The sequence below is a fragment of the Haematobia irritans genome, chromosome 1 (assembly GCF_050003625.1).
Source record: "Haematobia irritans isolate KBUSLIRL chromosome 1, ASM5000362v1, whole genome shotgun sequence".
NCBI lineage: Eukaryota > Metazoa > Arthropoda > Insecta > Diptera > Muscidae > Haematobia > Haematobia irritans.
The window spans coordinates 218809088-218881176 of record NC_134397.1 but is presented as its reverse complement, the minus strand read 5'-3'; the positions used below and the strand labels follow the sequence as shown (position 1 = coordinate 218881176).

The following is a 72089-nucleotide window of genomic DNA, read 5'->3' as shown; positions in this document are numbered from 1 at the left end:
ATCTCAATACTATGGCAATTTGTATCTAGCTTGCTGTCAGTCACATTCGTCTCCAATGTAGAAATAATTTTCAAAGCAATCAATATAAATAAAACTAAAATTCGGAATTCCTTTGAAACTTAAAATTTACAAGATATTCTTGTGTCCAAAAACTACTTAAAGCTAAATAATTCTGACGGCCATTTTCATAAAGCTCCGTTAGTGTTCCGTTAATTAACCAACTTTTAAACCGTATTATAGACGAAGCTGCCATCTTGCCTTTATATTCCATAGGCCAGTTAGGAACTTAACTGACGAAAATTTTTCAGTTTAAGTTAACCGGAGAGAAGATATTTGCAATTTACTCTCTTTTAACTGGCAGTTAAAGCCTAACGCAGCTACATGAAAATGGCCGTGAATGTAATAAACTCAATTTAGTTTAATTAACTTTATTCATAATCGATAAGCCAAGTTATGCTAAATAAATTGTAATAATAATAAAAATTATACATGATCAACTATAAATTATTTAAATTCGTTTGAAGAATATAATAAAAGTGAATTAAAAGTGCTTTTGCAATGCTTTTATTTTGAATAAAACGTTTATTTTCCTCCCAAATCGTTGTTTTCGACTATTTCATGGGTGACGATTTTTCGACGAATTTTATGTGACGAGTTGACGATTTCGACGAAAAATATTTTAAAAATTGACGATTTTAAGTTGGCACCACTGACTGTAGTAGGTTAGGTTAGGTGGCAGCCCGATGTATCAGGCTCACTTAGATATTAATTTCTCCGGGTCGCCTGAAATTTTGAACGAAGTGATTTTTTGGGCAGGTGGCCAAAAAAAGACTGAAGGATTAAAAATAGTTATATCTTTTTTGTTTTTAATATTTTTTTTTTGTCTTTTGCAGGTTATTTACTGGTTTTTGGGGATAAATCATGGCTACATATGATGTGCAGCAACGCGTCAAAATCAATCAATTTTTTATTCTTCTGGAAGGTCAATTATTACAACTCAACGAAATTATCGTCGTCATTTTAATGTCCGAACAGCACCCAGTCACAACATGAATAGGAGCTTAGTTTCCCGTTTTAATGAACATTGAAGAGTGTCAGATCTTCCAGGAAGATGAAGAGGTGGATCTGTGCGCAATGAAGCAGTTGTGGAGGCTGTACGCCAGAGTGTAAACGAAGATCCATCTGTCTCTCCTCGTCGTCGTTGTACTCAATTGGGAATCTCCAGAACATCCCTGCAAAGAATTTTGAAGCGGGACCATCATGCACGCCTGCAATATGCTATTCGTTTTAGTCAAATAGCCAGAGAAAATGGTAACTTTTTAAACAATCTTATAATGAGCGATGAAGCTCATTTTCACTTAAATGGCTATGTAAACAAACAAAATTGTAGATTTTGGGGCACTCACAGTCCTAGGGCATTAAATCAGCGTGAATTACACCCCGCCAGATGTACTGTTTTGTGCGGTGTTATGGCTGATAAAATTATCGGTCCATATTTTTTCGAAGATGTGGAGGGTCACCCAGAAACGGTTAACGGGGCTCTGTATATATTGAAAAAAAGAGGAAGCACGCTCAAAATAAACCCAGCCGACTGTACTCACATCGATGATTTGACGGTGGCAAAGGAAAAGAAATATATTTGTACGAATTTATTTCGGCATAAGCCGGCTATCGTGTAAACCCTTTTTTCGGAAGGTTCATGTGTGGTTCACTTTTGGGTTTAGTGAACTGCCTGAATTTATTCTGATAATTGGTTGATAGTTTTGCTGCAAGTAGAGGATGCTGATGAGGAATGTGGTAATTCCGAAACGTGCGACCATCCAACCATCTTGCAGTCTATAGGGCTTTGCCCAAATAAATTTGACAAACATTATTTTCCTCTGTTGGTTAAGCTACACTTGTAGTTTAGTCAATGCATGGTTTTAACAACAATGATTAAAGAAAGAAACCAAAAATAACAACAGAAAACGATTTAGAGAAAACCTTATCAAAAACTACCCAAAAAAATATTATTTTGGAAAAATTTATTTCTTCAGAAAGTTTTGTTAAAATTTTAGTTTTTACAGAAAATTTTGTCATTTTTATACCCTCCACCATAGGATGGGGGGTATATTAACTTTGTCATTCCGTTTGAAACACATCGAAATATTGCTCTAAGACCCCATAAAGTATATATATTCTGGGTCGTGGTGAAATTCTGAGTCGATTTGTGCATGTCCGTCCGTCCGTCCGTCCGTCTGTTGAAATCACGCTAACTTCCGAACGAAACAAGCCATAATAATATAGCCCCCATATAAACCGATCACCAGATTTGACCTCCGGAGCTCTTGGAAGACCAAAATTTATCTGATTCAGTTGAAATTTGGTACGTGATGTTAATATATGGCCTCAAACACCGATGCAAAAATTGGTCGATATCGGTCCATAATTATATATAGGCCTCATATAAACCGATCCCCAGATTTGACCTCCGGAGCACCTTGGAAGAGCAAAATTCTTCCCATTCGGTTGACATTTGGTACGTGATGTTAGTATAGGGTATCCAACAACCATGCAGGAATTGGTTCCTATCAGTCCATAATAATATATAGCTCCCATATAAACCGTTCCCCAGATTTGACCTCCGGTGCCTTTTGGAGAAGCAAAATTCATCCGATCTGGTTGAAATTTGGTACGTGGTGTAGTATATGATATTTAACAACCATGTGAGTTGAAATTTGTGGATGACAGTCTTTCGTCGAAGTTTCTACTCAATCCATGGTGGAGGGTATATAAGATTCGTCCTGGCCGAACTTACGGCCGTATATACTTGTTTTTCTTTTGGAAAATTTTGTCAGCATTTTATTTCTATAGAAAATTTTGCCAAAATTTTATTTCTATAGAAAATTTTGCCAAAATTTTATTTCTATAGAAAATTTTATCAAAATTTTATTTCTATAGAAAATTTTGTCAAAATTTTATTTTTATAGAAAAGTTTGTCAAAATTTTATTTATATAGAAAATTTTATCAAAATTTTATTTCTATAGAAAATTTTGTCAAAATTTTATTTTTATAGAAAATTTTGTCAAAATTTTATTTCTATAAAAAATTTTGTCAAAATTTTATTTCTATACAAAATTTTGTCAAAATGTTATTTCTATAGAAAATTTTGTCAAAAAATTATTTCTATAGAAAATTTCGTCAAAATTTTTTATATAGAAAACTTTGTCAAAATTTTTTCAAAATTTTATTTCTATAGAAAATTTTGTCAAAATTTTATTTCTATAGAAAATTTTGTCAAAAATTTATTTCTTTAGAAAATTTTGTCAAAAATGTATTTTTATTTATCTACAGAAAATTTATGAACTGTGGCAACCGTGATTACAATACTGCGGTAGTCTTTCCAAGCGGATAAAAAACTAAAAAAAATATTTAAAAGTGAGTTGACAAACAAAATTTTATTTTTTTTTTTATTCAGTCTAAAGGAGCTCTTGACAATAATCTTCCAATGGAATTTTTGTTGAAATCTAGTGAAAAGTACTTTTTCGCTCAAAAAAATACCTTTTTTGTACTTTCTTTAAAATTGTATTAGCCATCCCTTGTGGACATCCGTCCTATAGCAAGTCTATGTTAAATTTATCGCTTCTGCGCCAATTTCCCGCTTACCACTTCCGGATCCAAAAAGAACATTTTCACTTATTTTTTGGAGATGCATTTTTTGCTGGGAAATGGAGTGGATACTGGGTTTTATTGTGGCATTGCCCCCTTATACCCCGATCTCCGAATTGACGATTAGACGAGAAATTTAAGATTCCTCGGGAATTCAAACAAAAATGGCTCCTACTATTTGTACCGATCTTCCGGAGGGTGTATGTTTCATCATATTCAACTGATATTCTATATATTATCATGTACTCTGTTACAAGATTTTCTCTAAGGAAATTATTTGTACAGCTGCGCTCAAAATAATAGTAGTACACACAGAGAAGATATTGGTTGAAAATCGATTGTTGTAATGAAAATTCTGCATTTAGAATGAAATCACAGTTGCGTCAATTTATTTACTTTATTTACAACCATTATATGGTTCCTTCTACCTTTTGTAGCTTATTTTTATAGATTGTTGTTTGAAATACAAGTCAAATGGTTGTCTGAACTAATTGCCTCCCTCTTCAAAAATTTTGATCGAATTCTATACGCACAACCTACCTTATAAAACCTTCATAACCGTCATTTATTATTCAGCACATACAATTGATAGTCACAGCCGAATTCCGTTGGAAATATTTTTAAATGTCAATATTGTTATTATCAATTATTCAATGTGGAAGGAAAACGTGTTTTGTTTAATTTAATATAAAAACCACTGAAAACTGAATATTTTTCAGCCGTCTCTAAGTTTATTAAAATCCTCGGTCAGGATACTCAATGCTACGAGTCAGATAAACAGTGCGCAACTTCAATTGTTTGGGATCAAATGGAGATCGAGTTATATAAAGTATTAGATGTGGAACAAATTTTCTTGTGTTAAAGGGCAAAAGTATAAATCATGCAACGACTTTAAAGGGCCTCTAATGGAAAAATCCATCTCCACGTCTATATTTTATTTATGAAACCCCAAAGGAAGTGACCATGTAGAGTAGATTCTTATTAAATTTTTAAAACTCCACACTAATTTTCTAATTTGTTGTGTTTTTAGGCAAGCTATGTTGGCCCATTTTTATGCTATGTGCTCAGTTTGGACTCCATTTATAAAAGTGCTAATGTACTAACCCCCATTTTCATAAAGCTCCGTTAGTGCTACGTTAGCTAACGAACTTTTAAACCGTGATATCTACATATCTGTCATTTTGCGTATATATTCCAAATGCCAGTTAGAAACTTAACTGTTGAAAATTTTTCAGTTAAAGTTAACCGGAGAAAAGATATTTCCATTTTTCTTTCTGTTAACTGACAGCTAAAGCCTAACGGAGCTACATGAAAATGGCCGTTAGAGTCCCAGAGATTTAACTCCCATTGCCTGTCAATTCAACAATCCAAGCTGGCGGGTACTTTTAAAGGTGACAATTTTTGTTAAATTGTTATCAATGTATTGTATTTAGGCATATTGTGATTTTATGTACCTTTCTATCATTTAAAAATGTAAAATACAATATTTTGAGGAAAAATGTATTTTCAATTCGGTTAAGGTGCTAATGAAGTTGGGTGATACAACCAAATAAGAAGGGAGTAACGACCAATTACATCGTCTAGTACAACCAACTCCATATATGGTATTGGTTGGATTTCCCATAATTCGATTGAGTCGACCGAATTTATCGGGTATCACAACTGCCAGCAGATAGTTGCTGTAACTGCCAAAAGGAGGTTGGCAACAAATTCGGTCATCACAACCAATATGTATTATCTGTGTAGCAAATAAATTAAAGCACCATCGTGATTTACAGTTTTTGTCGTAAAATTGGTACTGTACTCAGTGTTTTTAGGTTGCCGAACATATAGACGGGATCCTCTTCAATCATAAAGCACCATTTTTGACTCATCCATCCAATGTTCCTCCATTTCTGTACTGGGGAATGTTCCTCCATTTCTGTACTGACCAATGGAAATCCTCTTGGACATACTTTATTCTTTTCGATACATGTTTTTTTTTTTTTTTGAAAGGTGAGTGACTTTTCTTGGACTAAATTATTTTCGTCTTTTAATTGTTTGTAAGCTAGCTTATAACCCTTTTATTTGTTTTGGAGCTTGCAAAGGGATTCTTCTTATGTCGATTTTTTTACAACAACAATAGCATCAGAAGTTAAACCAACGGTACTTTTTTATTATGCACACTCCAAACAATGATATAGTAAAAAACAAAGATAAAATAAACCTTTAGTGGAAGGAATAGAAGAAGCAGAAAAAAAAATTCAGCACAGCACTACTATTATTTTGAGCACAACTGTATGTGATTCATGGTGGTGGGTATTTAAGATTCGGCCTGGACTGAACGTAGTATTTTTTTATTATTAAATACTAGTACATACTAATATAGGTTCCGCACATGATCCAGTGCTAACAATTGTAGGATGAAAAAAAAAAACAAGTATATACGGCCGTAAGTTCGGCCAGGCCGAAGCTTATGTACCCTCCATCATGGATTTCGTAGAAACTTCTTCTAAACACTGCCATCCACAATCGAATTACTTAAGTTGCGGTAACGCTTGCCGATGGCAAGGTATCTTAAAACCTCCTAACACCATCTTCTAAATTGTATGTAAGTCCATACGTGGTATATATTAAATCAAAAAAGATCGATCCAATACGTATATAATTCAGTTTGACAAAGTAGACATAAAATTTTGACAAAATTTTCTACAGAAATAAAATTTCAACAAAATTTTTTATAGAATTAAAATTTTCACAAAATTTTCTATAGAAATAAAAATTTTGACAAAATTTTCTATAGAAAGAAAATTTTGACAAAAATTTCTACAGAAATAAAATTTTTACAAAATTTTCTATAGAAATAAACTTTTGACAAAATTTTCTATAGAAATAAAATCTTGGTAGATTATTTTTGGCTCGAGTGGCAACCATGATTATGAACCGACTAAAATTTGAACAAAATTTTCTATAGAAATAAAATTTTGACAAAATTTTCTATAGAAATACAATTTTGACAATGATGAAAATTTTATTATGAACCGAATAAAATTTTAACAAAATTTTCTCTAGAAATAAAATTTTGACAAAATTTTTTATAGAAATAAAATTTTGGTAGATTATTTTTCGCTCTAGTGGCAACCATGATTATGAACCGATATGGACCAATTTTTGTGTGATTGGACCAATTTTGGTATGGTTGTTAGCGACCATATACTAACACCACGTTCCTAATTTGAACCAGATCGGATGAATTTTTCTCCTCCAAGAGGCTCCGAGGTCAAATCTGGAGAACGTTTTATATGGGGGCTATATATAATTATGGACCGATATGGACCAATTCTGGCACGGTTGTTAAAGATCATATACTAACACCATGTTCCAAATTACAACCGGATTGGATGAAATTTGCTTCTCTTGGAGACTTTGCAAGCCAAATCTGGGGATCGGTTTATATGGGGGCTATATATAATTATGAACCGATGTGGACCAATTTTTGCATGGTTGTTAGAGACCATATACCAATATCATGTACCAAATTTCAGGCGGATCGGATGAAATTTGCTTCTCTTTGAGGCTCCGTAACCCAAATCTGGGGATCGGTTTATATGGATGTGGACCAATTTTTGCACGGTTGTTAGAGACCATATTCCAATACCATGTACCAAATTTCAGCCGGATCGGATGCAATTTGCTTCTCTTGGAGGCTTCTCAAGCCAAATCTGGAGATCGGTTTATATGGGGTCTATATATAATTATGGACCGATGTGGACCAATTTTTGCAAGATTGTTAGAGACCATATACCAACACCATGTACCAAATGTCAGCCGGATCGGATGAAATATGCTTCTCTTAGAGGCTCCACAAGCCAAATCTGGGAATCGGTTTATATGGGGGCTATATATAATTAAGGAGCGATATGGACCAATTTTTGCATGGTTGTTAGAGACCATATACCAACACCAGATACCAAATTTCAATCGGATCGGATGAAATATGTTTCTTTGGCTCCGCAAGCCAAATCTGGGGATCGGTTTATACGGGGGCTATATATAATTATGGACCGATGTGAACCAATTTTTGCACGGTTGTTAGAGACCATATACCAACACCATGTACCAAATTTCAGCCGGATCGGATGAAATTTGCTTCTCTTTTAGGCTCCGCAAGCCAAATCTGGGGATCGGTTTATATGGGGCCTATATATAATTATGGACCGATGTGAACCAATTTTTGCATGGTTGTTAGAGACCATATACCAACACCATATACCAAATTTCAGCCGGATCGGATGAAATATGCTTCTCTTAGAGGCTCCACAAGCCAAATCTGAGGGTCCCTTTATATGGGGGCTATACGTAAAAGTGGACCGATATGGCCCATTTTCAATACCATCCGACCTACATCGATAACAACTACTTGTGCCAAGTTTCAAGTCGATAGCTTGTTTCGTTCGGAAGTTAGCGTGATTTCAACAGACGGACGGACGGACGGACATGCTTAGATCGACTCAGAATTTCACCACGACCCAGAATATATATACTTTATGGGGTCTTAGAGCAATATTTCGATGTGTTACAAACGGAATGACAATGTTAATATACCCCCATCCTATGATGGAGCGTATAAAAACAGCATATCATTGGGATATTATCTTATCGTCGTTGATGATTAGGAATGGACAAAGAAATTTTAAACATTTTTGAAAACAAAACTTTTTATGTCCACCATGGAAAATGTTGAATAAGTTATGGTATCGTATTGTACGCAAAAATTTATTTCCCTTTATGAAATAATCTAGAGATTTAGTTCACATGTTTGCCATATAAACTGTGTGGGAAAATAGATTTTATTTTAACTATCATTCATGGTGTAATGATGCTTTTGAAAATTCAACGCTTGGGGGAACAATATGACAGGCGCATTTTGAAAAATAAAAAACGTGTGATAGCGAATAATTCAAGAAGAAACCGTACAAAAAAATTATATTAGAAAATCACCAAAATGTTGCCAATTAAAATTTTAATTGAATTTGAACATTCTGTAAAAGATTTAATTATCTCGATTAACTTTTTTAATTGAAACAAATAATAATCAATTGATTTCGGAGATTGACAAAATACTTCCCGTTCCCTGAAGCAAAATTAAAAACTGAATAGGAGAATTCAAATTTTTTTATCTTCAATGACGAAATTTATTAATACAGTTAATTCTTAGTTAAAATATCTTTAATCACGCAAAAGATATGAAATAAGAGAACACAGCTACTAGTACCTAGTGAATTTTCTTTCTTGCAACCCATTTTTCTCTCCTTATATCATCACGAGAATCTCCATGTCATTGTGTACATTGTGATAAACTGGAAACTATGCGAATAGTAAGTAACACATTGCACTCTATCATCTCATTATTTATTTGCATTATTTTATCGTTTTATAATTTTACTTCAATAAAAAATGTATTTACAATTTAGATTTACATAAATCAACATAACAACGGAAAAGTACATCATTTGTTTTTATTTGGTGTAAAGCTTAAATGGCAACTTTATCATTGTTGTCAAGAAAATATTGCCACAAACTAGTAATCCCTATTGCATTATAATAGAGGAAGATGAGCTAAATATTATTAAGATAAAAAATGCAATAATGCATCTAATAATAATAAAATGGCCTAGAATGACACGACTTTTATTTGAAGGAAACTATTACAAAAATATATATACGCTTTTTAGATAGAAGCTTAATTTTAAAGTCGCAAAATCAGTTTGGATACAATATTCAAATAAGAAACAGAAATATTAATGAAATTTACCATTAAATTTTAGCCAATGAAACAATTTCATAAACACTATGAAACTTTTCGATATTTCAATTTTCTATAAAAATATGATTTTGACAAAAATTTTAGAAGAAATAATATGTTGACAAAATTTTCCTATATAAATACAATTTTGACCAAATTTTCTACGGAAATACAATTTTAACAAAATTTTTTATAGAAATAAAATTTTGGCAAAATGGACAATGTTTTCAATAGAAATAAAATTTTGACAAAATTTTCTACCATGCATTGAATAAACTACCCAGCAAAAAAATTTGGAAGTTCTTCTATAAAAATATAATTTTGATAAAATTTTAGAAGAAATAAAATTTTGACAAAATTTTCTATAGAAATAAAATTTTGACAAAATTTTCTAAGGAAATAAATTTTTGGACAAAAATTTCCACAGAAATAAAATTTTAACAAAATTTCCATAGAAATAAAGTTTTGACAAAATTTTCTATAGAAATAAAATTTTGACAACATTTTCTATAGAAATAAAATTTTGACAAAATTTTCTATAGAAAGAAATTTTTGACAAAAATTTCCATAGAAATAAAATTTTAACAAAAATTCCATATAAATATTTTTTTTGACAAAATTTTCTATAGAAATAAAGTTTTGACAAAATTTTCTATAAAAATTAAATTTTGACGAATTTTTTTATAGAAATAAAATTTTGACAAAATTTTCTATAGAAAAAAATTTTGACAAAATTTTCTATAAAAATAAAATTTTGACGAATTTTTTTATAGAAATAAATTTTGACAAAATTTTCTATAGAAAAAAATTTTGACAAAATTTTCTATAAAAATGAAATTTTGAGGAATTTTTTTATAGAAATAAATTTTGACAAAATTTTCTATAGAAAAACATGTTGACAAAATTTTCTATAGAAATAAAATTTTGACAAAATTTTCTATAGAAATAAAATTTTGACAAAATTTTCTATAGAAATAAAATGTTGACAAAATTTTCTATAGAAATAAAATTTTGACAGAATTTTCTATAGAAATAAAATTTTAACAAAATTTCCATAGAAATAAAATTTTAACAAAGTTTTCCATAGAAATAAAGTTATGACAACATTTTCTATAGAAATAAAGTTTTGGCACAATTTTCTATAAAAATAACTTTTTTCGAAATTTTTTAAGAAATAAAATTTTGACAAAATTTTCTATAGAAACAAATTTTGACAACATTTTCTAAAGAAATAAATTTTTGAACAAAAATTTCCATAGAAATAAAATTTTAACAAAATTTCCGTTTCGGAATTACCATATTCCTCAACCAACAATGACCCTGCCAGCATTTCAAAGTTCCATTTCATCCTCATCGCTACCACAGACTCGTAAATGTCACCACAATCATCGCGAACTGTGATGGGGAAGCATATCAAAAAGTACAAAATGTACATGAAAGTATTTTGCCATTACTACTGTTAGAAGAGCCATTTTTTTTTTGTGAAACGCCAAGCGCAACCAGCTTGTTATATTTTATTTAAATAAAAACGAAAATAAAGTTCTGAAAACATGGATATTACGCTTAAAATTGTGAAAGATATATGGTGAACAATTTTCGACTTTCCAAATAGAATAAAGTGATCGTTTTTCAAATATTTTTCCAGGCACGCTGTCTCCATCGAAAATAAACAAACTGGCTGATAGACGCTGCAATATGTAACTTGCTACTTAAAACTCAACATCATTCTTTTATTAATGCAAAAAATTATGTTAAATGTGATGAGATAAACCGAAAAATGTTATATTTATAAGAAATTATAAATGTTTAATCAAATCAATAAACATCTACACAATCGTGTTTTACTTGACCACAATGATTCTTCTACAATTACCTTAAAATGCACTTTTTCTGATAGTTTGCAGGGGTTCTTATTGGCGTCCTTCGAAATTGATCTAAATAGGCACCTAATAATTGCACTGATGAGAAACTTTTTCGTAGTAACTTGGCGTGGTACAACTTCTCAATAGTGACGGCGCTTTTCCGACGAGGTTTTGATGTCGTATATGATTGTATTCGACGTAGTGGGGATTCTCAGAAGCGCCCCCAAATTCAAAAAATGTTGGCAGGGGAACCACACTTGAACCTTCCGAAAAAAGGTTTTGCATTATAGCCGGCTTATGCCGAAATAAATTCGTATAAACATATCTCTTTTCCCATGCCACTGTCAAATCATCGATTTGAGTGCAGTTGGCTGGGTTTATTTTGAGCGTGTTTCCTCTTTTTTCATTCGTTTTGTTTATTATTGTGGGTTTTGTTCTTTAAGCATTGTTGTTGTTTTTTATTTCGGCTTAAAACCATGCATTGACCAAACTACAAGTGTTGCGTAACCAACAGAGGAAAAGTATGCTTGTCAAATTTATTTGGGCGAGCCCTATATATAGGTTAGGTTAGGTGATAGCCCGATGTATCAGGCTCACTTAGACTATTCGGTCCATTGCGATACAACAGTGGTGAACTTCTCTCTTATCACTGAGTGCTGCACGATTCCATGTTAAGCTCAATGACAAAGGACCTCCTTTTTATAGCCGTCTCCGAACGGCGTTTCAATTTGCAGTGAAACCACTTAGAGAAGCTTTAAAACACTCAGAAATGTCACCAGCATTACTGAGGTGAGATAATCCACCGCTGAAAAACTTTTTGGTGTTCGGTCGAAGCAGGAATCGAACCCACGACCTTGTGTATGCAAGGCGGGCATGCTAACCATTGCACTACGGTGGCTCCCTATAGATATATAAAATAATAAAATATTTCATTCGAAGAAAATTTTTTTTATGCTAGCCACAAAAATTTGATCAAAAACTTCAAAATAAGATTTTTAAAATTTTTTTGGTAAAATTTTCTTGATTAGTTTTGGCACGAGTGGCATCCGTGATTACACATCAAGCGAGTACAATTTTGTGTTTCAAAATTAATTATTATTTAAATAAATTTAAAAATATTCGATAGATTCATTCACAACTGATTAACTACAATAATGCAAAGAATATGTATATCAAATTATTCTACTACAACAGTAATAACATAACTTGATATTACCATAAGATACGAATAATTTAATTTTAGACTAAAAACAACAACAATGGATCTAAAGATTTCATTGTTTGATGAAAACGTGATAAACTGCAAAAAATTATATTTGTATAAATTCGCATTATTTATTACATTTTAAATATGAATAATTATAGCAAATTACCTCGAGCTCTATTATTTTATTGAATCGCAGCTAATAGATTATCTCTGTTATTTTAATAGAGTATACGATTTCCATATTCAAGAAAATTAACAAATTTCTTTGGGTGTACCTTTTGCAATTAAATTTCAATGCAGCTGCTAACAAAATATGTAAGACACTTGTCGGTAATTTGAACCAATCTGAAAAAAAATATATGTACAGTCTGTCAAGAAAGTGTTTTGACAATGGGATCAAAATTATGTTTTGTTCCAAAATTAAATATATTGAAATTTTAAAATAATATTTTATTATGTATTTTGCAAAGTATACATACGTACACAGAATTAAAAATTTAATAAAATATTTAATATTTCAATTTTTTTTTGGATTTGAAATAGTTGGCAATGTCAAAAGACTTTCTTGACAGACTGTATTTGTATTCCATACTCATACTTTTAGAACTTTCAAGTTTTCTTTTTGTCCAACAAATAAATGTCATTAAGACGTAATACAGTTTTGGGACCAGAAATTCTAAATTTTTATGAAATTTTAGATCGCTCAGGTAACTTAGAGCAATATGCAAATGTAATATATGTATATAAAATTCTTCGTGTATCTCTAAAGGATTTGGAAAAGTTCAAATATGGGTTCTATTATCGAGCGGCTTCCATGTAATGTTTGTTTTTACGGAATTAATGGGAATGGCAATTATAGCACCAGCCTCACAATGCGATCTTGGAATGGATGATGTGAAAAAGTCTTTACTGCATGGATCTGGATTTTTAGGTAACAAGAAAAATTAAAGCTGAAACTATAGCACGAAAGACCTTCGCTAAGCGCTCTCCCATTTTTCACATTGTAATTTAGGTTGAAAGAGGAGTCATATTTTTGAAGCAGAGCAGTAATATGGGATACGCTTACAGTTTTGCCACATGCCTTAGCTGCCTCTCCTCTTCGACACCAGTGTCCCTCTGCCCTTTTTAAATACCATGACCCTACTAATTTCCATCGTATTCTCTGAGTAATTTCCTAGTTTGGATTTCTCTCAGATTACCTCATAAAAGTTTTATCATCCTTATAACCGCCTCGTTGTTTACAGTCCTACTTGTACCTCCATCACGCAATTCTTTAGAGCTGCACACATATCAACCTTGCAGTCGCTAAACAAAGTATCTTATTCTTAATTGACACCAAGTCACCTCCGTTGCACGTGACAATTGACACACTCTGATGGCCGTCTCATATTTCTTGCGTATTCATTGTTGTCTTTACGACGACTCACTGCCCCCACCGTTCTAGGTATGCGTACAGCACACTTTCGTTTAACTCATCGTGTGTGGCCTCTGTCGCCTTTTATCTAATGTTAGCCCTTTATAGCCCCAGTGTCATACCACCATATTACTGTCAATTTCCTTTTCTCTTATAATTATACCATCACAACCTATTCAGAATTATCTTTCATTTGAAAAAAGTATGATCCATACCTACCAACAATTTTTTGGGGGAAATTGGGGATCCGCATATCTTTATCCCAGATCGCAAATTTTCCTTCCTACGGAAAGTATGTTCAAGGTTTACTATTTCCCGAAGGTATAATATTGTCTTCATTTCACTGGAGCCTTTTGGCTGATGCTAAGGGCCGTAAATGGGTTTTAACATGGAGTACTGGGATTGGAAGTATTATGTCGATAATATCCAGTATAATGCCAAATTACGAAATGTTTTTGTTGATGAGATTCTTAACGGGATTATGGTGAGTATTCTAAGGGATATATTTATAATAAACAGCCCATTATGAGTATTTTCATTTCTATATTTTTTAGTATATCTGGAACCAGTTTTTCGGCTATATCCTATGTTGCCGAGTTCTGTCCTCTTGCGCAGAGACCAATTGTAATTAACTACATGGCTATGTTTAATGGCATTGCAATGCTCTACTGTCCGACAATAGCTGAAATCCTTGTTAGCGAGAATCGTTTAATAAATTTGGATAATTTCAAATATCCCATATGGCGCATTTTAATGCTGATTCATACAATTCCTGGTATTTTGGGTATTTTATTAATATGTCAATTACCCGAATCTCCGGAATATTTATTAAACTCCTCCAAAACCATCGAATTATATAAGGTTTTACAATGGATACAGCTAAAAAATATAGGAGAAGTTATCGAAATTAAATGTTTGCCCAGTATAGAAACGGTCCCCGGAGAATTATCATTGTCAAAGAGAGGAGACGTGATACATATGCTGCATTTAGAAGAAGTACCGAAATTTGATAAATCATTTCGATGGCCTTTTATCTTGGCTTGTTCTATACTCTTTGTGTTATTTTTGGTGTAAGATTGTTAAAAAAACCTTCAAATTTCCAAATTGTATACACATTTTCTCTTTACATTTTCAGTGGTAATGGTTTGGGTATATGGTTCACGGATCTAAGAAATCGCCAAATATTCACAACTAATAAGGATCATAATGTTTTTCGTACAATATGTGTGGAAATGGATATCGTTCATAACAATCAACTCATATGCTCTAAGCGAGTTAGAAGTTATAGAGATTCGATTTTCTTGGGGCTTGGTTTTATTGGCATTTACAATATCGTTGGTCTACTTTTACTACGTTGGTGGAAACGACAGCATATCATAATTGCTCTATTGATAATTTGTGGTTGTTGTGGCATTGCATTAATAATTGTAACCCACAAACTAATAATTATACTAACGTTCATATGTCTCTTGGCCATACCAAATGTTCTGGTTAATCTAACAATTAGCACTATTATGGATTTTACTTCAAGTCGTGTTAGGTATGTAAAAGTAAAAGGGATTACTGTAAATAAAAAAATTTAATTTATCATTCTCCATTTCAGATCAAAAATTATTTGTATTGCATTTTCGTTGGGAAGAATTGGTGTTGTTTTGGGTTCCATATTGGTGGGTGCATTAATAAATCTTTGGTGTCAACTAACATTTGCAATATTCACAACATGCGTGTTTGGTAAGTCATGGAAACAGTTTATTTTAGTTCATATTAATAACGTCTCCAACCATTTCCAGTGGCTGCTTTTATATCATTTATTCTGCCATATACCTTGCCATCTCAATTTCCTTTAACATCTACATAGCGTGGTAGAAGTCACTCCATTTAGAAATTTAATTGGGAAATTTATTATACAAAAAATAAAAAAATGCATGTAAAAGTTCGTTTTTATTTTCCAATTGCTCTATTCACAAAAAAAATCCATCCTCAACTTTCAACTTAACCGTCAGAGAATTTAAACGTTGTGTAACAACGGCCTGACATTGTAAAACAGCTGATCGAAAATTGAAGGTTGCCAAGTAACAACAGCCAATTATAAGATTATTGATACAATCAAAGTAATTTTCCACAAGAGAATAAGTTAAAAAAAAAATTGGCGTTTTCAAGCTTGTTAAATAATTATCTGTATTTTTTCAATATATCATATTGTCATATTGAAGCTTTTAATGGCCTATTCCTATATACACATTTAAATTCTCTTCCTGTCCAACAAAGTGTTAATTACGCTTTCTCATATTTTCTTTATATGTTGAAAAGCTTGGTAACCCTAAGCACATGTGTTTTTTTTTTGTATTAGTTGTTCTGTTGTATAATTTAACTGAGAAGGCACAGCAGGAACTGTCCATCTTTTTATATTCCTTGCCTGCGTTAATTTGGTATGGCTTGTATTAGAAGTAGCCTAAAATTGTTGAATACCAATCGTACTATTGTTCGAACAATCACAATGTCCGCTCAAAGACGTGCTCAAGAGGCTTTGGATAAGATGAAGGAAAAGAATCCCTACTTCGATAAATATGCCGAGAAGATAGCAAAATTACAACAGACCTCGCCGGAAGAGTTTTTGGAACGAGTGGATAAAGTTGTCAATCCCATTAAAGAGGGAAAGTCACAAGCTAGGTAAGTCAGATGATGTAAAAAAGACAATTAAACGGAACAACTATATACAGACTGAAAGTTTGACCAGGTCGAATCTTAACCCTTAAATGCACAAGATCACCGATTCCTCCGAAAAACTATATAATATGCAAAATGGTAAAAAAAGAACATCTGCATACCACATTTTTTCAAAAAAAATATGTGTTTTTTTGAAAAAATAGTGTTAATATCTTAAAAAGTACAGTGCGCATTGAACTAAGTTTTTTATTATATAGAGAATAGAGATATTTTTACACTACACAGTTTTTTTTTACCAACATTACTCTCATTTATGGTAAATATTATTTAACTTCCAATTTGCAGTTTTTTGAATTTTTGGTTAAAATTTGGTTTTCAATTTTGACTGCAGATTACTCAGAAGTACTAAAAACTTTCCGGAAAGAAATATTTTTAGAAATAGCGACATGATGTTGTAAATGCAACAAAATTGATTTCATAGAATTGGTTGTATCTTAAAAGATACAGTGTGCATTTAAGGGTTAAGTACCCTGCAGCATGGATTGCCTTAAGAAGTTAGATAAAGGCAAATTGAGAGGAGACTATAAATACATTATTAACCGATATGAACTAATTTCCAAACCGAATCGGCTTAAATTTTCTCTACCAGAAGGCTCAAGAATTAAAATGGGTTCAAAAAATCATATAACTATGAATCGGTATGGACGAAGTTTTGCATGGTTTATATTACGTACCAAATTTTAACCTGTTCGGATGAAATTTGCCCCTTCGAGAGGTTCCGGTACTCAGATCAGGATCAGGATTGGTTTATATGGGGGCTATATATAGTGCTCTTGGAGTATGTTAACCCATCGAGGAAATAAATAAAATAAACTAGGATCGGGTGGTAAGTCCAGAGTAGTAGACTTTGCAAGAGAACAATAACGTATCTCGAGGGCCTTTGATTTTAGATGCGAAACTAGGTTGCCCCTGCTATTAATTTGCAATTAGAACCAACATTTCTCCGGCTTTTTAAATTTTGGAAAAATTTAGAAAAAGCATAAAAATACATGCATTCCATTGCCTTTTCGACATTTCGATTATTTCGGTAAAAGAGGGTTAATCGATTTTGGTTACTGTCAAAAGTCGATAGATTGATTTTAGATTTGAAAACTACAAACAATCGATTAACCGCAAAGTCTATTATTGACTTTTGAAGAAGGCTTAATTGATCTTGTTTACGCTTACATAACCATATTTCCACCAAACCTGCTTTGGACCTAAACATACATTTATTTAGCTTTGCAACAATCTTATTATTTTTCTTACTCTTTTTCCAGATCCTATTCTGAATTGTTGAATCCCAAACAGCCCAAAAAGGTAGAAGGTGAAATACCATACAAAAAATTAGAAGATATCATGAAGATAGAATTAGTCCAAGATAAAACAACTGAAGAAATCACAAAAATATGGTTGGAATATCATAAGACAAAAGATGTTTTGGCTGCCACATTGACGGTGGAACAATTCGATAGATTAATGGAACGTGCTAAGAAACATCCAATATTTTTGTTACCATTACCACGTAGTGAAGGTTTTGAATTTATTATGTTGCAATTTGCCAGTAATACAGTACATTTTACTCCCCTACTGGCCTATCAAGTGAGTGCACATTTTAAAAGAAGTATATTTTAACAATAATTCATTTTTCTTTTGTTCCCCTTAAAGGTTCATGCCGAAAATGCTCCCGAATGTCTAACCATTGTCCATTATACTGAAATGCGTGACAAAGGTATTATTTTGATGCGTGGCGAATACGATAGTAAAGTCGTAAACGGTCAAGAAGCCCAATGCTTAGCCAATGAATTACAAATGTTCTATTGTAAAAACGATCCTGCTAAGCAGAAACTAATGGAAACATTCACCTTGAAACCGGATGAATTCAAGCACATGGATTTAATAAAGGAAGTTGAAAATATTCAACTTGTCTAGAGATGAGATGGACATTAATAAAGAAGGAAAAATTGTTTAGTTAAATTGGAGATATATGCCTAGTTATTTTATTATGATGTGATACAGGATAAATGGAAATTTCTATTTGTATGGAATTTCTCTCTAATAGAAGCACATCTACAAAAAAATCCTAGGTTCGTTTTTGCGAAAATTGAACTGAGTACTAAACCACGAACCCAAAATTGACAGAGATCTTAAAGAACGCAAAGTTCATCCGTAATTCTCACAAAATTTGCATAACTTCAAACCAACCCAGATTTGACTTCTAATCCACACATGCGAGTTTGAAGAACATCCTAAACAAAAATGACCCATGAACTTATAAAGCCCCTCATAGGTCAATCTTTAGATTTCACTTCCTAAGGCAACGTTGTTCTCTCATCAGCAAGAATTTGCCACATGGGTCCAGCCATATATAACCATCATCCTAAAAACATTTTATGATCACCGAAACAATCGCCCCTAACTTTACTTACCGACATACATCCATTGGAAATAAAAATGATACATGTTTCGTTTTCTGTCTACTGAAAAATATAGCTCATTGTAAATGAGTCTTTATTGTTACGATAAATTTCTGGTAATAATAGGGAATTTTTATCTAGCTCATCCAGTAGGTTTTGAAATAGGAACGTAGAAATTTTCATTTTTAGCATATTTATATCTTGTTGCCAATACGATAGTAATGCCGGTTCACTCAAATCATCATCGTCATCTGGTTCTGTTACATCAATATGCCTATAGAGTAATTTAAATGCCAAATGCATTTTAAGTTGTACCTTAAGCAGATGTATAAATACATCCTCGTTTGGAGTAATGGCTTCCAATTCCTTGTCATTTTTCAAAATAGGAAGATTTTTTTCAAGTATCTGTACTAAGAGATATTGTTGTTGTCTGTTGGTTTTACAAGCTTCAAGCAGAACTTTTGTGAAATGCATATTTCTCAATAGAGGTTCAGGTGAAGGTAGTGAGGATTCATGGATCATCTTCAGCATTAATGTTTGTAATACACTCTCCGATTTAATGGCGAATAGTTCTTTAGGATCCCCAGCATTCTCATCCTTGTAAACAACAGAATCGCTCCATAGTTTTGCTGCTTTACCATTAAACATAGTTTCTCCAAAATATCGGTTGCACCTTTTACAATAAACATGGCCATCCCTCTCTTTGGTAGAGTTTTCTATATTCTGTACATTTATTATTATGAATAGGAATCCATGAAACAAATCCTTATTGCTGGGAAGTAGAACATCGCCGAAATTGGGTCCATGATGACAAAAGAACTCACTTATATCAATTGAACCAGAGGGAAATTCTCTCACCTTGTCGAATTTTATTTGGGGGCCACAAAGCATCGAATCACACTGTTTGCAATGCAATGATATCGGTTTACCTTCTTCCAGTATTAACTTGGTATTAACGCCGTATTTATCATTATGCTTGGGATCATCCAGTTCTTTTACATTTTGTACACTTATCCGAAATGACACATTTTCCCCATCTACCACCAGGTTACTAAATGTTTCTGTTAAAATTTTGAAATATTTCGCAACATTCACCTCTATCACTGTAGAATCCGATGCATGTCTAAGACGTATTAAACTATCCTCAACATTGATTCTGACCGCTTCCAGGGACTCCACCGACTCTTGGAACGTGAAAAATACATTAGCACAACTAAGATGTTGGCGAACTTCGATGACAACAAATCTCATCATTTTCTCAGCAAAAAATTAACTTGCCGCTCTGTTTTGGCATAACAGCTGTTTAATTGACATCGGTGTGACATCTCATGATTGTGATGCCAGATTGTTTTTTAAATCATGCATTAAGTCCGGTACTCTGTTCGGTTTTCGCGTTGAAACTCCATACAAAACCAAAACATGCGAAAAACTAGCGAAATTTTTTCCATTTGTGGTACTTTGTTTTTTTCGAGTTGAAAAACTGACGTAACTCGCGTAGTCAGTATTTTCATAACATGGCGCCATTTGCAATGTGAATTAAGAAATAATTAATTTATTAAACTGATTTTTGTGAATTTATAACACAAAAGTGGATCTGATTATTATTTAAAAATGTAATCTGACGATTGATAAAACAAAGTATAACATGGAGTTGTATTTCCATAATAAACTAGCAACCAACATCTAGCCGCTCCCTACTACCCTGCCAACATTTTTTTAATTTGGGGGCGCTTCTGAGAATCCCCAGTACGTCGAAAACAATCATATACGATATCAAAAACTCGTCGGAAAAGCGCCGTCACTATTGAGAAGTTGTACCACGCCAAGTTACTACAAAAAGGTTTCGCATGAGTGCAATTATTAGGTGCCTTTATAGATCAATTTAGAACGACGCCAATAAGAGACCCTCCAAACAATCAGAAAAAGCACATTTTAAGATAGTGGTAAAAGAATCATTGTGGTCGAGTAAAACACGTTTGTTTAGATATTCATTAATTTGATTAATCATTTACAAATTCTTAAAAATATAACATTTATACCACTATCACATCACATTTAACATAATTTTTTGCATTAATGATGATGTAGAGTTACAAGTAGCGAGTTACATGTTGCAGTGTCTATCAGCCAGTGTTTTTATTCGATGGAGGCAGCGTGTCTGTAAAATATTTGAAAAACAATCACTTTATTCCATTTGGAAAATCAAAAATTGTTCACCAATATACCTTTCACAATTTTAAGCGTAAAATCTATGTTTTCAGAACTTTATTTTCGTTTTTATTTAAATAAAATATAACAAGCTGGTTGCGCTTGGCGTTTCACAAAAAATAAAATGGCTTTTGTAAAAGTAGTGATGGCAAAATACATGTATGAAGTACATTTTGTACTTTATGATATGCTGCCCCCCATCACAGTAGGATGGTTGTAGTGACATTTACGAGTCTGTGGTAGCGATGAAGATGAAATGGAACTTTGAAATGCTGGCAGGGATAATTATCAAATTCGTAACAATATTTTAAAATCGTTTCATTTGTACTGGGCATCGGGATAATACACACAAAACAAAATGTTAACAAAAGGAGTACAGCAATTGACTTCAACCAACCAAGCATTAGAACTTTAACCAACATGTATAGTACCAGGGTGGCAATGAATGGAATCACAAGAATTAATTGCTATGACCAAAAAAATAAAATTGTAAAGCATTGTAAAATTAGATTTTTTATATCCAAAGTTATTTGTAAAATAACTTCTGCTTCTTCTTTTTCAATTTAATTATTATGTATGCGTGTATGTAGCTCAATTTAGAACGACGCCAATAAGAGACCCTCCAAACAATCAGAAAAAGCACATTTTAAGATAGTGGTAAAAGAATCATTGTGGTCGAGTAAAACACGTTTGTTTAGATATTTATTAATTTGATTAATCATTTACAAATTCTTAAAAATATAACATTTATACCACTATCACATCACATTTAACATAATTTTTTGCATTAATGATGATGTAGAGTTACAAGTAGCGAGTTACATGTTGCAGTGTCTATCAGCCAGTGTTTTTATTCGATGGAGGCAGCGTGTCTGTAAAATATTTGAAAAACAATCACTTTATTCCATTTGGAAAATCAAAAATTGTTCACCAATATACCTTTCACAATTTTAAGCGTAAAATCTATGTTTTCAGAACTTTATTTTCGTTTTTATTTAAATAAAATATAACAAGCTGGTTGCGCTTGGCGTTTCACAAAAAATAAAATGGCTTTTGTAAAAGTAGTGATGGCAAAATACATGTATGAAGTACATTTTGTACTTTATGATATGCTGCCCCCCATCACAGTAGGATGGTTGTAGTGACATTTACGAGTCTGTGGTAGCGATGAAGATGAAATGGAACTTTGAAATGCTGGCAGGGATAATTATCAAATTCGTAACAATATTTTAAAATCGTTTCATTTGTACTGGGCATCGGGATAATACACACAAAACAAAATGTTAACAAAAGGAGTACAGCAATTGACTTCAACCAACCAAGCATTAGAACTTTAACCAACATGTATAGTACCAGGGTGGCAATGAATGGAATCACAAGAATTAATTGCTATGACCAAAAAAATAAAATTGTAAAGCATTGTAAAATTAGATTTTTTATATCCAAAGTTATTTGTAAAATAACTTCTGCTTCTTCTTTTTCAATTTAATTATTATGTATGCGTGTATGTGTGTAAATCGAGCCACTATTTGCCTATGTATATGTAATCATTTCGTGACATTTTGCGATGTTGTCAATACATTTCGATGAAATAAACGCGAAAAAGTTCCAAAATGACTGTTTTTTTCCTTCAAAATAAATTGTCAACACTATCATTTTTCAACGCGAAACAATGATTGAGTGGAACTTTTTTCGCACCAACAAACAGAGTACCGGCCTTAAGGCTGTTATTCTTTTCTTACTGGTTTACTGTGTAAATATAACCATAGCGATAGGCGGTAGGCGAAACATGTTTGCCGCAACGGCAAATACAATAAGCTTGACGGCGAATAATTCAATTTTTCACGTTTCCTAGCGGTTTTGTTGTCAATACAGCATGTTTTGACAATATTAAACAATGACGTTGAATAAAAACATACAATGGCTTGTTATTTGTTGAGTTATTTCAAGAAAAAATAATCTACACGTGTCCAGGCAACAGCAATGCCTAGTGGTGAGTTACAAATTTTGATAAGCGATGGCAACACTATACCAGTTTTCGCCAAGGAGTTAGAATAAGTTTTAATTTAGCGACACGCCGCTAGTCGTCACGGTATTCCGTCGGGGATTTTGGGCTTCCCATAAGAAATACACGTAAATAAGTGTTCGCCTACCGTCTATCGCTATGGTTATATTTACACACTTATGGTGTTTTCTTTTCTTGTAAAAAATGCGCACTTTTTATGCATTTTGCCCGGAGAATGTACTTTTTAGGTTCTTTTCTAAAAAACAGGCAAAAGTGCGAAAAGGCTTCGAATTCTGTTGTGAAAATAGTGCCACGCATAGAGGCAAATTACGGGCATTTTCAGCACTGCCAACAAACTGGAGTGCTGCGATTGCCCTGTTTCCTTCTTTGAATTCTTTTCTGCCCGCTGAAATTATAGCATTTAGGTTGCTGGTAACATTTTAAAGATGCGCATTCTGTACAGACAAAATGAAGGCAAAGCCCCTTTTTCAGAAAAGAAAACACCATTAGTTTTGTGTTTAGCGGCTTTTTGGGTTTAGCGAAGTAATATTTAGAGACATCTTGTTACGGTTTAATACGATACCGTCACTAATCAAACATTTTTGTTGACAGCCGACAGCATTGCCATAATTAAATTTATTTGTATTCTATAAGTCATCGGTCCCACACGAGATTTGCAGTAATAAATTCTAAGGAAATCGTTGGATAAAAACATTTGTTAAACATTTCCTTAATTTCTTGAGTAATAGCCACAATAATAAGAAATTAAACAAATATGGCATCCAGTGAAGGAACAAATAAACCAGAACAAATCAATTTAGCTAACTTGAGTTTAGAGCAATTGGTACAAATCAAGCAAGAATTCGAGCAGGTTAGTGGTATGGGGCAACTATATAAAGTTTTTTCTTTTTTATTATTAAAACCAATTACTTTTTATTTTGTTTGGCGAATTTTAGGAAATCACTGGCATCCAAGAATCCTTACAGACCTTATACAATTGCAAAGCTAAGTATGCCAGTTCAAAGGAAGCATTGGAATCATTCCAACCTGAATGGAATGATCGTCAAATTTTAGTACCATTGACTAGCAGTATGTATGTGCCTGGTCGTATTAAGGATATGGATAATTTTGTTATTGATGTCGGTACAGGTTATTATGTTGAAAAGGTAGGTGGTAGCTATTTTATGCTATTTGTAAAAAATATATATCCTAATAAGCTGATGATGTCATTGTAGGGAAGACTTAATGGACACTCAAATTATAATTTTTTTTTTTAAATTCGTGAATAGGTGCGAATTTTTTTCGATTATTATTTGGTCAAGCGGTCTCTGCCACGCCATTAGCGTTCCTTTTTAAATGTTTATAAAAGATTAAGCCTAAAGGGCCCTAAAGAGGCCCCGCTCAGCCTTGGAAAATAAATGAACTATATTTTTTATGGTCAATAAACCGTCGGTTCCGCATTCCCATGGCATACAGTTGAAATTACTCATTGCTACTCAAAAAATTTTTTTTGTATAAAGTTCTTTGTTTTCTCGAACATACCGAAATAGGCAATAAAAGGAGATCTTTTTTATTGGAAGGTCCATTATTAAAGGTTTAACCCTTGGCAGACCGACTTGATTCAGGCTCACTTAAACTATTCAGTCCATTGTGATATAGAAGGGCCAAAAAATTGTCTTCCTTTTATAGCCAGTTGGAGCATTTTACATTACTTAAATGATTTAAGTGAGCTTTAAAACATCCAAAAATATTATTAATGTATTGGCCTTAAAGGCTTTGTGTATTATATGAAATAAATAAAAGCCGGAACCTTTACTTTAACTACGAAAAATATTTACGAGCATCGGTAAAATTGGGATTCATAAAATCCAAGGGTCTTATTCGCCTTCTGTACTGAATTATAATACCCTGTTCCACAGTATCGGTTAAGGATACAAAAATTTATACATGCAATCAATAACTTTTTTAAATTTAAGCAAGCAAACGTCCCAAGAAAGAAAAATATGAAATTAATAAAAGCCGGAACATTTACTTTAACTACGAAAAATATTTACGAGCCTCGGTAAAATTGGGATTCATAAGATCCAAGGGTCTTATTCGCTTTCTGTACTAAATTATAATACCATGTTCCACAGTATTGGTGAAGGATACAAAAATAACTTTGTTAAATTTATCCAAGCAAACGTCCCAAGAAAGAGAAACCAACACAACGTGCAAAGCGTCGCTCGTCTGCTACTAATATATAAATCCATAACCATCCCTTCATTACAGCCTAACATAATTGTAAAGATTTTAGTTAACCGTAAATTCATATTTTTTCTTCTTTCAGAACCTAGAGGGATCCAAAGACTATTTCAAACGTCGTGTAGAATATGTACAGGAACAAATTGAGAAAATCGAAAAGATACAAATCCAAAAAAGTCGTTTCTTAAACGCTGTGATAGGTGTCATCGAAATGAAACAATTGGCTGCGGTTAAACAAATGCAACAACAACAGCAATCTGCTTAAGCACAGCGTGAACACCAACAACAACAACCCAAACTGCTGATTACTCATTTGCATATACACTTTGAAAGTGTGATATACATATAACAAAACCCCGAAAACAACAAAGCATTACTATTTAAAACAAAAAAGGAAAAACATCAAACAAATAAATTAAACTTAGCATTTAATAAAAAGTTATAGAAAACTTTCAAAAATTATTAATTGGTGTTAAGGTATTTTATTTTCGTTTTTCCACAAATTTTAGGATTAGGAAAGAAATCATTACTAATTCTCTTTAAGTTTGGATACAGTAAGATTCAATAGTTTAACCTTTTGTTCATATATATCTTTCAAATCTCTATGAATTTTAGTTTGTATATCATGTTCGGCCTTCAGTTTATCGTAAACATTTTTGGCTATGGTCAATTTCTTTTCCAAAATGGCACCTTTATCTTTTTCGGCTTTAATCCACAGTTGGGATTTATCCAAACGTTCTTGCATGTGATTACATTCGGCCGTTTTCAAATTTAACATATCTTTGGTAACCTGAACTACATCTTTCATGGCATCCACTTGAGCTTTCAGGGTGGCAATTTGTTGTTCCTGTTGTTTGTTTACTTTGGTCTTTTCAAAAAGTAACGTTTTGGCCTTTAGTAATAGCTCCTCCTGATCTTGGCGTGTTTTGGGAGCATCGACACCACCCAACATTACCGATTGTTTTAGCGACTGTTCCAATTGGTTGACTTTTTTCTTTAGTTTCTCATTTTCACTTAGAGTTTCCTGGTATTTAAAAGAGAAAATGTAATGGAAAATTATTCCAAAAATTCCATAAAACAAATATTTAACGTATCTAACCTCTAAATCTTTACGCATAGCCCCAAGACGTTTGCGAGACTCTTCTACCAGCTGTTGTTTTTCACTTTCCAACGTGAAAACCATGTCCAATAATTCATTGCTTTCACTAGCCTTTTGTGCATCTGGTTGTGTTGCTCCTTCTTGACCATCTGTCTCCACTCCACTTTGATTATTATTTAAATCTTTTACAGTTTCACCGTTACTTTCTGCCATTTTTTATGTGAGTGTAAATTTAACGTTTATATCCTAGTATACTATCTCTAAAATTCAGTTGTTATGTGCTCAACCAGAAAGTTTCTCAATTCTATTTCACTTTGATTTTTTTTACTATTGCGTTCGATCATTTTCATCGTGCTTTTCCTCATTTAGATTTTCTTATGCATGTTCTATTTTTAGGCGCATTTTCATGTGTGTAGTTGATACCGCTCTTCATTTTCAGATTTTGTTTTTGTGTTGCTTAACGATAGGAAATATCTAAGGGAAGAGATGAGACGCATGTTTATTTTTTTGAAAAATTCATAAACATTTTGTTGAATTTGTTTTGTTTATGTTTTTCGTCTTCAACAGTCCAAAAGTGTGCCTCAAAATGTGAGACTATGCATTTTTTCATCATTTTATCTTTCGTATAATTAATTAATTCCTACCTTTTGTGATCAATAGGATCGATCTTTTATTAGTGGAATATTTTCGGGAATGTTATACCTATATTGGAGAAATTGAAGCCACAAAAATTATACTATACACCCAAAGAAAATTATTAGTAGACACAGTAGAAAAAGGAAAGCAAAAAAAAAACACAGCAGAAAAATCTGCTAAAACAGAAAAAGATCTTGAAAAAGGGAAAGCCTGCCGTTGGTATTTGCACTATATAAGATTTTCCATTATACATTGTTACTGGTTAAAAATGTCTAGATACGGCAATGTATACTAAACGATGGTTCTAAGACTAGTCCTTTTTGGCGTTACATACAAATACACAAACTTAGTAGTGAAGGGTATAAAAATAAAAATTGGATATTTAAAAAAATGAATAAAAGAAAGTCTATCACCCATGTTCGGATATCCACTTCACTTCCACTATTCACATCAAATGCACGAACGTGAAAATTTGGTGTTCTTAATTCCACGTTCTTTTTTGAACTTTTCTGTAACCAGCTGTGTTGCACAAATCAACCAAAAATTCACTAAAGGTGAGTATTAAGTTCGAGTTTAGCCGCTAAATTTCACTGAAGTGAAAACTAAATCAGTAATAAAAGCCATAAAATTATACATACTTGTTGCATTATGGGGAATATCCCAAAGCAAATTTTCATAAAGTTTGTATTCCTTAAAATGGATTATTAAAGAAAAGTAATCGTGAAAAAATGACGATTTTAACGGCTAAAGCTGAGTACTATGTTCAGTTTTCAAGCTGAAAACCAGCCTGTTTTCACGGTTACTTTTTTTAATTAACTAATTTAGAAATATAAAATTATTTACAATCAATTCATTGGATCTTTTCCATCCATTATTTGGCAAGACTCGACCAAAATATAATCGTCTTCATAAATATATTTGTAGTTTTAATTTAGTGTTTTGGTGAAAAAACCGAACATAGTACACACCTTAAAGGTGGGTATTAAGTTCGACTTTTTTCACTAAAGTGAAAACTAAAACAGTAAAAAAAGGCATAAAATTATACATATTTGTTGCAGATTTTATTATAACTTGATGGGGAATAGCCCAAAGCAAGTTTTCAAAAAGTTTGTATTCCTTAAAAAGTATTATTAGAGAAAAGTAATCGTGAAAAAATGGCGACTTTAGCGGCTAAACTCGAACTTAATACACACCTTAAAGCTGAGTACTATGTTCAGTTTTCAAGCTGAAAACCCGCTTATTTTCACGGTTACTTTTTTAATTTAATTAAATTATAAATACAAAATGGTTCACAATCAATTCCTTAGATCTTTTCCATTCATTATTTCGCAAGATTTTTTATAAATATAATCGTCTTCATATAGATTTTTGTACTTTTAATTTAATGTTTTGGTGAAAAATACGAACATAGTACTCACCTTAAACTCGAACTTAATACTCACCTTTAGTGAATTTTTGGTTGATTTGTGCAACACAGCTGGTTACAGAAAAGTTCAAAAAAGAACGTGGAATTAAGAACACCAATAGACTTACACCCATGTTCCGATATCCACTTCAATTCCTCTTCCACTATTCACGTCAAATCCACGAACGTGAAAATTTGGTGTTCTTAATACCACGCTCTTTTATGAACTTTTCTGTAACCAGCTGAGTTGCACAAATCAACAAAAAATTCACTAAGGCGGAAATCAAAATAAGTGGAATCAATAGACTTATTATTGCCCATGTTCCCAAATACACTTCCAGGTGAATGTGAATCAATTCCACGATTTTCGTGTCCTACAATACACTTTCACCGGAATTTTCGTGAAATCAATTCACATGCAAAAGTCTTGGTGAAAGTTGAATTATGTCCAAGATGGGTGTATTTCTGGTTAAAAAAAGTACTCGCTTAAAAAAATAGAAATGTTTTATATTTCATACATGAGTTTTATTAAATTATAAAAATAATAATTAATAATTTAATTAAAATAAAAAATAAATTTGACGTGAATAGTGGAAGTGGAATTGAAGTGGATATCGGAACATGAGTGTCAATATTGGGAGACAATCAGAAAGTGGAAATGTTGGAAAATATGATTTTCCTAATAAATTTTAAGAAATTCAATTTTTTTTGTGCAGCATATTGGAACCCATCCGGCGGGGGATGAGGTATTAGCCGGTGCTTATAATGGTGAAAGAACACTTTTTGATCAAGTGGAAAAATATTTTCATCAACTCCATTTCGAATCAGTCCAATAATTCGGCATCACACAACCCTAGGTTTCATACTGCTCAAGATAGTCTATGGTCTATAGTCTAATGAATCACACATTGTGAAACGTTGACGACGGTGGTCCATCCATCTGCTACTCACGGAGTACGTCAGACGGGTTTGAGGCATTGTTTCGATTGTTTATTAGGTTTGGATGTGTGCCAGCTCTCAAAGAAATTTGTAAGTAGACACAGCAGGGAAATCTTCTAAAAAAGCAAAAGGACTGTTGTAGAAGAAAAAGCATTATTTGCATTTTTTAGCAAAGTTGATATCATCTATTGTCTCAGTTTCTTCTGACCTTTTATCTCTTTTTTTCTCCTGTGGTAGACATTTTCGGGTCACTGGAAAGTGGCTCACTGAAAACCATGGTGTGATCACGTTGAAACTTGTTAAATCAAATTTCCAAGAGTACCTTGCGTTATCTGCGATTTAACACACATAAAAACGAATAAATGCTATTTTAGAATTTTTCTAGAATCCACCGAATTGCTCGTATGTCCAACCAATGACCACATAGTAGTTAATGGTAACGAAATTATACTTGGACTAAACCCATTTTCCTAACATAACTTAACAATTTTAAATAAATAGTCTAAGATTTTGTAATTTTAAGCGGGTGTGCCTCAGGGTAGTTGTTTGGGTCCTGTTCTATTTTTGTTGTTTATAAACGATTTACCTCAGTCGATAGTCAACTCTAGAATTTTTATGTATGTTGATGATGTTAAGTTATTCTTCTCGTTCAATGATTCGGATCGAGCGCATTCATTACAGGATGATTTGGACTGGTGTAGGGTGAATCTAACGGATTTGAACTTGAAGAAATGCAAGTTTATGCGATTCTTCAGATCTAGGTCTATTGACATTCGGTATAGTATACGAGGCTTGTTATTGGAAAAGGTTGATTCTTTTGTTGATCTTGGTATTCTTATGGATAGTAGGCTTAATTTTTATGGTCATATTAATTCGATGGTGAATAAGTCATCAGGGGTTCTAGGATTCATACAGCGTTGGGTGAAGGAGTTTTCAGACCCTTATGTCACCAAGAGGCTTTTTTCTGCCCTTGTTAGACCCATCCTGGAGTATGGCTCTATCGTATGGGATCCTCAATATGATGTTTACATTGGTAGGATAGAATCGGTGCAGAAGTAATTCTTGTTTTTCGCTTTGAGGCATCTCCATTGGAACAGTGACTTTGTTCTTCCTCCTTACACTTCTAGATTGAGGCTGATTCATTTACCCACTCTTAAGGGCCGTCGAACGATGTCGAGCTCTATGATGATGTATAGGTTAGTGTTGAAACCAAAAACTCATGAAATACATGCTCCCATTATCTTTGTAATCGTTAACGAACCAAATCACTCTTTTGAAGTCACTGCTTTTGTTTTGAGTTTTTTGGTCTTTTTATTTCTTCTTCAGTTTCTTTCGGCACTAACAGATCATGTGTTATCCTTAAAGGAACGAATTTTGCTGAATTCGATGCAGCACCACATATCTATGCTGCCTATTCAAGTACGACCTTATGTGTCTTCAAAATTGAATTTGCCGTGTAAATAAATAATCAAATTCCCTGCTTGTAGCATATTGAACTCGAAGTAAATCAGTTTTAACTGATCATATATATAAATAATAAATCATCTTCATTGTATATGTATTTTATTTGGTGATGAGTTAATACAAGATCTTTAATGTTTTGTTTTTCTTTTAGGGGGAATTAAGACAGAAACTTATAACGAAAATTAATAATGAAAACAACTAAGTGTGTGTGGGTGTAAAGGTTAATTTTTAAACAATTTAATTGTTACAAAAAGCATGAATGGTTTTGTGTTGTTTGGGGGAGTTGAAGTTTGATGAAATTTATAAATGCTTAAAAAAGACCACTAAAAGATGATGAATAATTAAACTTAAGGAAATGATGTTTGTGGGATGATGACGCTTAAAGTTCACCAGCAGCACAAGCATCTGCATATGATTTGTCAGCCTTCTCCTCTGGGTTCAATTTAATCATATCGTCAATACGCAAAATGGTAATGGCGGCTTCTGTGGCAAATTTAAGTGATTTGATCTTCGACATGGCAGGTTCCAAAACACCAGCTTTCTTATTGTCACGCACAACACCCTCAATCAAATCCAAACCGGTCCATTTGAGTTCGGCATGTTCAGCTTTGGTCTGGCTGGAATTGTGATAGGCTCGCAATTTGGCTACTAAATCAGTGGCATCCTTGGCAGCATTTACAGCCAAAGTTTTGGGGATGACCAGCAGGGATTTGGCAAATTCAGCAATAGCCAACTGTTCGCGGGAGCTAAGGGAAGTGGCAAAATTTTCTAGATAAATGGACAGGGCAGCTTCAACACAACCACCACCAGCAACCACTTTTTTGCTTTCCAAAACACGTTTAACCACACACAAAGAGTCGTGAATAGAACGTTCCATTTCATCGCAGTAGAAGTCATTGGGACCACGCAAAATAATCGAGGCAGCAGCACGGGCCTTTGTACCCTTAATGAGAATAAGTTCATCATCACAGATGCGTTCTTGGGCCACCTCAGCAGCTTCACCAACCATAGAGGCATCGAAACTTTCATCGCCTTCCATATTGGTAAGCGATGTAAGGAAAGCAGCACCAGTGGCTTTAGCAATGATTTTCAAATCGCTCTTCTTAACACGACGTACAGCCATAGCACCGGCCTCAATGAAGTATTTCATACATAAATCGTCAACACCACCAGAACACAAAACCACATTGACACCAGTTGCCAAAATCTTATTGATACGTTCCTTGGTAATATCCAATTCACGGGCACGGATACCTTCCAACTTATCGGGGTCATTGATGAGTACCTGGACACCCATTTTCATTTTTGTCTTTTGCAAAGAAAAGTCCAAACAGGCAATCTTAGCGTTAACAATCTTTTTGGGCATTTGTTGGGAGGCAATGGTACAGTTTAAGGCATAACCGGGTATCAATAGAGATTCGCGGGCTGATTTGCCATGAGCCTTCAAAACATTAATAGCTTTGATGGAATAGGCAGGATTACCCTTGGGATCGGTGATCTAGATTAGAGAAATAATAATAATACTTGAAAATGTTAAAGAAATTCTTTTAAGCTTCTGGTTTACCTTAACAGCGTGAGCAGCATCAACAACCATGGCAGAGAAGAAATCGGCATCTGCTCCAATAATTTTGGAACTCATGGATGTTTTAGCAATATTGATTAAAGAATCACGACCCAATTCATCAACGGGAGCGGTTAAATGTTCGGAGATATATTTGCAAGCTTCTTTACAGGCTAAACGATAACCCGAGATGATGGATGTGGGATGAATTTTCTGTTTGACCAATTCATCGGCATTCTGAAAGTGTAGGAATTAACAAATAGATATTTAGAACTTGTAGTATTAAAAAAAAAAAAAAACAATTTTTTATGGACTAATGGGTCTTTACTACATCTTACACCTTCCCTGATATATACGATACAGCACAAAAGCTGATGAGTTTAGCAATGTTAAATTTTAGAGTATTTAACGGAAGTTAAAACCAAAGTACATTGTAAAAATAGTATACACTTATTAAGCTTTTGTTTGGATACCATATTGTCCATTATCTGGGAAAAGTATGGCCTTATTTCTTGGTTCTAAGGAACTGTGGCCAAGTTATGGATAACAAAATATTCTTTTGAGTATATTTTAATATGATTTTTTACCTTGAGTAACTCAGCTGCAATAATTACTACAGATGTAGTGCCATCGCCAACTTCTTCATCTTGCAATTGAGCCAGCTCAACCAAAACCCTAAAACGAATGAAAATGTAATTCCATCCATTTTTTTTACAAGATAGATTTAAAACAAGAACTTACTTTGCGGCGGGATGTTCTACCTCCAAGAGTTTCAAAATAGTGGCACCATCATTAGTGACAGTGACATCACCGATGTCATCGACCAACATTTTGTCCAAACCCACAGGGCCTAAGGAACTTTTGACAATATTAGCAATAGAGCTGGCAGCCATAACTGGAACACAAGAAAAACATATTTCGTGAGTAACCGTGACGTCATATTAACCAATAATCAAGTTAATGAGAAACTCCCACCTGAGTAGCCAAAAACCATATAACCTAACCTCAATTTTCTTTTAAAAAAACCAATGAAATAAATATCGCAAGATGGTTTAATAGCTTGTAAATAAATTTTCCCCAATTGTTTAATAAACCATTGAATGTCTTTGTTGTAGAACATGTGTTTTTTGACAAAATAATACCAATTGTTTGACCATGCCGGTTGAATTGAGCCCATGGATCACCACCATCAGCCAAGCATCTGTTTTTATTTCTCAATAAAACTTACCATTTTGTGTACGCACAGGCTGACCCGATTGACGAGTTCCAGCTATAGATAAAGCATTTGCAATTGTGGACATTTTAAGTGATTCTTTGAAAGATTCTTATTCAAAATTTAATATAAAATCTGCGTGACAAAACTTCTTTTATCCCAAATGCAATCCGCCTGACTCACAAAATGTTACTTTCTGGAACAAATGTGTTGTCTATGGTGGCAGAGTTGTGTAGTCATAGTTGTATTATTTAGTACTATTTGAAGCAACTCTGATGTAGGGATGAAATCGTGAAGTGATATGAATGTTGCCGCTAGACTGTATTTTTACCGTCAACGTTTCAAGGAATATTGGCTACCAAAAATTATATTATGCTAGAATGTATAGCTATTTTTGCTAGAGAAAATATCTAAAGAATGCATGAATTATTCCCCAGAGGTGCATGCTGTATTATAGCAGTTACCAATTACAAAAAATACAAATCAAAAAAACAAACCAAAAAATATATACCAAAACAAATTCAAATAGAATTCAAATATAATATTTTTTGAGCATTGGTTTATATGGACCAAATTTTACATGGTTATTAGAGGCCGTATACTACAGTTTATATGGAGGATACATATAAATATGGACCGATATGGACCAATTTTTGCATGGTTGTTTGTAAGGGCCATATATTAACACCACGTACTTGGGGGTCGGTTTGCATGGGGGCTGTAGCAAACAGTGGTCCGATATGGCCCATTTGCAATACCATCTGACCTACATTAATAACTTTTGCCAAGTTTCATGTCGATATCTTGTTTCGTACAATAAACGGGTGGACGAAAATCGCTAGATCGACTCAGAATTTCACCACGACCTAGAATATATATGTTTTATGGGTGTGAGGCCAATATTTCGATGTGTTAAAAACGGAATGACAAAGTTAATATTCCCCCATGCTATGGTGGAAGTATAAAAAATTGCCTAGATGTCATTATCGACTTTCACATTTCTACGAATCGACATGTAAAATTGTGCAATATGTTAATACGGCCTGAGAAATCAATTATAACACTGCATTATCTGCATGTCAACAAATTTTACGTTAAGGGCCAGTATGCCTCTTGCGAAAATTCCGCTAACCATGAGAAATGTATTGCTATATTTGTTAATGAAAATTCCGCAAGCCATTGTTATCGACTTATATATTTCGTTTCCCTTTTTTCAAAAATTACAACTGAAATGTTGAAAGTTTTTATTAAATCTATTGTAGTACATGTCAAATAAAATATTTCTGGAAGTCAAATCTTAGAATTGCAAAAAAACAACAGATGAGAAATTTTTAAAATTGAAAAGTTGCCTATGGGCAACTTTGGGCAATTGTGGTAGTAAAATTACATATTTTTGAACATAAGGCCTGGAGAAAAAAGGTTTGTAAAACAATGATTTTGAAAAAATTTTGAACTTCAATTGGGGTGTCCCAGTGACGAGAAATGCGGCGATGATGTGGAAAACATATCTGCACTGCAGTGGGGAATTTGGAAGGAATCGTAAAAAGGGAGGAAGCCACTTCTTGGCAACATACTAGTGGATTAGCACGAATAATGACGCTTTATAATACTTTGGTTTTTTACACCGCCAGTTAAATTGACATGGGTTAAAAAAAAAAAAACATTTTCGTGAGTCACACGTGATTCACGCGAAGCCGTGAATGAAATTTAAACGAAATCTCATGAATATGCGTGAACGGGATTAAAGAAAAATGTGTGGCGCGTGAGCGTGAGTAAAAATCAAATTGTGTTCGTGATTGTGAGTGAGTAAACTTTCTCCGAAATCACGCTCCCGATAAAAATTTACTTTCACGATCCAACCCACCCTCACGATCCAACTCACGCTCAAGATAAAATTCACGTTAACGATAAAATTCATGTTCACGATAAAATTCGCACTCACGGTAAAACAGACACAAAAAGTCACAATCACGAACAAATTCACGTTCACGATTAAATTCAAGCTCACCGATTTTAATCACCCTTACTTATTTAATCACGCTTAAGATTTCAATAGCGTGAGTCACGAGAAATTTCGTTAATTACCAGAATTTTATTGAGCCACGAAAATTGTCGTGTTCCTAAAATATTCGTGACTCACGAGATTTGTCGTGAATTACGAAAATTGTGGTGAATCGTGCGAAAGCGTGAGACATAAACGTCGTTCATATGTGATCGTGCGCGAGTATGACTTTTCACTTCGTGAATTCATTTCGTGACCGTGAATTCCTACCCACATGGCGTGCGTGAGTACAAATATTTCTTCGTGAATGTGTTTGAGCGTGATTGAAATTCCATTCACGCGCGCATCTAAGTATATATTTACTGTAAACTAACAAAAAACTTAACAAAAATCCAATAAAACGTAATACGTCTATCATTACAAAACGAACTATTTTGTAGTCACAATTGCCCAAAGTTGCCCACAGGCAACATTCTCTACCGCCTAAACGAATGGGCGTGGCGACGCGAAATTTTGGCTAGACGCTTCTTAAATGACTTCAACATGATTAAAAGTAAAAAAAAAAAAATAGCGATACCTATAAAAATTTGGGGACGAAAGGGTTAACCAACAGAGGAAAATATTGTTTGTCAAATTTATTTGGGCAAAGCCCTATAGACTGCAAAATAGTTGGATGGACGCACGTTTCGGAATTACCACATCAGCATCCTCTACTTGCAGCAAAACTATCAACCAATTATGAGAATAAATTCAGGCAGTTCATTAAACCCAACAATGAACCACACTTGAACCTTCCGAAAAAAGGTTTTACATGATAGCCGTCTTATGCCGAAATAAATTCATTCGGAATTCTTTTCCTCTGTTGGTTAAGCTACCCTTGTAGTTTAGTCAATGCATGGTTTTAAGCTGAAATCAAAAAACAACAACAATGATTAAAGAACAAAACCAACAATAACAAAACAAAACGAATAAAAATAAAAATAAAATTTTGACAAAAATTTCTATAGAAATAAAATTTTGACACAGTTTTCTTTAGAAATAAAATTTTAACAAAATTTTCTATAGAAATAAACTTTTGACAAAATTTTCTGTAGAAATAAAATATTGACAAAATTTTCTGTAGAAATAAAATTTTGACAAAATTTTCTACAGAAATAAAATTTTGACAAAAATTTCTATAGAAATAAAATTTTGACACAGTTTTCTATAGAAATAAAATTTTGACAAAATTTTCTATAGAAATAAAATTTTGACAAAATTTTCTATAGAAATAAAATTTTGACAAAATTTTCTATAGAAATAAAATTTTGACAAAATTTTTTATAGAAATACATTTTTGGCAGAATTTTGTATAGAAATAAAATTTTGACAAAATTTTCTATAAAAATAAAATTGTGGAAAAATTTTCTATAGGAACGAAATTTTGACAAAATTTTCTGTAGAAATAAAATTTTGACAAAATTTTCTACAGAAATAAAATTTTGACAAAAATTTCTATAGAAATAAAATTTTGACACAGTTTTCTATAGAAATAAAATTTTGACAAAATTTTCTATAGAAATAAAATTTTGACAAAATTTTCTATAGAAATAAAATTTTGACAAAATTTTTTATAGAAATACATTTTTGGCAGAATTTTGTATAGAAATAAAATTTTGACAAAATTTTCTATAAAAATAAAATTGTGACAAAATTTTCTATAGAAACGAAATTTTGACAAAATTTTCTATAGAAATAACATTTTGAAAAAATAAAATTTTTGGATTTTTTCAGATAAGTATTTTCGCCTGAATGAATTTAGTGCAGTTTCAATTATTAAAATTTTAGTTTAATTTAATGCTATTCAACTTTTTACTTAGAATCAATTAGTTGCATTTTATTAATTCAACTATATTGAGATAGTGTTTTTTTTAGAAAATTGTCTTACACACAATCATGTCATTGAGCTTAACATGGAATCGGGCAGCACTCAGTGATAAGAGAGAAGTTCACCACTGTGGTATCATAATGGACTGAATAGTCTAAGTGAGACTGATACATCGGGCTGCCATATAACCTAACCTAACCTACACACAATCATATACTTGAGGGAAATCTATTAAAAAAAAATTAACTTTGTAAGTCAATTTGTATTAATATGAAACATGTACTCGTTGAATATTCACACATTAAAAAACGTTGCAATCAACATACACCCAACAAAAATTTATTGGATATTTTGAGTACTTTGTACTTAGATTGTAATCAGAAGTATCCTTAAATAAAAAGGTAACCTTTACAATTCAATCTAAGCTTAAAAACACAATACTTATCTAATTCACATGTTTTAAAATGTTTAACAAGCTTAGGAACCAAACAGTCAAAGCTTACAAATATATTTATAATTTAATTGTAAATAAATAAATGAACACTTTCAAAATGCATTCTCTTGTAATTCCATATAAGACTACGAGTATGGGTTATAGAAATGTCTCTACCTTAGAATTCTTTGTGATATGTAAGTACGTATATTCATTTGATATAACGGCATTGTTTAAGAGAATACGTTTTTGTACGCTCTTACAAAGCCAGAGGCAAAAGAAATTCCATTATGCTACTGCATGGGTTTACTCATAATGTGTATGTGTGTGTGTGTTGAAAAATTGAAAATTAAATTAAATGTATAGAAGTGCTCAACGTTGTTATTGCTGTGGCAAAAGCTGGTGTTGCCATTGTTTGTTGTCCTAGTCACCGTTTTTATCTACAACACGCATAATGTAAACAAACACTTTGTTGCTGCTGTAGTACATGTTTTTGTGTACTTTTCGTTGTTTTTATTTCTATGCTACCACAATGGAGAGAGTGTATGTTAGAACAATGTTATTTCGCTTTGCTCGTCCCCCTAGATTCCATAACGACGAGTAACGTTGCTACACTTCATTAAGAGGTGTTATCGTGTAACACAAAGGCAAATACGCCCAAGAGGCCATCACATTGACACATAGAGCAGAAGCATTCATTTTCATTCACTAAACGCAGAACCAGAACACATACATACATGCACACGTACTCACTGAGGGAGAGTGTGGTCATACACATGTATGATTACAGTTACGCGTATTTTTGTTATTTAAACGGGATGGCATTGAATCTCGAATTAGATTAGGCGAGAGATCTTTTTTGCTTCAAAAACAAATGTGAAATAGACTTTGTGTACTATTTGACCTAATTAAGGAATCATTAACCATCATCCCAAACGTATACGTTATCATTATGTATGGGTGAATAGAGTAAGTATACGCACTGGGTGACGGAAAAGAATTGTACAGCCGTTCAGAAATACATCTCAAACTTGGACACTGTGATAAGCGAACTGCTCTGAAAAGTAGACAATTTGTTGTATTACGAGGGTTGTCTTCTATATTTCGGGATTAGAGAAGAAAAACAAATATTAATCATCGAATATCGCTTTATTGTCTTTTGACACTTTTGGGCATTTCGACTGCCAGAAGCAGCGTGGCATGACCGCGAACCATTTGGTACTTTTTCATCACAATTACTCTATATAGACCCAGCAAAAAAAGCGTCGCCAAAAAAGTACTGAAAATATTCTTTTTGGATCCGGAAGTGGTTCAAAATTGGCGCAGAAGCGATTAATTTAACATGGGCTTGTCATAGGACGGATGTCCACCATTTCAATAGCCGTTGCACTAAATTCGCATCACTTCTTTAGGTGTGATACGAATTTAGTGTTTTGGATGTGAATTAAAAAATTTTGTGATAATTTGCTAATTAAATAATTTATATATTTTTTATGACTTTTATGCATTCTTACACTTGTCTGAAACATTTGACTTTAAAGATTTTCAAAAATTCGCAGTTTTTATAGAATGGATATTGCATTTTTCGGCAAAATTTTAATAAATTGTAACATTTTATTAATTCTTACTCTGTTTTCAATTTATTTGAAAAAAAAAAATTAAAATTACACATTAAAAATATGGAAAAGTGAGATATAAAAAATTGAATTATAAGAACTTCCTGTGTAGTTATGTGTAGTTAAATAAAGAACATCTTTGGGAGGACATTTTTCGAAATGCTTTTAAATTTGTCCCTTTAAAAGAACTTTCAATTTTCTTTGCTGGGATAGTGTATATATGTATTTGAAACGCCCAGAAGGAGACGAAATACACATGGTTTCTTTAGCAATAATGCTTAGAGCTGGCCCCTGAGCCGGTTGCCACAGTTGGTAGAATTCTATCAAAAATTGTGAATTTTTTACTGTTTTGTAACAGGTTGGCTGATAAGTCCCCGTCTAACAAAGAAAAACACATTTTTTTTGTTAATATTCGTTTTTATTATTCAACATAGTTCCCTTCAAGAGCGATACAACGATTATAACGACCTTGCAATTTTTTGATACCATTTTGGTAGTACTCCTTCGGTTTTGCCTCAAAATAGGCCTCAGTTTCGGCGATCACCTCTTCATTGCAGCCAAATTTTTTCCCTGCGAGCATCCTGAGAACAAGAAAAAGTCGCTGTGGCCAGATCTGGAGAATATCTTGGGTGGGGAAGCAATTCGAAGCCCAATTCATGAATTTTTGCCATCGTTCTCAATGACTTGTGGCACGGTGCGTTGTCTTGGTGGAACAACACTTTTTTCTTCTTCATATGGGACGGTTTTGCCGCGACTTCGACCTTCAATCGCTCCAATAACGCCATATAATAGTCACTGTTGATGGTTTTCCCTTCTCAAGATAATCAATAAAAATTATTCCATGCGCATCCCAAAAAACAGAGGCCATTACTTTGCCAGCGAACTTTTGAGTCTTTCCACGCTTCGGAGACGGTTCACCGGTCGCTGTCCACTCAGCCGACTGTCGATTGGACTCAGGAGTGTAGTGATGGAGCCATGTCATATATCGATGGAAAAACTCGGGTGTATTATTTATTTTATTTTATTTATTTATTTATTAGGTTTGCATTCACACACTACAAGATTAAATCTTTTAGTTATCGTATGTGATTTGTAATGGTTTAATTTATATAGAATATACAATATTTAGATAAAACACAAAATATGTATGCAAATTTTAAACAATAAGTATAAGAAATATATAATGTAGTTGAATAGAGATTAAAATTTTTGGCACAGGAGTATTAATGATACATAATTGAAATACATGAATGAATAATAGTCTTTATGAAAAAAAAAATAATAATAATAATTAATTAGTTAAAAGTATATTTTGATAGTATCCATGTAATGCTTTTTTGAAAGAGTGTGCGTTGCTGATAAATTGTATTTGGGGTGGTAAGATGTTCCAAAGACGGACGGAATTTATGAAGAATTGCCATTCAGAAAGTAGTAATTTATGTCGCATCGGAACTATAACAATCCTTCTGCTAGATCTGCCGATTTGTAGCTTTTCGTATAAGTATATTGGTACATTCAAATATATGACTTTGTGTAGCAGTGTAAGTGTTTTAATTTTTAGAAGGTCGCCAAACTCTACACCGTATAAACTTTTTGAATAAGCAGCACAACTTCCATATCTTCTTAATCCAAACACATATCTTGTTATTGCCTTGAATGCTCTTTCTAAACAGTTTGTGCTTCTTGCATCACACTTACTAAATATTTCCACACCATAAAGTAGTACCGGCATTAGATACGTTTTCGCCAAAAGAGAACGGATGTTCTGTGGTGTATAAAAATGTGTCTTATACAATGTCCTTAACATACCAAATATTTTACCCGAGGCAGCGACGATATGATCATTCCATCTAAGGCTACTGTTTATAATAACGCCCAAGTTCTTAGCTTTTGGTACTTGTTCTATGTTCTGGTTTCCAATTAACACAGGATAGCTACATGTGATCTCTTGCGAACGACTTGAAATCAGTATAAACTTCGATTTATTTGGGTTTATTAGAAGTCCATTTGCATTAGCCCAGGTGTGTACATTTGTCAAATCTTTATTAAGTTTTGTGATGCCTTGGTGTATCATTGACTTATGAAAACTGATATACAGCTGTACATCATCAGCATATATATGTATCTTAGAGTAACGAAGTTTGGATGGGAGATCGTTTATGTACATACAAAACAGAAGTGGTCCCAGGATGGATCCTTGCGGAACACCTCTATTTATATTTAGTGGCTTAGATACTAAGCTTCCAACAACAACAGACTGACTACGCTCACAGAGGTAGTTATAGACAAGTGATGATGCTGAATGGGAAAAGTTGTACAGTATTAGCAATTTGGCACATAGTCGCTTATGATCCACGCAGTCAAACGCCTTTGAGTGGTCCAACAGAACTAAACAGGATAATAAGCCGTCATCCAATTTAGACCTTATTTCCTCCGTAACATCAATTAGCGCTGTGATACAGCTATGTTTCGGTCTGAAACCAGATTGCCTACTCGACAATAGATTTTGCTCATTTAAGTATTTACTTATTTGGTTATGTATTATGCGCTCAAATACCTTAGAGAGAAATGGAAGAATTGATATTGGACGATACTCATCAGATGTTTTCGGTGTTGGAATAATTTTTGCATATTTCCACGCACTTGGGTAATTTCCTGTTGTTAGTATCATGTTAAATAGGTGTGTAATATATGGTAAGATGTGTGGTAATATAATCTTAATGAGCTGTGGGTATATGTTATCAAATCCAGCAGCATTCGACTTTATTGCCATACAACTAAACACTATGTCTTGATAGTTGGTACATGCAAACTCAAAAGCTGTATGAGGTTGAAAATTCGTCGCATCAATGTCTGAGGTTGATGAGAGATTCATTGCTGCATTGGTTGTAACCGCACTAACAAACGATTCATTTATTTGATCGGGGTCATCATTAACAGGACGGAACTTACTTTTTCCAATTCCAATTTCCCTAATTATATTCCATTTACATTTAGAATTAATCGCAGACTGAAATCTGTTTGAATAGTGGTTTGCTTTTGCTCTTTGTATAGTTTTGTTTACTTCGGATCGCAGTGCTTTGAACTCATTGTGTAGCTCTTGCGTCTTAAATCTCTTCCATCTTCTATAAGCAATATCACGACATTTTATTAAGTTTTGAATATTGTTATTAAACCAGCTTTTGTGTGCTCGTTGCTCTTTTCTTGTGCATTGCGGAACTGATAGGGTTTGAAGATGCTGCAAGTTTCTATTTAAAAAGTCCACTTTGTCATCAACAGATTGAATCATATAAATAGTTCTCCAGTTAATACAATGTAGTCCCGACATAAGTAGATGGTAATTGATTTTTTTGAAATTGAGGAATGTCTGCGCTTCTTCTGGAGGAGGTCGCTGAACGTCATACGTCATAAATATCAAATCATGTTTGGAAAAACATGATGCACTCAGTTGGTCATAAAGAAGAATCTTATTCTGGTTATTAACTAGGAATAGATCTAATAAGGTACTAGCAGTTGTTGCAAAGTGTGTGGGATTTGTTGAATTTACTGCATAAAGGCCTACTGAGTTAACTGCGTTTATGAGACTTCCATCAAGTATAATATTTGAGTTCATATCTCCACTAATTATTACATCGTCATAATGCACAACTGCGTCAGTTAAATAATTAATAAAGTTATTGATTGGTATGTTTTTGTTTGGTCGATACACGCAACCAATAAGCAGCTTTTGTCCATTCAATAGCGTTTCAATAAATATCGATTCCACCTCTTCATTCTCACCAGATCTGATTATCACTTTGCATGATATGTTGCTCTTCACATAAATTGCTACACCTCCTCCTGTTCTTATATTTCTGTCGTTTCTAAAAACGTTGTATCCCGCTACGCATATGAAACCATCGGCTACATACTTGGTAAACCACGTTTCCGATATGCATATTATGTCAATATCTGAATTTTCGAAAATATATTTGAATTCATCAATTTTACTTGTTAAGCTTTGAGCATTTATGTGACATATATTAAGTCCATATTTTTGTTTAGTTAATATATGCAACATGTTTCGTAATCCGTCATTGGAAACATATTCATTATGTCCCAAGGACATGTATAATAAGATTTTGCAACGCATTTTTTGATTTTGACAAGTGGTATTGATACTTTTTTCCAATATGTTTATGTATAAAATATAGTATAAATAACAAATTAAAAATCGAAAGCATTACTTTAGGCATTAGAGTTAGCAGGACGAAAAAACTGGTTTAAGCTAGATATGTCTTCTACTTTTATCGGATCATCTTCCGGTGACGGTTTGATATGAATCAGTCCACGGTATGAGAAAACTGATGAAATAGCATTTTGTTTTTTAAGCCTTATTGCTGCTTGAAAAATTTTGAAATTTGTTGCAGTAAGATTCTCGTTTACATAAATAACATTGCCTGAGTCAAAACCAATATGATGAAGACGCAATGGACTTTTGGTATTTTTTTTAAACTGAGCAATAGTTTTCAGAAAATTATTTTTAAAAAATGGGCTTATTAGTTGTATTATTATAGTCGAGTCTGGGAAATTGTTCTTGTTTCTAGTTGGTATACGATAAATGGTCTTATATGGTGGGGTTGTAATTTGCAAGGCATTACATATATTATTAAATATTTCATTTAAATTCTCCGATCTGTTGTATGGTATGCCATTTACACGCAAATCGCATGCAACATTTAAGTTTTCCTGTTTTCGTTGTTGGGCTTTTAGTGTTTCAACATCATTCATCAAGTTAGATAAAACTGAGCAATCTGTTTCTATCTTTTCAACTCTTTGGTTTAAGCTGTTGATGTTCTCATCCACTCGTTGCAATTGCAGATTTATTTTATTAATGAGTTTGGATTCTATACCTTCAAGTTTGCTGTCTATGTATTTGTACATTCTCTCTTCGCTCTCTTTTATAGCTTCTCTTATCTGTTTCAACAGTTGATCAGAATCCACATTTCGTAGCCGAGGAGTTTTAGAGACACTCTCCGTCTTTGATGATTCCTCTCTCTCTCTTTTTGAAACTGCCGTTAGTTTATCCAGGAGTTCGTCATGTAGTTTGTTGTTATTATTTATTATCTCTGATAATAGTTGATCTTGTTCAGCTTGAGTTTGTATTTTCTCCATTCTCTCCATTTTATTTCTCTTTGTTTTTCAGAGATTTTTATTTTATGTTGTTTTTGTATTTGTCGTGTTTGTATTTTCTTGTATCCAGCACAAGTACAATAGCTACCCAAACCATATATTTTGGATAAATTATTTCAATTTTTCTGTTTAGATATTTTATTTATTCGCACCAACAGTATTTATTGTGAAAGTTATATATTACGAGTTAACAGCTGCAAACACCGCTCAGAATCATCAACACGTTGTTGTTTTTGGTCAAATGTGAGCTCGCGCGGCACCCATTTTGCACAGAGCTTCCGCATATCCAAATATTGATGAATGCTATGACCAACACGTTCCTTTGATATCTTTAAGGCCTCTGCTATCTCGATCAACTTCATTTTATAGTCATTCAAAATCATTTTGTGGATTTTTTTTTGATGTTTTCGTCGGTAACCACCTCTTTCGGGCGTCCACTGCGTTCAACGTCCTCCGTGCTCATTTCACCACGCTGGAATTTTGCATACCAATCAATTATTGTTGATTTCCCTGGTGCAGAGTCCGGAAACTCATTATCAAGCCAAGTTTTTGCTTCCACCGTATGTTTTCCCTTCAGAAAACAGTATTTTATCAAAACACGAAATTCCTTTTTTTCCATTTTTTTCACATTAAAAAAGTTGCTTCACAAAAGACGCTCCATCTCACAAAATAATTGACTTACAGACGTCAAATTTTGACACGAATCATTTGAAGGTTGGTACTTGGTATTAAAATAATATGCATTTAATACTAGCGACGCCATCTATGTGTCAGACCGGGGACTTATCAGCCAACCTGTTATATTGGTAGAATTCTTGATTTTGGTAGATTTGCCAAGAGGTACTTTTTAAAATTTTCAAAAAAAAAAAAAAATTCTATAGAAATACAATTGTTACAAAATTTTGTATAAAAATAAATTGTTGACAATATTTTCTATAAGAAAAAAATTTAACAAAATTTTCTATGGAAATAACATTTTGACAAAATTGCCTATAGAAATAAACTCTTGACAACATTTTTTATAGAAATAAAAATTTCAATAGAAATAAAATTTTGACAAAATTTCCTATAGAAATAAAATTTTCAAAAAATTTTCTTAGAAATAAAATTTTGATAAAATTTTCTATAGAAATAAAATTTTATCAAAATTTTGTATAGGAATAAATTGTTGACAAAATTTCTATAAGAATAAAATTTTGACAAAATTTCCTATAGAATAAAACTTTTGACAAAATTTTCTATGGAAATAAAATTTTGACAAAATTTCCTATAGAAATAAAATTTTGCAAAATAAGATTTTTTACAAAATTAAAAAAAAAATGTCCAAATCGGTCTAGATTTAAATATACGTATACTTTACGATAGTCTTTAAATTTGATGTTATGTAATTTTAGCTTCGAGAAGTACATGTTTAGTACTTTTTCGTCGACATTATTTATTATCCCTGGTTTGAATCAATTGTGGAATCACTTTTGCCACTCCAATGGAGGTATCTCTAAAAGATGCATTCTGTACGCATTAACCGCATCTTCAGATGTTGAATAACGTTGGTCTCTCATTTATTGCGTACGTTGCACTAACTTTGTATCACTTCTTCTTAAGATGTGATTCAAATTCAGTGTTTTGGATGTGAATTAAAAAATTTTGATAGCTGATGGCCTTAGCAGCCAATGCTACTTTTCCCTTTTTTTTATCATACATTTACTGTATGATTAAAATAAACAATAAATAAATAAATAAATAATAAAAAATTTTGTAATATTTTGCCAAATAAATAATTTTTATAATTTTTAATGCATTATAATACTTGTCTGAAAAGTTTGACCTAAAATATTTTCAAAAATTCTCAATTTTTCTAGATTGGATTTAGCATTTTTTCGACAAAATTTTATCAATAGGTACCATTTTATTATTTCTTACCACACTCGGTGTTTAACCAATTTGAGACAAAAAAGTTAATATTACTCATTAAAAAAACGAGTTATAAAAAATTGAATTGAAAAATAGCTTCTTTGGGAGGACGTTATTGGAAGTGCTTTTAAAGTTGTGCCTTTGGAACAACTTCCAAATTTTTTTGCTGGGTGGTTTCCGGAGCTACAACCGATTTTGGACGACCTTCACGAAGTTCGTCTTGAACTACGACCCCAGTAGAATTCACCTTACTGTCGATACACACTGGTCCTTGATCATTGCTAAAAATTGAACTGAGTACAGTTTTGTTCAACATTTTCGTTCTTATACTAAAACCTGGGTCGATACGTGGATTGAGTCAAAAGACGAGCCTTTTTTCGTCGCGGTATCCATATGTTTCCAGGAAGATGGAAAAAAAGTACTGGCTAGTGATGGACAATAGTTCGATTGATCAGTGTGTTAAATTTTTTTCGGAATAAATTCTCCAACATTTGAAAAAACCCGCATTTTTAATTTGAACTCCCAATGAGAGTTTTTATATCCTCCACCATAAGATGGGGTATACTAACCTTGCCATGCCGTTTGTAACACATAGAAAAATTGGTCGTTGGACGTTAAATTTGGAACAAGCTATCGATTTGAACCTTGTTGTTATTGATGTAGGTCAGATGGCATAGGAAATGGGCCATGTCGAACCACGGTCGGTTTATATGAGAGCTACACATAAATAGATGTCATATGAACCGACCATCTCAGATCAGATGCGGTTGAAAGTTCTCCATAATTGTATACAGCTCCCATGTAAACTGAAATTAAAAAAAAAACAATAATTGATTTTTTCAATCAACATCAAAGAAATTTTAAAATAAATGTTTAGTTGAATCAATTAAAAAATTAATTGAAATTTCAAAATCAAATCAATTAACTTTTTAATCAAATCTTTTTTTACGCCCAATTAAAACTGTGATTGATACAATCATTTTCGTGATTGAAGACATTTCAATAAAAAAATTAATTGGATCAATTAATTTCGTGATTGAATCATATTTTTTTTTGTTTGTACGCAATCAATTCGGACGGGCCGAACTTTCAGCCGTTATTTGTTATTTTTTTATCTTCACTTCATATAAATTGTGTTCGTATTTTTTCTAGAAATAAATTTGTTTTATTTCTGTAGCTTTAAGAAATTTATTTACCCAAATCTTAAGTTTATTTGGGAATCCCAAAATTTCAATGCCGCTTTTACATTCGCTACCTTCCCCATTTGTAGTAGTATTGAATGATTTAAAACTCCCAATGAAGCATAAGACATTGACTTGCATGACTATGGAATACCACAACGTGTAGAAGGTCACACGCACAGCAAAAAACTCTAGGGACAGTAAAATACACTACCAGTAAAAATTCCAACAGACCTAAAAATGTTCAAATTCATTCCCAATAGCTGCTAACTTCATATCATAGGCATTTTGTGAATACTTGTAAACCTTGGTGAAGGATAAAATACAAAAAAAAAAAAATATTCTCCCTAAAGTCCAGAGTGTAGGAGAAGTTCTCGACAAAAAGAACTCCACAAAAAGGTATGGACTATGAATGAAATTGTTTGACATTGTCTACGTTGTCTTGGGAGGGTTTGTGTCGTCTGTGTTTTTTTACCTTTTTCTGAGAATCCATGAATTTGTCTAGAGAAAAGCAGAGTAACCTATGTATTCAAATTTACTTTGGTAATAACGATAAAAATTGAGGACATTTTATTATGTAACACATTGTGGAACCGATTTACTTGAAATTTTCAGAAAAAAATTTCTCGAAAATTTTTCCAATTAAAATCTTAATTGAGATTTAAAAAATATTCAAATAAAATTTTTTTAATTGATTTTTTAATTTTTTTTTAATTGAAGCAAAAATCAATCACACAAATTAAGTATCAATTAACTTTTTAATTGGATCAATTAGTTTTTAATTTGATCAATTAATTTTTTAATTGACTGTCAATTAATTTTTTTATTGATACTATCATTTCTGTGATTGAAGACGTTTCAATTAAAAAATTAATTGGACCAATTAATTTCGTGATTGAATCAGAAAAATTTTTTTGTGTGCGTAGAGAGTGATCATGTAGTGAACATAGGGCACCTCAGTTTTTGATATCTGCTCGGGGGAAGGGAACTTCCTCCTTGTCCGAATTTATGAAAATTAGACCAATGTTGACTTTATTTTTCGATATCTGGTTGGGGAGGGGATCTCTCTTTTGCCTGTTTTTTAAAGCACTGTGAAAAAACTAAATTTCACATGTTTACTTGAAATTTTCAAAGAACGTGGAAGGAGGTTATGGACGAAAGGGGCCCTCCCCCTTTTTATGCTTTTTTAAAGTTGGTCATATATTCTCCAATTTCCTTGAAATTTTGGTGATATCCGCTACTCCATTTTTCGAGGTGGGACCGCCCTTTGTTCGACTTAATATAGTGTAAAAATAAAATTATCCGATTGATTTGAAATTTACAAAGGACTTGGAGGAATGTTATGAAATTAATATGGTGTACCTAATTTTCGGATATTTGGAAAGGAGTCCCCTTGTCCTAATTTTTTTTTCTTCAAATTTTCTGTGAAGGTTGAGAATGGTATCAATTTCTTTATTTTTCGTTATTTGATCCTGGAAGGGGATATCTTTATACCCTTCACCACTACTGTGGTACAGGGTATAATAAGTTTGTGCATTTGTATGTAACGCCAAGAAATAGTGGTCATAGACCCATCTTTTAGTATACCGATCGGCTTAGAATTAAATTCTGAGTCGATTTAGCGATGTCCGTCTGTCTGTCTGTCTGTCCGTCCGTCTTTCTGTATATGTAATTGTGTGCACAAAGTACAGCTCGCAATTTAAGTCCGATCGTCCTCAAATTTGGCATAGGGCCGTTTATTGGGACAGAGACAATCGCTATAGGTTTTGGAAAAAATCGGTTCAGATTTAGATATAGCTGCCATATATATTAATCCCCGATTTGGCCACAGTTAGCGTGTTTATCAACCGATTTTCTTGAAATATCGTACATCCAAATATTTAATGAATCTCGAAAATCTCGCAAAATATCAGCCAAATCGGTTCAGACTTAGATATAGCTCCCATATATATCTTTCGTCCGATTTAGACTGATAAGACCACAGAGGTCAAAGTTTACTACCGATCTTCGTGAAATTGTGCACAGAGGGTAGAATTGACATTCTACCAATGCTTGGTAAATTTGATTGAAATCGATTCAAATTTAGATATAGCTCCCATATATATCTTTCGTCCGATTTGAACTTATATGGCCACAAAAGCCAGAGTTTTGCCGTGATTTGCTTCAAATTTTGCACAAGGAGTACGTTTAATAGTATTGTTAAGTGTGTCAAATTTTGTTAAAATCGGTTCAGATTTAGATATAGCTCACATATATATCTTTCGCCCGATTTGGACTTATAGGGTCTCAAAAGCCAGAGTTTTGCCCTGACTTACTTCAAATTTTGCACAAGCGGTACTTTTAACGATACTATTGTATGTGCCAAATATAGTCAAAATCTATTCAAATTTAGATATAGCTCCCATATATATCTTTCGTCCGATTTGAACTTATATGGCCTCAAAATCCAGGGTTTTGCCGTGATTTGCTTTAAATTTCGCACACGGAGTACGTTTAGTAGTATCGGTAATTGTGCCAAATTTGGTTGAAATCGGTTCAGATTTAGATATGGCTCCCATATATATCTTCCGTCCGATTTGCACTCATATAACCAGGGGGCCAAAGTTATACTCCCATTTACGTGAAATTTCGCATAGATAGCAGAATTATTATTCTAACTATACATGTCAAATCTTGTCAAAATCGGTTCAGATTATATATAGCTCCCACATATACGTACACCAGAGTTGGGGTAGACTGTTACACATTTTAGACCCATTTTCAATGGAAGTTTCCTCCAATTAACTGGATAGCGTTAGCCGATTTAAATTTTAATTCTAGAGATTTTGTAGAAGTAAAAAAATTGTCTCCTTTATATAGCTTCCAGCAAATGTGAAGTAGTTGAAATGGTAACACAAATTTTGGCCTACATAGGGGTGAAGGGTACAATATCGTCGGCGCTGCCCGACTTTAGACTTTACTTACTTGTTTTTAAATAGAACTGAATTGAAACTTCTCCCGGTAGAAGGTGATTAAATTAATGCAGGAGACATGATTTTTCGAATCTGGTCGGGGAAGGGAGATAGTGAAAAATTTAAACTTTGTCGATTTACTTTGAATTTCCATGGATGTTATTAAATGATTTTTTCGATATCTGATCGGGGAGGGGCGAGTGCTGAGCAGAGCGAAGAAAGAATTTTTGAAAATTGAAAATTTTCTGATTTTCTTGAAACTCACAGGGAAGTTAGAGGGTTTTCTCCAAAAGGGTACTCGGTACATACTTTCTGATATGGTGCAAATACCAGTCTTCTTGCCACACTTTTTTAGTTAGATTAGGTTAGGTAACATATAGTAGCAGCCCGATATTTTAGGCTCACTTAGACTATTCAGTTCATTGTGATATCACAGTGGTGAACTAAATGCTGCCCGATGTTAAGCTCAATGATAAGTGACTTCCTTTTTATAGTCGAGTCCGAACGGCGTTCCACATTGCAGTGAAACCACTTAGAGAAGCTTTGAAACACTCAGAAATGTCACCAGCATTACTGAGGTGGGATAGTCCACCGTTGAAAAACTTTTTGGTGTTTGGACGAAATTGGATTCGAACCCACGAGCAAGGCGGGCATGCAAACCATTGCACCACGGAGGCTCCCACACTTTTTTGTTAAAAAAATACTTAATTTTATATGAAATTGACAGACAACGTAGAGTGTTGCTCATTGTCCGATATATGTCTGGGAAAGACATGCACACTGTGTCCAACATTTTAACAAATGTTATTATGCTCATTTTTCTAAGAACATTTACTTGTTCCGATTAAGTATAAGTTTCCCGATCGATTAGATTATAAATGAAAAAAATACCGAAAATACCGAGTTTTGTCGTTGGAGGAAACCAATTGTCTTCCTTTTGCTCTACCAGTAAACTATAGGTCAACCAGTTCAGAATGTTTTCATATTTAGACTACTTATTTGTGGTTACACAGAACCAACTAAGACCCTAGTCGTACGCAACTTAATAAGTATATATTAAAAAAAGTTAGTTTAAGCACTAGAAGTCCACTACCTAATGTCCGCTAACTAATTAGTGACTGATAAAAACTTATTACATACTTCAATTCTTTGTGGGATTCATGAAAACGTGAAAATCGTTAGAATGATAAGTGTTTTGTCATACTTCGTTCTTTGCATTATTTAGCTTATGGTAGCTGTGTTACGGCCCACATGTCGGGTTAATAGAAACTAAATGACATGTGAGTATATATCTCTAACGGGACATCATGCAAACGGGCCCTGATATATGTCTATTTCGTGTATTTTATTTCTACTATTTTTTGTTTTAATATTTCATTCTGTTAGTTATTCTCATTTGAATTCTCTTGGACAGTGTGATATACTATTGCTGTTACACTCGGTGCTGTTCTTGTCCATATCCATGTTTTACAAGTAATGGACAACTTATGGTAATTTTACATTCGAATACACACAACCAGACATTGTTTTGAACACATCCACAAACTTTGATACATAAACATTGTCATCTTTGCATGATATGAATAGCACACAGTGATACATATATACAATAAGAATTTCCATTCAGGGAAAATTAATCTTTGGAACTGAAAGTGAAGTGAGTCTGGTTATTGTAATTATGTTACATATAGCTATCTTTCGAAATTTTGCACGGAATCGTTCTTGGCTGCAAACAGGTCAAGTTGAAAGATGCGATATATCGGTCCATTCGTTTTGGTATAACCTCTATATAAACCGATCCTCTGTTGTGGTTTCTTGTGGTGTCTTCGGGTGTCTAGAAGACCAGAGTTTGTATCCGATTTGTCTGAAATTTGAAATCTAAAAGTATATCAGGTCTGCAAAGATCCGTGTAGAATTTTGTATAAGTCGGTCAATATTTTGGTTATTGACATATCTTCAGATGTGACTTCTTCAAGCACAGTTGTTACTCAAGCCCAAAATAATCTACCAAAGAAAGAAGAAAATGTTACCAAAAAAACTACCAAACAAAAAAATCTCGAATTTTGTAAAAATGTATTTCTATACAAAATTTTGTAAAAATTTTATTCCTATAGAAAATTTTGTCAACATTTTATTTCTATTGAACATTTTGTCAAATTTTTATTTCTTTAGAAAAATTGTTAAAATTTTATTTCCATAGAAAATTTTTTCATTTTTTTAGAAAAATTTTGTTAAAATTTTATTTCATTAGAAAATTTTGTTAAAATTTTATTTCTATAGTAAATTTTGTCACAATTTTATTTCTATAGATAATTTTGTTAAATTTTATTTCTACAGAAAATGTTGTCAAAATGTTATTTCTTTTGAAAAATTTTCAAAAATTTTATTTCTATAGATAATTTTGTTTATATAGAAAATGTTGTCAAATTTTCATTTCTATAGAAAATGTTGTCAAATTTTTTTTTCTATAGAAAATTGTGTCAAAAGTTTATTTCGATAGAAGATTTTCGTAAAATTTTATTTCTATAGAAAATTTTTTCATAATTTTATTTTTATAGAAAATTTTTTTCAAAATTTTATTTCAATAGAAAATTTTGTCAACATTTTATTTCTATAGATAATGTTGTTAAATTTTATTTCTATAGAAAATTTTGTCAAAATTTTATTTCAATAGAAAATTTTGTCAAAATTTTATTTCTTTAGATAATTTTTTTTTAAATTTTACTTCTATATAAAATTTTGTCAAAATTTTATTTCTTTTAAAAATTTTGTCAAAATTTTATTTTTATAGATAATTTTAATAAATTTCATTTTTATAAAAAATTTTGTCAAAATTTCATTTCTTTTGAAAATTTTGTCAACATTTTATTTTTATAGTTAATTTTGTCAAAATTTTATTTGTATTGAAAATTTTGTTAAAATTTTATTTCTATAGAAAATTTTGTCAAAATTGTATTTCTTTTGAAAATTTTGTCAATATTTCATTTCTATAGAAAATTTTGTTAAAGTTTTATTTCAATAGGCAATTTTGTCAACATTTTATTTCTATAGTAAATTTTGTCAAAATTTTATTTCTAAAGAAATTTTTGTCAAAATTTTATTTCTTTTGAAAATTTTGTCAAAAATTTTTTTTATACACAATTTTGTTAAATTTTATTTCTATAGGAACTTTTGTCAAAATGTTATTTCTATAGAAAATTTTGTCAGGATTTTATTTATATAGAAAATGTTGTCAAAATTGTATTTCTATAAAAATTTTTATCACAGGTTTATTTCTATAGAAAAATTTGTTAAAATTTTATTTCTATAGAAAATGTTGTTAAAAGTTTATTTCTATAGAAATTTTCAATAAAAATTTTTGTCAAAATTTTATTTCCATAGAAAATTTTGTCAAAATGTTATTTCTTTTGAAAATTTTTCAAAAATTTTATTTCTATAGATAATTTTTTTTATATAGAAAATGTTGTCAAAATTTCATTTCTATAGAAAATTTTGTCAAAAGTTTATTTCGTTAGAAAATTTTGTTAAAATTTTATTTCTTTTGAAAATTTTGTCAAAATATTATTTTTATAGATAATTTTGATAAATTTTATTTCTATAGAAAATTTTGACAAAATTTTATTTCTATAGAAAATTTTGTCAAAATTTTATTTCTATAGAAAATTTTGTCAAAATTTTATTTTTATAGATAATTTTGTCAAAATTTTATTTATTTTGAAAATTTTGTTAAAATTTTATTTCTATAGAAAATTTTGTCGAAATTTTATTTCTTTTGAAAATTTTGTCAAAATTTTATTTTTATAGATAATTTTGTTAAATTTTATTTCTATAGAAATGTTTGTCAAAATTTTTTTTCTTTTGAAAAGTTTGCAAAATTTTTATTTCTATAGAAAATTTTGTTAGAATTGTATTTTTATAGGAAATTTTGTTAAAGTTTTATTTCTATAGACAATTTTGTCAAAATAATATTTCTTTTAAAAATTTTGCAAAAATTTTATTTCTATAGAAAATTTTGTTAAAATTTTATTTTTATTGAAAATTTTGTTAAAATTTTATTTCCATAGAAAATTTTGTCAAAATTTTATTTCTATAGATAATTTTGCCAAAATTTTATTTCTATAGATAATTTTGTTAAATTTTATTTCTATAGAAAATTTTGTCAAAATTTTATTTCTTTTGAAAATTTTGTCAAAATTTAATTTTTATAGATAATTTTGTTTAATTTTATTTCTATAGAAAATTTTGTCAAAATTTTATTTCTTTTGAAAATTTTAAAAATTTATTTCTATAGAAAATTTTGTTAAATTTTATTTCTATAGAAAATTTTGTCAAAATGTTATTTCTTTTGAAAAATTTTATTTCTATAGATAATTTTGTTTGTATAGAAAATGTTGTCAAAATTTCATTTCTATAGAAAATTTTGTCAAAATTTTATTTGTATCGAAAATTCTGTCAAAAGTTTATTTCGATAGAAAATTTTGCAAAAATTTTATTTCTATAGATAATTTTGATTAAAATTTTATTTATATAGAAAATGTCAAAATTGTATTTCTATAAAAATTTTTGTCAAAATTTATTTCTATAGAAAATTTTGTTAACATTTTATATCAATAGAAATTTTTTTTAAAAGTTTATTTCTATAGAAAATTTTGTTCAAATGTTATTTCTATAGAAAATTTTGTCAAAATTTTATTTCTATAGAAAATTTTGTCAAAATTTTATTTCTATAGATAATTTAGTCAAAATTATATTTCTATAGATAATTTTATTTAACATTTTATTTCTATAGAAAATTTTATCAAAATTTTATTTCTATAGAAAATTTTGTTAAAATTTTTTTTTGTATAGAAAATTTTTTAAAAATTTTATTTCTATAGAAAATTTTGTCAAAATTTTATTTCTTAGATAATTTAGTCAAAATTTTATGTCTATAGAAAGTTATGTGAATATTTTATTTCTATAGAAAATTTGGTCAAATTTGTATTTCTATGGAAATTTGTGTCAAAATTTTGTTTCTATAGAAAATTTCTAAAAAACCTTAGTCGTAGCCTATATTTGAAGCGTTTTAATCTTAAATCTAAAGGTTCAATACGTCAGTTAGTTTAAGGACTATTTTGTTTTTAAATCAAAGATATACGACTTTTACGGAGGGATGCAAATTGCCAAGATTCGTGTCCTAAATTTATTGGAAAAATTGCTTGAATCAAAGGTTCTAAATTTTGGTTTTATTTAATTTTCATAAATTTAAAGAAATTGGTCCATTGTGTAAATTGTGTTGCATAATCTTTTATATTACGACAATATTTTTTTCAGTGTACTTGTTTTATTGTAAAACCACTGTATCAAGGATATCCACACCAGAGATATTCATCAGCATGAAATCAATAGTCTATGGCCAGTCTGCTACTGCTGTTATATTGTCATTCCCTTGGTTATACTGTCATACACACACACACGCATATGCAATGGAATGGAATGAAATGCCAAGTAATAAAGACGAAACCAAATGCATTTTTATTATGGATTTATTACTCTTCTATCGAGCAATAACAGGAAAAAGCACTAAGAAAATGTGGTATCATTTTTTTTTGCTGACGTTGATTTAATTTGTGTGTTGGGGCCGATGACAACAGGACTACAATTAAAAGGGGAAAATGGGTGTCGTTTTATGTCCCTTGCATGAATATGCAAAGTATTTGATTTAATTTGCATGATGCATTAAAGGCCAATGACAATTTCAAATTGAGGTATAAAAACAACACATTATGGAGAAACTGTTTTCAGAAAATAGCTTTTATGACAATGCTTTGCTATGCTATTTCTTGTGTACTGGGAATATTGGTAAAAAGTTGTTTGTATGTCATTTAACTCTGGGTAATCAATATAGAAATATGTGACATGGGGAAGTAACATAAAAAGAAGAAATATAAATGGTGGGTTACTTTGAAGAAAGTCATTAAAGTCTACAAGAAAGTCATTAAAGTCTAAAGACCTAAATATACTACTATAAGTAAGAAAGAGGTAAAGTTGGGAGGAACTGACTTTACTCGAAAAGTGAATCCACCATAAAAGAAAATTGTGATTAATTTTAGAAGTTTTTAAATAAAATATATGTTATTACAATGGCTAATATTTGAATACAGGAGCCATCGTGGTGCAACAGTTAGCATGCCCGCCTTGCATACACACACTGAAAAAAAGCATACTCGGTTCCAAAGATTTTTGTCTTTACTTTAAAAAATTTGGTATTGATTCCGAGCCAAAGAAACGGAGAATACAAGTAAGGATACTTTTAAGAAACAAATCTCTAAATTTAGGTTTTGTGTACTTGCTTCTAGGAAGCAAAATTTAATTTTTCGCTTTCTCAGCTTTTTTTCTTCATATGCTATCAAAGTGCTTTAAGAACGAGTTAACTGCAACTTTATTTTCCAAATTAGGACTCGACTTCCAGTAGAAATTATGCTATGTTTGAAGTAAAAAACTTCTTTAAAATAAAGTGTTGAAAAACATGTCCTATATTTGAACGATTTTTTGCTTTGTAGTCAAGATGCCAAAAGACAACAAATTTAAAGACAATTTCATTAAATTTAAAGAATTTTTCTGAATTATTAAAGTCAAGTTGACCTTAGCCTATAAATTTTTTCTTTCATGTTAAGATACTCATTTTTAAGTCAAATCACTTAATTATAAGGACAATACGACTTCATTGAAAAGTTTATCGACTTTTGGACAAGGAAACTAACTTTATTTTAGAGAAATGCGTCTTCTATGCTAAGCAAAATTTGTATTCGTATTTTAAAGACATGAAATCTTTGACCTCACGACAATATTTTTTTCAGTGCAGGCTCGTGGGTTCAAACCCAATTTCGGCCAAACACCTAACAGTTTTTCAGCGGTGGATTATCCCACCTCAGTAATGCTGGTGATATTTCTGAGTGTTTCAAAACTTCTCTAAGTGGTTTCACTGCAATGTGGAACGCCATTCGGACTCGGCTATAAAAAGGAGGTTCCTTGTCATTGAGCTTAACATAGAATCGGGCAGCACACTGTGGTACCACAATGGACTGAATAGTCTAAGTGAGTCTGTAATATCGGGCTTGACAAATCTGGGGTTCCGTTTATAAGGAGGCTATATATAATTATGGACCTATATGGACCAATTTTAGCATGAATGTTAATGACCGTATACTAACATATATACCCTCCATCCTATCGTGGAGGGTATAATAAAATTTTATTTCTATAGAAAATCTTCTACAAGTGTTACATCTTTAGAATTTTCTATAAAAATAACACATTTTATTTATAAAGAAAATTTTGTCGAAATTTCATTTTTTGGAAATTTCTCAAAATTTAATTTTTTTAGAAAATTTCTCACAATTTCATTTTTAAAGAAATTTTTTTCAAAATGTTATTTCTATAGAACATTTTGTCAAAATTTTATTTCTATAGAAAATTTTATCAAAATTTTATTTCTATAGAAAATTTTGTCAAAATTTTATTTCTATAAAAATTTTGTCAAAATTTTATTTCTATAGAAAATTTTGTCAACATTTTATTTCTATAGAAAATTTTGACAAAATTTTATTTCTATAGAAAATTTTGTCAAAATTGTATTTCTATAGAAAATTTTGTCAAAATTTTATTTCTATAGACCATTTTGTCAAATTTTTTATATAGAACATTTTGCAAAGTTTTATTTATATAGAAATTTTTGTCAAAATTTTATTTCTATATAAAATTTTGTCACAATTTCATTTCTACAGAAAATTTTGTCAAAATGTCATTTCTATAGAAAATGTTGTCAAAATTTTAATTCTATAATGAATTTTGTGAAAATTTAATTTTTATAGAAAATTTTATCATAGCTTCATTTATAAGGAAAATTTTGTAAAAATTTTATTTCTATAGAAATTTTGTAATAATTTTACTTCTATAGAAACGTTTGTGAAAATTTTGTCAAAAATTTATTTTGATAGATTTTTTTTTTAATTTTATTTCTAACGAAAATGTCAAAATTTTATTTCTATAGAAAATTCTGTCAAAATTTTATTTCTATAGAAAATTTTGTCAAAATTTTATTTCTATAAAGAATTTTGTGAAAATTTAATTTCTATAGAAAATTTTATCAGAACTTCATTTCTATGGAAAATTTTATAAAAATTTTATTTCTATAGAAATTTTGTTAAAATTTGACTTCTATAGAAAATTTTGTGAAAATTTTATTTTTGTAGAAAATGTTGTCAAAATTTTATTTTGATAGATTTTTTTTTAATTTTTATTTCTAAAGAAAATGTTGTCAAAATTTTATTTCTGTAGAAAATTCTGTCAAAATTTTATTTCATAAAAATATTTTTGAGTGTTGTTGACCTATTTGATGTTTATTCTGATTATTATTTTTGTTCGGCTTGAGGTCATAGAAACAATCGATTATTGATTTGTTTTAATATTTATTTCCAATATTTCGGTTAGTGCCACTAACCATCTTCTGGGATTTTGTATCTACATAAAATACAAAAATTAAATTACATTTAATGTTCACAAAAATCACAATTGTTATTGAAAATATATTTTATCGAAAAATAACTAACTTGAGTTCTTGTGCTGCTGTTTGTTTCGCAATTCACCGTACACTAAACTTCGTTTGTGTCGATGCTTGTTTATAATATGTCGATACATTCTGGCGCATTCTTCCGTGTCTTTTTTGAAATTCATTCTTTTGTCAGGAGAGAGATCTATTATGTTGAGCATCTCAAGAGTGTATCTTCGTCTATGATTATTCTTTTGAGCAAGTATCTCGACGTCTGTGAAGTTTGGCTTGTGTCCTGTTGTTGCACAGTGAGCTGCAAGTGCTGTTTTTTGCTCTACTGATTTGTCTACAGCTTTAAGGTCTGATTTATGCGACGAAAGTGTTGTCTTAAGTTTGGTCATTGTAGTGCCAACATATGCCATTGGGCATATGTTGGACTTGTCTCCATTACATTTAATTTTGTACACTATGTTACTCCTGTCCTCATTCTTTATTTTTGACTTTGTGTTGCTGAATAATTCCTTTACTGTTCTCGATGTGCGTGAAGCAATTTGAATCTTGTCCTTGTTATATACGTCCGATTTGAAAAAACGCTCTGAGAATCCTTCAACGTAAGTCATGGGTTTGTATGACTTATCCTTATTATGGTCCGGCTCTTCAATAGTCTTAGTTTTAATGTTTTCGTCAAGTGTTTTATTTTTAACGCGATTTATTAGTCTGCTTATTATTCTATTTGGAAAATCGTTTGTGGTCAATATTTGTCTTATCTTTATTTCATTCTCCTTGTGGAATTCTGCATCACTTATCCTTAAGATTCGATCTATAAAATTGATTGCTGTCATATGGATTATACTTTTATTGTGTTTTGAATTATAATTTATTAGTCGTCCAGTTGCTGTTGGTTTTTGATACCAATTCAGCCTCAAACAATTATCATCTCTCAGTATGTTACATCAGTATGTTACATCAGTAGAGCAAAAAACAGCACTTGCAGCTCACTGTGCAACAACAGGACACAAGCCCAACTTCACAGACGTCGAGATACTTGCTCAAGAGAATAATCATAGACGAAGATACACTCTTGAGATGCTCAACATAATAGATCTCTCTCCTGACAAAAGAATGAATTTCAAAAAAGACACGGAAGAATGCGCCAGAATGTATCGACATATTATAAACAAGCATCGACACAAACGAAGTTTAGTGTACGGTGAATTGCGAAACAAACAGCAGCACAAGAACTCAAGTTAGTTATTTTTCGATAAAATATATTTTCAATAACAATTGTGATTTTTGTGAACATTAAATGTAATTTAATTTTTGTATTTTATGTAGATACAAAATCCCAGAAGATGGTTAGTGGCACTAACCGAAATATTGGAAATAAATATTAAAACAAATCAATAATCGATTGTTTCTATGACCTCAAGCCGAACAAAATTAATAATTAGAATGAAAATTTTATTTCTATAGAAAATTTTGTCAAAATTTTATTTCTATAGAAACTTTTGCCACAATTTTATTTCTATAGAAAATTTTGTCAAAATTTTATTTCTATAAAAATTTTATTTCTATAGAAAGTTTTGCAAACATTTTATTTCTATAGACAATTTTGTCAAAATTTTATTTCTTTAGAAATTTTGTCAAAATTTTATTTCTATAGAAAATTTTGTCAAAATTTTATTTCTATAGAAAATTTTGTCAAAATTTTATTTCTATAGAAAATTTTGTCAAAATTTTATTTCTATAGAAAATTTTGTCAAAATTTTATTTCTATAGAAAATTTTCTCAACATTTCATTTCTATAGAAAATTTTGTCAAATTTTTATTTCTACCGACAATTTTTTCAAAATTTTATTTCTATATAAAGCTATATTTCTATAGAAATTTTTGCAAAATTTTATTTCTATAGAAAATTTTGTCAAAAATTCATTTCTATAGAAAATTTTGCCAAAGTTTTATTTCTATAGAAATTTTTGTCAAGATTTCATTTCTATAGAAAATTTTGTAAAAATTTTATTTCTATAGAAAATTTTGTCAACATTTGATTTCTATAGAAAATTTTGTCAACATTTTATTTCTATAGAAAATTTTGTCAAAATTTTATTTCTATAGAAAATTTTCTCAACATTTCATTTCTATAGAAAATTTTGTCAAATTTTTATTTCTATAGAAAATATTGTCAAAATTTTATTTCTATAGAAAATATTGTCAAAATTTTATTTCTATATAATATATTGTCAAAAATTCATTTCTATAGAGAATGTTGTCAAAATTCCATTTCTATAGAAAATGTCAAAATGTTATTTCTATAGAAGGTTTTGCCGAAATTTTATTTTTATACAAAATTTTGTCAAAATTTTATTTTTGTGGAATGTTTTGTAAAAATTTTTTGCTATAGAAAATTTTGTCAACATTTAATTTTTGTAGAATATATTGTCAAAAAATCACTTATATAAAAAATTTTGTGAAAATTTTATTTCTATAGAAAATTTTTTCAAAATTTTATTTCTATAGAAAATTTTGTCAAAATTTTATTTCTATAGAAAATTTTGTCAAAATTTTATTTCTATAGAAAATTTTGTCAAAATTTTATTTCTATAGAAAATTTTGCCAAAATGTTATTTCTATAAAAAAAATTTGTGAAATTTTTAATTCTATAGAAAATTTTGTCAAAATTTTATTTCTATAGAAAATTTTCTCAACATTTCATTTCTATAGAAAATTTTGTCAAATTTTTATTTCTATAGAAAATATTGTCAAAATTTTATTTCTATAGAAAATTTTGTCAAAATTTTATTTCTATAGAAAATTTTGTCAAAATTTTATTTCTATAGAAAATTTTGTCAAAATTTTATTTCTATAGAATATTTTGCCAAAATGTTATTTCTATAAAAAAAATTTGTGAAATTTTTAATTCTATAGAAAATTTTGTCAAAATTTTATTTCTATAGAAAATTTTCTCAACATTTCATTTCTATAGAAAATTTTGTCAAATTTTTATTTCTATAGAAAATATTGTCAAAATTTTATTTCTATATAATAAATATATTGTCAAAAATTAATTTCTATAGAAAATGTTGTCAACATTTTATTTCTATAGAAAATTTTGTCAAATTGTTTTTTCTATAGAAGGTTTTGTTAACATTTTATTTCTATAGAAAATTTTGTTAAAATTTTATTTCTATAGAAAATGTTGTCAAAATTTTATTTCTATAAAGAATGTAAGTGTAAGAATGTAAAAATTTCATTTCTATAGAAAATTTTATCAGAACTTCATTTCTATGGAAAATTTTGTAAAAAATTTATTTCTATAGATTTTTTTTTTTTTTAATTTTAGTTGTGTTGAAAATTTTGTCTTAACTTTATTTCTTTAGACAATTTTGTCAAAACTTTATTTCTATAGAAAATTGTGCGAAAATTTAATTTCTATAGAAAATTTTGTCAAAAATTTTTTTCTGTAGAAAATTTTGTAAAAATTATATTTCTGCAGAAATTTTTGTGAAAATTTTATTTCTATAGAAAATTTTGCCAAAATGTTATTTCTATACAAATTTTCGTCAAAATTTTATTTCTGTAGAAACTTTTGTCAAAAATTTATTTCTAAAGAAAATTTTGTCAAAACTTTATTTCTATAGAAAATTTTGTCAAAATTTTATTTCTATAGAAAATTTTGTCAACATTTTATTTCTATAGAAAATTTTCTCAACATTTTATTTCTATAGAAAATTTTGTCAACATTTTATTTCTATAGAAAATTTTGTCAAAATTTTATTTCTATAGAAATTTTTGTCAAAATTTTATTTCTATAAAGAATGTAAGTGTAAAAATGTAAAAAATTTCATTTCTGTAGAAAATTTTATCAGAACTTCATTTCTATGGAAAATTTTGTAAAAATTTTATTTCTATAGAATTTTTTTTTTTAATTTTAGTTTTGGTGAAAATTTTGTCTAAATTTTATTTCTTTAGACAATTTTGTCAAAACTTTGTTTCTATAGAAAATTTTGTTTAAATTGCGTGGTTTTATGCTGAGATCAAAAACAGCAATAATGATTGAAAGGAAACCAACAATAACAAACAAAACAAAATTTTATTTCTATAGAAAATTTTGTTAAAATTTCATTTCTATAGAAAATGTTGTTAAAATTTCATTTCAATAGAAAATTTTGTCAAAAATTCATTTCTATGGAATTTTTTTTTGTGCTAAGTAATGACAACATATTGCAATAAGCCAATTTCGACTATACGGTGTCGGTTTCGTGGGACACGTGCCTTCGAAACTAAAGGAAAAAATGTTCATCAATATAGTTTATCCATTTTATTTCCATTAAGGTAAATTTTTGTGAAAAATAATAAAATTTACCCGTTTCAGTACAAAAAAAAACCTAAACTGTAAGCAGTTAGGATTAGTTCATTAACTAGAATAAGGCATGGAATTTTACTCATACTATTTTCTTCGCTGGGTATAAGAATTTACTACTGAAAAAGAAAATTTTATTCACCGATAACAAAGCATTCGTAAAAATAAACAAAAACCGAACTAAAACCAAGTTTCCTCAAAATTAGTAAAATTTCTTATAAAATGATAATTGCGACTTCCTTTATAATAGAAAGTTTTTCATACATACGAACAACACTTGGCATAGAAAAATATTTTAATTCATTCGTACTAAGAAGTATGCAATCCTTTCAAAACTTAAGGAAACACACTTGTTAGAATATAGGAAATTTTCCTAAATTTCTATTGTCTACCTGTAATCGATACCTGTCATCGTAATCGATGTGTTTGCGCGTGGGTGTAATCGATATATTTGCGCGTCGGTTGTTTTTTAGTTGGAATCGCGTTGTTTTGGTATACGGAGAGATTGTTAAAAAATAATATGGTAGAATAATATAATAAATAACAAATAAAATATATAAAATATTTGTTATTTTAAATTAGTGAGAAAATTTTCGTTTTTTTAAATAAATCTATCAATGTTCGTTATAGTGTATAAAGAAAGAAAACACCAGCAGAATAACAACCCTTTCATTTGTCTTCATTTTGGAATCTTCAATTATCAGGTAATATTCAGTGACGCTAACCTTTTGCAACAAAAATGTTTTATGATTTTTTATATTTGTAGGTATTGAAATTGTAAAAGGAGGACAAAACTTATTAAAAGTGAAAAGTACAAGAAGAAGAAAAAGTGCGTTTTACAGTTGATAATATCACACGGAAATTGGAAATAGTGGAATAATAAACTAATATTTCAAAGAGATTCGATGCTGTTGATTCTTAATAAATATATTCAATATATTAATAAAACATTTCTTTTATTGAAGATAAAATTGCTTATAGAAATAAATAAAATTGTATTTAAAAACGAAGGTAAGCGGTTCTAATTATGAAGTAAAATTTTTACCACAAATGTGTAAGATTTGTCGAAATGAATGAAAAAATTTCAATAAAATCATTCCATATATGAATTCAGGAGCCACCGTGGTGCAATGGTTAGCATGCCCGCCTTGCATACACAAGGTCGTGGGTTCGATTCCTGCTACGACCGAACACCAACAAGTTTTTCAGCGGTGGATTATCCCACCTCAGTAATGCTGGTGACATTTCAGAGGGTTTCAAAGCTTCTCTAAGTGGTTTCACTGGAATGTGGAGCGCCGTTCGGACTCGGCTATAAAAAGGAGGTCCCTTGTCATTGAGCTTAACATGGAATCGGGCAGCACTCAGTGATAAGAGAGAAGTTCACCACTGTGGTATCACAATGGACTGAATAGTCTAAGTGAGCCTGATACATCGGGCTGCAACATAACCTAACCTAACCTATATGAATTCAAATTAGTTAAATTGTTTCATTCTGTAGTATAGTGGTATATAAATATAGGAAAATGTTAACTAATATATGGAATGCATTATTCCTAATTTCTACGAAAATCACATCGTTCAAACAAATAAAAATGTCTTTGGCGCTATACGAAGTTCAACTTTCTTCACAATGAGTTCATTTTAACTTAAAGAAGGGGTCACTTTTTTCTGGGTGTAGTTGTGATGAAATTTTTATTCATGGCCCTTTGACAATGAATACTTCAGACCTTACACAAAAAGGCCCTACGTATTTTCCGAGTGGGTAATCATTGTAAACAAACTCTTGGATTTCTTAACCTCTTCATTCACATTTAGTTTCTCTACACTAATTCATTCAATCTCCTGCTAATTAAGGGTGTCACTTAGAGGATACACCACTGAGCAAGACTATGTTATTTTTGGATATCCTAAATATAAAATAAAATATTATTGTTATTAGTTAAGATGACCTAGCATATCTTATGAAAATTGTATCCTTGGTTGCCTTCCTTAATTTGTTTACGTTCATTGTGTTCACTTAAAATGTTCTTGCTTGTGTATACACTTCATTTCCACACAGGAAGGCTCACAAGAATCATAACAATTTTCACATCGTTTGTTAAATGATCGTAAAGGTAAATGGTGTTCCAGAAACTCGAGTAAGGACAAGGGAGTAAAAATAGTACAACAAGGTAAACATTTTATATTCTAATCTGTTTTTCTGTCTAATCAAAAAGGACACACAATTTGTAGTAAACCAATTTAAAGTTAACTGTTGGAAAATAATAACCAGGGAAAAATGAGGGGGCGAAGAGTTGAAGTACTCATCACTGGAATTTGCCCCAAAAATGTTGATGTTCCCTAACAAAATAACCAAAAACATATTCTCCCACTTAACAAATTAATTTCATATGCATTTCATTTTCATTTTTTTGTCTCTCCAAGAGCCCTTATCATCTTTTCTATTTTATTTCTTGGTAACATTTTCATATTTTGTTTTCATTTCATTTGCTGATGCTGTCGGTGTTTATTTTAGCTGCTCCTTTTTTTTGGCACAACAGTTTTTGAAAAAGTTCTCACGTACTTGACAATCACATAGCGATGGCATACATTCATGCATACGTACGCAGGCACGCACTCCGTAATGATACTGCTTACTCTATTGGTAGGCCTTATTGTCATGGCTTTCGACTCGCTAGGATTGGGAAGGTGATATTCTTTCGTCGACTGTCGACTATCCCAAACATAAGCACGTACAATAATATCAAGTGAAAGTGCGTAAATTCCAGAATAAAAATTTTCAGAAAATAAAAAAAAAAGAATCTTGTACAACACATACAAATACAAATATTGCATATTAGGGTGAGGTGGAAGTATATAAAAGAATTCAAGAACCCAGCAAAAATTATAAAAATAAAAAAAAATTATAAAATTAAAAACACTAGAGTTATAGTGTCCATACTGTAAGCACTACTGTACAAAATTTTTAGAGAAGAATTCAGCGCTATTTCTTCTAAACATGTTCTTAATTTATGTCGATCGATTGATCGCCCCACAAAAATACGTGAAGATATGCACGTGCTGAAATAAGCGCAACTAGAGTAAGTAGAGTAGAGTTTGTTAAAAATTAATTTTTCAAATCAAGTAACCTTTGACTGTTTATTCTGAGATATAGAAAATTAAAAATGTTAATTGTCATTGGAATTGGTTATGAAAAATATTAAATACTTTCTTTTTATACCCTTAACCACATAGTGGTCAGGGTATAATAAGTTTGATCGGCCAAAAAATGTGCCTACCAGAAATATTGATTTTAGACCCCATAAAATATATACCGATCGACTCAGAATCACCTCCTGAGTCGATCTAGCGCTTGGTGTCCGTCCGTCTGTCCATGTATTTGTTGTTCACAGGTTTCCAGTCGCAATTATTAACCGATTTTGATGAAATTTGGTACAGGGAGTTTTTTGGGCACAAGGACGAACGCTATTAAATTTGAAAGAAATCGGATCAAATTTAGATATAGCTCCCATATATATGTATCGCCCGACTTTCCCAAATTTGGCCACAAAACCTTTATTTATCAACCGATCTTACTCAAAGTTGGCAAAATATAATCGTCTATAGCACTAACTATATGTGCAAAAAATCATCGAAATCGGTTCAGATTTAGCTATAGCTCCCATATATATGTACCGCCCGATTTTTCTAAATTTGGCCATAAAACCTTTATTTATCAACCGATCTTACCCAAATTTGGCTAAATGTAGTCTTCTATAGCACTAACTATATGTGCAAAAAATCATCGAAATCGGTTCAGATTTAGATATAGCACCCATATATATGTATAGCCCGATTTTCCCAAATGTGGCCATAGAACCCTTATTTATTAACCGATCTTACTAAAAGTTGGTTAGATCTAGTCCTCTATAGTACTTACTATATGTGCAAAATTTCATCGAAATCGGTTTAGATGTAGATATAGCTCCCATATATGTATCACCCCATTTTGAAAAATTCGCCCCTAATAACCTTATGTTTGACCATACAGGCCTCATTTCTTAACTGATCTTACTCAAATCTTGCACAAGGTAACCTTTTGTGGTATTAATCAAACCCGCAAAATATTATGCAAATTGGTTCAGATTTAGATATAGCTTCCATATATATGCATCGCTCGATTTTCCCAAATTTGGCCATAGTACTCTTATTTCTTAACCAATGTTACTCAAATTTCAAATTTTGATGTACTAGCCGATCGTACTTATACGTACTTGTAGCTCTTACATAAGAATATTGCTCGATTTTTACAAATTTTTATTTATTACTCACACTAATTTAACGATTTTCTCTTTTTTAATAATGGGTTCAATATTAGTGGCATACTAACTCCGTAGGCGCAATATCAACACAGTAGGGGAAATTCCCTATATGTAGGGTTTTTCTACTATTTAGCGTCTTGTGGGGACGTAGGGCCACAATGTAGGACATTTTCACTCAACACAATTTGTAATAATTTTTACATTTTGATGGCTCTAGAGGAGGAAATTAGAAGCCGGCAAGGCTTGATCTTTAACAATGTGTGGTAAACTTTATTCCTGTAGAGAATTTTGTCAACATTTTATTTCTATAGAACATTTTGTCAAAATTGTATTTCTATAGACATTTTTTTCAAAATATTATTTCTATAAAATTTTTTTTCAAAATTTTATTTCTGTGGAATTTTTTCTCAAAATTTTATTTCTTTGGGTAGAATTGTACCAACTGTGGCAACCGTAGTGGTAATACAAATTTATATTCTAAGTTATATACGTTGCATATGCATTTTTTAAGATAATAAAGTACTTAGAACCATTTTTGTTTTGTAAAATTTTTTAAATTTAACGAAAAATATAGTAGGGAAAATTGTTTGGGAATGTATGGGAAAGTAGGGAACTTGTTTTGTCCTTGTAGGGTAAACCGAACATTTTCCGTGACAACACTGACTATGAGCTATAGTCAGATTGACACAAATCACCCATTGACATGTACCCCTTAATTTTCTTAAGTATGCAACTGCGGTTTATCTCCCAGACCTATATGTTACCCCACAAATGCTTATGATTACTAATTTTGTAATGGTGGTTTAGGGTATGAAATAGTCGGCCCCGCCCGACTTTCTACTTTACTTACTTGTTTATTCCTGGGTTTTATTTTCGTCACAACAAACCCCACTTTAATTGGTGACCCCAATGTGATCGAGAACGCTCATCAATCTCTAAAGACGGAAAAGCTAAATATCGTGAAACGTAAATTTGATTTGACGCTCAAACAAGGAATTTGCCGAGCATCCAAAATATCATGGGCAAGTTCTTTACACTTATTCCAAGAGTCGAATGGCGGCCCTGTGGCGATTAAATGGTGCAACAACTATTGCACGGATTACAACTATTAAGTTAATCTAAGGAAGTGGAGAATTGCAAAGATTCTTAAAGTAAAGCGCAGTAACCCTTGTGTTTTCTCGTGTGTCCCTTTTGTGCATGGATTTGAACCAATTGTCGAACCACTGTTGTCACTCTGATTGAGGTATCTCCAAAACATGTACTCTGAACACATCAATCGCTTCTTCAGGGTTTGAACTTTCGGCTGCGATTTACTTTCATCTTCTTACACATAAATCCACGATTCATTACCTATTACGATGTCAGAGACGGGCTTCGAAGCGGGCCGATTGTATTTTTGGAGCATTTGTTCGGCCTACCGACACGAGCCTTTTTTGGCGATTGACAAATTGTGTCGGATACAACGCGAAAAATTTTTTGACGTTCAAATGTTCATGCAATATTGTATGTATACTGGTTGGCATACAGTACACACAAAAAAATTTTTTTCTGATTCAATCACGAAATTAATTGATCCAATTAATTTTTTAATTGAAATGTCTTCAATCACGAAAATGATAGTATCAATCACAGTTTTAATTGGGCATAGAAAAAAATCTTGATTAAAAAATTAATTGATTTCATTTCCAAATTTCAATTAATTTTTTAATTGATTCAATTAAAAATTTAATTGATGTTGATTGCAAAACTCAATTAATTTATTAATTAAAAAAAAGGTAACTATTTTCAATTAACTTTTGAATTGGCTTAGAATTTTTATTTGGATTAACAATTGATTGTTTGAAAAAAAATTTAATTAAAAATTTAAAAAAATGTTAATCACTTTTTTAATTGACTTAGTCTTCCGAATATGAATAAAAGTTTATTGTATCAATTAACTTTATAATTAAAAATTTTAAAATTTTCAATCATTGACTTAATTAACTTAATGTTTCTATCTTGATTAAAAAGTTAATTGTACCAATTAATTTATTATTTGAAAAAAAATTCAACTTCAATTAACTTTTTAATTGGAAATATTTTGGTGATATTTTTTTCTGTGTATCAATGGTTTCCGAAACAACAACTGATTTTGGGCGACCTTCACGAAATTCGTCTTGGAATGAAGTACGACTTCGCTTAAATTTACCATACCATCGATAAACATTGATCCTTGAAGCCATCATCACCAAAAATTTAATTTATGATGATGATTTTTGGTGATGTAAAAAAGTAATCGCGATATAATTGTATTTTTTTGGGCGCGATGAAATCTTTTAAGCTGCTGTAAACAATACAAATAAAGGGTGATTTGTTAAGAGCTTGATAACTTTTGTTTTAAAAAAAACGCATAAAATTTGCAAAATCTCATCGGTTCTTTATTTGAAACGTTAGATTGGTCCATGACATTTACTTTTTGAAGATAATTTCATTTAAATGTTGACCGCGGCTGCGTCTTAGGTGGTCCATTCGGAAAGTCCAATTTTGGGCAACTTTTTCGAGCATTTCGGCCGGAATAGCCCGAATTTCTTCGGAAATGTTGTCTTCCAAAGCTGGAATAGTTGCTGGCTTATTTCTGTAGACTTTAGACTTGACGTAGCCCCACAAAAAATAGTCTAAAGGCGTCAAATCGCATGATCTTGGTGGCCAACTTACCGGTCCATTTCTTGAGATGAATTGTTCTCCGAAGTTTTCCCTCAAAATGGCCATAGAATCGCGAGCTGTGTGGCATGTAGCGCCATCTTGTTGAAACCACATGTCAACCAAGTTCAGTTCTTCCATTTTTGGCAACAAAAAGTTTGTTAGCATCGAACGATAGCGATCGCCATTCACCGTAACGTTGCGTCCAACAGCATCTTTGAAAAAATACGGTCCAATGATTCCACCAGCGTACAAACCACACCAAACAGTGCATTTTTCGGGATGCATGGGCAGTTCTTGAACGGCTTCTGGTTGCTCTTCACTCCAAATGCGGCAATTTTGCTTATTTACGTAGCCATTCAACCAGAAATGAGCCTCATCGCTGAACAAAATTTGTCGATAAAAAAGCGGATTTTCTGCCAACTTTTCTAGGGCCCATTCACTGAAAATTCGACGTTGTGGCTCGTTAGTAAGTCTATTCATGATGAAATGTCAAAGCATACTGAGCATCTTTCTCTTTGACACCATGTCTGAAATCCCACGTGATCTGTCAAATACTAATGCATGAAAATCCTAACCTCAAAAGAATCACCCTTTAGCACTCGTATGTGAAAACGTTTTGGGAACGTATAACTCCAAAAATATCATATCATATCATATCATATCATATCATATCATATCATATCATATCATATCATATCATATCATATCATATCATATCATATCATATCATATCATATCATATCATATCATATCATATCATATCATATCATATCATATCATATCATATCATATCATATCATATCATATCATATCATATCATATCATATCATATCATATCATATCATATCATATCATATCATATCATATCATATCATATCATATCATATCATATCATATCATATCATATCATATCATATCATATCATATCATATCATATCATATCATATCATATCATATCATATCATATCATATCATATCATATCATATCATATCATATCATATCATATCATATCATATCATATCATATCATATCATATCATATCATATCATATCATATCATATCATATCATATCATATCATATCATATCATATCATATCATATCATATCATATCATATCATATCATATCATATCATATCATATCATATCATATCATATCATATCATATCATATCATATCATATCATATCATATCATATCATATCATATCATATCATATCATATCATATCATATCATATCATATCATATCATATCATATCATATCATATCA

The 72089-nt window shown here is 31.2% G+C and overlaps 6 protein-coding genes and 1 long non-coding RNA gene across 7 annotated transcripts; 3 read left to right on the top strand and 4 right to left on the bottom strand.

Annotated features, from left to right (window-relative positions):
• Positions 1-13083: 13083 nt before the first annotated feature.
• LOC142222597 (uncharacterized) lies at positions 13084-15850 on the top strand. The gene is made up of 7 exons (XM_075292814.1): positions 13084-13210; positions 13273-13434; positions 14239-14401; positions 14472-14987; positions 15053-15457; positions 15521-15648; positions 15708-15850. The coding sequence occupies exons 1-7, from the start codon at positions 13141-13143 to the stop codon at positions 15773-15775; spliced, it is 1512 nt and encodes a 503-aa protein (XP_075148929.1). The 5' UTR covers positions 13084-13140; the 3' UTR covers positions 15776-15850.
• Positions 15851-16256: 406 nt separating this feature from the next.
• LOC142222599 (ATP synthase mitochondrial F1 complex assembly factor 1) lies at positions 16257-18605 on the top strand. Its single transcript, XM_075292816.1, has 3 exons — positions 16257-16587; positions 17904-18225; positions 18292-18605. The coding sequence occupies exons 1-3, from the start codon at positions 16349-16351 to the stop codon at positions 18553-18555; spliced, it is 825 nt and encodes a 274-aa protein (XP_075148931.1). The 5' UTR covers positions 16257-16348; the 3' UTR covers positions 18556-18605.
• A 482-nt stretch (positions 18606-19087) lies between these two features.
• Positions 19088-20333, bottom strand: LOC142222598 (uncharacterized). Its single transcript, XM_075292815.1, has one exon. It carries the CDS (start codon positions 20292-20294, stop codon positions 19101-19103), a length of 1194 nt encoding a protein of 397 aa, XP_075148930.1. The 5' UTR covers positions 20295-20333; the 3' UTR covers positions 19088-19100.
• Positions 20334-21917: 1584 nt separating this feature from the next.
• LOC142222596 (uncharacterized) lies at positions 21918-22446 on the bottom strand. Its single transcript, XR_012718329.1, has 2 exons — positions 22188-22446; positions 21918-22120 (listed from the first exon to the last, which is right to left on the bottom strand). It is a non-coding gene; the product is annotated as an uncharacterized LOC142222596 (long non-coding RNA).
• Positions 22447-23892: 1446 nt separating this feature from the next.
• Positions 23893-25959, top strand: Pfdn5 (prefoldin 5). The gene is made up of 3 exons (XM_075292813.1): positions 23893-24124; positions 24210-24419; positions 25583-25959. The coding sequence occupies exons 1-3, from the start codon at positions 24029-24031 to the stop codon at positions 25760-25762; spliced, it is 486 nt and encodes a 161-aa protein (XP_075148928.1). The 5' UTR covers positions 23893-24028; the 3' UTR covers positions 25763-25959.
• LOC142222594 (uncharacterized) lies at positions 25957-26958 on the bottom strand. Its single transcript, XM_075292812.1, has 2 exons — positions 26597-26958; positions 25957-26521 (listed from the first exon to the last, which is right to left on the bottom strand). Exons 1-2 carry the CDS (start codon positions 26807-26809, stop codon positions 26027-26029), a joined length of 708 nt encoding a protein of 235 aa, XP_075148927.1. The 5' UTR covers positions 26810-26958; the 3' UTR covers positions 25957-26026.
• Positions 26959-31122: 4164 nt separating this feature from the next.
• Positions 31123-34018, bottom strand: CCT1 (chaperonin containing TCP1 subunit 1). Its single transcript, XM_075292811.1, has 5 exons — positions 33830-34018; positions 33343-33496; positions 33189-33276; positions 32605-32838; positions 31123-32538 (listed from the first exon to the last, which is right to left on the bottom strand). The coding sequence occupies exons 1-5, from the start codon at positions 33900-33902 to the stop codon at positions 31420-31422; spliced, it is 1668 nt and encodes a 555-aa protein (XP_075148926.1). The 5' UTR covers positions 33903-34018; the 3' UTR covers positions 31123-31419.
• Between the last annotated feature and the right edge of the window lie 38071 nt (positions 34019-72089).

Excerpts from the sequence above, each read along its gene's own strand:
- LOC142222599 (XM_075292816.1), top strand. The coding sequence starts at position 16,349 with ATGGCTTGTATTAGAAGTAGCCTAAAATTGTTGAATACCAATCGTACT. Across the intron at positions 16,588-17,903 it reads GAGGGAAAGTCACAAGCTAG|ATCCTATTCTGAATTGTTGA; the intron begins GTAAGTCAGATG and ends CTCTTTTTCCAG. Across the intron at positions 18,226-18,291 it reads CTCCCCTACTGGCCTATCAA|GTTCATGCCGAAAATGCTCC; the intron begins GTGAGTGCACAT and ends TTCCCCTTAAAG.
- Pfdn5 (XM_075292813.1), top strand. The coding sequence starts at position 24,029 with ATGGCATCCAGTGAAGGAACAAATAAACCAGAACAAATCAATTTAGCT. Across the intron at positions 24,125-24,209 it reads TCAAGCAAGAATTCGAGCAG|GAAATCACTGGCATCCAAGA; the intron begins GTTAGTGGTATG and ends GGCGAATTTTAG. Across the intron at positions 24,420-25,582 it reads CAGGTTATTATGTTGAAAAG|AACCTAGAGGGATCCAAAGA; the intron begins GTAGGTGGTAGC and ends TTCTTCTTTCAG.
- LOC142222594 (XM_075292812.1), bottom strand. The coding sequence starts at position 26,809 with ATGGCAGAAAGTAACGGTGAAACTGTAAAAGATTTAAATAATAATCAA. Across the intron at positions 26,522-26,596 it reads CTATGCGTAAAGATTTAGAG|GAAACTCTAAGTGAAAATGA; the intron begins GTTAGATACGTT and ends TTTAAATACCAG.
- LOC142222597 (XM_075292814.1), top strand. The coding sequence starts at position 13,141 with ATGTCATTAAGACGTAATACAGTTTTGGGACCAGAAATTCTAAATTTT. Across the intron at positions 14,402-14,471 it reads AGATTCTTAACGGGATTATG|TATATCTGGAACCAGTTTTT; the intron begins GTGAGTATTCTA and ends TATATTTTTTAG. Across the intron at positions 15,458-15,520 it reads TTTACTTCAAGTCGTGTTAG|ATCAAAAATTATTTGTATTG; the intron begins GTATGTAAAAGT and ends TCTCCATTTCAG.
- CCT1 (XM_075292811.1), bottom strand. The coding sequence starts at position 33,902 with ATGTCCACAATTGCAAATGCTTTATCTATAGCTGGAACTCGTCAATCG. Across the intron at positions 33,497-33,829 it reads GCCTGTGCGTACACAAAATG|TTATGGCTGCCAGCTCTATT; the intron begins GTAAGTTTTATT and ends CTTGTGTTCCAG. Across the intron at positions 32,539-32,604 it reads ATGCTGCTCACGCTGTTAAG|ATCACCGATCCCAAGGGTAA; the intron begins GTAAACCAGAAG and ends TCTCTAATCTAG.
- LOC142222598 (XM_075292815.1), bottom strand. The coding sequence starts at position 20,294 with ATGATGAGATTTGTTGTCATCGAAGTTCGCCAACATCTTAGTTGTGCT.